This window comes from Arabidopsis lyrata, assembly GCF_000004255.2.
Source record: "Arabidopsis lyrata subsp. lyrata unplaced genomic scaffold ARALYscaffold_7, whole genome shotgun sequence".
Lineage (NCBI taxonomy): Eukaryota > Viridiplantae > Streptophyta > Magnoliopsida > Brassicales > Brassicaceae > Arabidopsis > Arabidopsis lyrata.
This window is the reverse complement of record NW_003302549.1, coordinates 20,389,072-20,460,476: the sequence shown is the minus strand read 5'-3', so window position 1 is coordinate 20,460,476 and position 71,405 is coordinate 20,389,072. Positions and strand designations below refer to the sequence as shown.

At 35.8% G+C, this 71,405-nt stretch overlaps 7 protein-coding genes across 8 annotated transcripts; 2 read left to right on the top strand and 5 right to left on the bottom strand.

Moving 5' to 3' along the window:
- The first annotated feature begins 2,338 nt into the window (after window positions 1–2,338).
- LOC9304600 lies at window positions 2,339–3,507 on the top strand. The gene has a single exon (XM_002870493.2). It carries the CDS (start codon window positions 2,628–2,630, stop codon window positions 3,321–3,323), a length of 696 nt encoding a protein of 231 aa, XP_002870539.2. The 5' UTR covers window positions 2,339–2,627; the 3' UTR covers window positions 3,324–3,507.
- A 7,521-nt stretch (window positions 3,508–11,028) lies between these two features.
- On the bottom strand, window positions 11,029–12,804 carry LOC9304599 (aspartic proteinase PCS1). The gene has a single exon (XM_002868481.2). It carries the CDS (start codon window positions 12,670–12,672, stop codon window positions 11,269–11,271), a length of 1,404 nt encoding a protein of 467 aa, XP_002868527.2. The 5' UTR covers window positions 12,673–12,804; the 3' UTR covers window positions 11,029–11,268.
- Window positions 12,805–22,828: 10,024 nt separating this feature from the next.
- LOC9304598 (tRNA threonylcarbamoyladenosine dehydratase) lies at window positions 22,829–25,668 on the bottom strand. The gene is made up of 11 exons (XM_002868480.2): window positions 25,520–25,668; window positions 25,379–25,425; window positions 25,185–25,275; window positions 24,947–25,094; window positions 24,560–24,772; window positions 24,280–24,414; window positions 24,020–24,154; window positions 23,716–23,931; window positions 23,385–23,509; window positions 23,237–23,294; window positions 22,829–23,133 (listed from the first exon to the last, which is right to left on the bottom strand). Exons 1-11 carry the CDS (start codon window positions 25,609–25,611, stop codon window positions 23,023–23,025), a joined length of 1,371 nt encoding a protein of 456 aa, XP_002868526.1. The 5' UTR covers window positions 25,612–25,668; the 3' UTR covers window positions 22,829–23,022.
- A 1,799-nt stretch (window positions 25,669–27,467) lies between these two features.
- Window positions 27,468–30,674, bottom strand: LOC9304597. 2 transcript variants are annotated; one of them, XM_002868479.2, is made up of 7 exons: window positions 30,436–30,657; window positions 30,216–30,308; window positions 29,915–30,142; window positions 29,462–29,617; window positions 29,260–29,313; window positions 28,216–28,359; window positions 27,468–27,939 (listed from the first exon to the last, which is right to left on the bottom strand). In XM_002868479.2, exons 1-7 carry the CDS (start codon window positions 30,610–30,612, stop codon window positions 27,586–27,588), a joined length of 1,206 nt encoding a protein of 401 aa, XP_002868525.1. In that variant the 5' UTR covers window positions 30,613–30,657; the 3' UTR covers window positions 27,468–27,585. The 2 variants fall into 2 exon arrangements, with proteins under 2 accessions (XP_002868525.1, XP_020875023.1); XM_021019364.1 differs by lacking the exon at window positions 29,260–29,313 and having other exon boundaries at window positions 30,436–30,674.
- A 1,193-nt stretch (window positions 30,675–31,867) lies between these two features.
- On the bottom strand, window positions 31,868–35,374 carry LOC9304596 (NADH dehydrogenase [ubiquinone] iron-sulfur protein 1, mitochondrial). The gene is made up of 5 exons (XM_002868478.2): window positions 34,806–35,374; window positions 34,259–34,505; window positions 33,868–34,162; window positions 33,413–33,787; window positions 31,868–33,045 (listed from the first exon to the last, which is right to left on the bottom strand). Exons 1-5 carry the CDS (start codon window positions 35,224–35,226, stop codon window positions 32,146–32,148), a joined length of 2,238 nt encoding a protein of 745 aa, XP_002868524.1. The 5' UTR covers window positions 35,227–35,374; the 3' UTR covers window positions 31,868–32,145.
- A 25,668-nt stretch (window positions 35,375–61,042) lies between these two features.
- Window positions 61,043–67,962, top strand: LOC110226676 (potassium channel GORK). Its single transcript, XM_021019095.1, has 12 exons — window positions 61,043–61,649; window positions 64,071–64,295; window positions 64,374–64,437; window positions 65,065–65,404; window positions 65,493–65,788; window positions 65,903–66,082; window positions 66,165–66,386; window positions 66,463–66,651; window positions 66,740–66,815; window positions 66,896–67,190; window positions 67,266–67,387; window positions 67,473–67,962. Exons 1-12 carry the CDS (start codon window positions 61,462–61,464, stop codon window positions 67,736–67,738), a joined length of 2,463 nt encoding a protein of 820 aa, XP_020874754.1. The 5' UTR covers window positions 61,043–61,461; the 3' UTR covers window positions 67,739–67,962.
- A 303-nt stretch (window positions 67,963–68,265) lies between these two features.
- LOC9306610 (U-box domain-containing protein 21) lies at window positions 68,266–70,126 on the bottom strand. The gene has a single exon (XM_021019096.1). It carries the CDS (start codon window positions 69,817–69,819, stop codon window positions 68,503–68,505), a length of 1,317 nt encoding a protein of 438 aa, XP_020874755.1. The 5' UTR covers window positions 69,820–70,126; the 3' UTR covers window positions 68,266–68,502.
- Window positions 70,127–71,405: the final 1,279 nt, after the last annotated feature.

The window sequence follows — 71,405 nt, the reverse complement described above, 5'->3', positions numbered from 1 at the left end:
AGTCGACATCTCTCAGGTACTTATTCCAGGGCTAAGGTCGCGGTGCTGCGCCATCGGCGTTTACCACGAAGGTTGCCGGTTTCCGCGCCAGATTGGTTCTTTGTTGGGCCCCCAACTGTTGATTGTAATGTAGCCTAGGCTCGGCGCGTACTTCCTCTGACGCTTTAACCGAGGCCGGCTCTTTTACGGTGGTTTTAGTTGGGTTGTGCTTTTTGGCCAAGATGATTTTTTCTTCTTCCAGCTCGATGTACCTCGAAGCTCGGTGAAGCGCGTCCTCTAGGGTGCTCGGCACGTGCAGGGTGATATCGTCCCTAAATCTTGAGTCGTACCAGACAGCGTTTCGAAGTGCAACTATAGCGGCCTCGTCGGGTATAGTGATTTTTGTTATGATGTTTTTGAATTGGTCAACGAAAAGTTGGAGCGACTCTTTGGGCCCTTCCGAGAGAGACCACAGGTCGGCGTTTGTCGTTTGATTTTCGATCATAGGCGAATAATACTTAAGAAACGACGTAGACAGCTGGTGGAAGCTACTTATGGTGTTCGGCTTAAGGCGAGAGAACCAATTGAGCGCCGGTCCGGTTAGGTGTTCGCTGAATATCTGACATCTTCCAGCCTCGAAGTTTTCCGGTGTCAGCGCCGCCCTGTTCACCGCTACATTGAATGAAGTCAGAAACTCCTTTGGGTCGCCCTTTCCGTTGTAGCTTTCTAGCTTGATCTTCTGATATTTTCGGATCGTGATGCTCGTTATCCTTCTGGTGAAGGGGGTTTGTTGAGTTTCTTCGAGGACGCGGTCGAGTTCTGGGGTCGTGCTAGTAGCACGATGTATCTTTGAGCTCATTTCGCGGACGGCGCGACGTAGTTCAGCTATCTCCGTATCTCGTGGTTGAACGTTTTCTGATGTGTGAGTGTGCTGGATCGGCTGAGGATGTCCTGGCAATTCTGAGTTGTGGCCGGCATTTGCGCTTTGGCTTGTTTGTAGGCGGTTGATTTCATCCATAGAAAATGCATGTGCGGCGGCTAAGGATGCGAATCGTGCGTCCGTTCGTGCGTCTTGCCGTCCCAGGTGATCTAGGATGTTCTGGAGTACCCTGTTGGGTTCCGCTGGGTTTGGCGCCGGAACATGCTCTCCTGCTCGGGCCGTAGCCTCGAGGTTCGTTGGGCGTCTTCTACTGGGTGAGGCCGGGCCGTCATCCTCTTGTGCCGCTGGAGGCGTTTCGATCCTAACTCCTACCGCCGGACCCTCGGGCGTCTGGGGCGATGATGCGGGAGCGCCTTCTGGGGGCGGCGGCCTTGCTGGTGGCACTCTTAGCAGGATCGGGGTAACCGTTTCTCCTCCTGTCGAGGATGCGTTGTCGTCTCGGATACCCGCGCTGGTTCCTGGATTTCCATCTGCTGCCATTTTGCTGTCGTCGTGGCTCGTTCTATTGACTGGAGAAATCTCTGAGCTATCCCCCTACCTGGCGCGCCAACTGGTTGTGCACGAAATCACACTAGTACGGAAGTTTGGGTCTCAAAAGAAGTAAAGAAAATCTTCTTAATAGGACGAGCTCAATTGATATTGTATTAAGGGTTACAGATGACGATCTAAGTACAAGCGACGGACTGAGGTAAGTTTGGGTCGGATCCTTTGGTCGAGCGATCTGAGAGTAGCGCGAGATGGGATCTTTGTTGGCGGAGCGAGCTGAAGACCTTGTGATGACCTAAGTGTACTCTCTGCGTGTCAGCGGAAAAATCGGATGGATGTGACAGGACTCCACATCCCCTATTTATAGTGAACAGTGTAGGACATCCCGGGATGTATCTTGACGATTTTACCCCTCCGTGCGCCTACGTGGCATAGTGATGGCGGTGATTGCGATTGGGCCGGGCCGGACACCTTTCCTCGGGCCTTCCAGAAGGTTTCGTTTATACTTTCGGGCTTTTACTGGCAAATGGGCTGAAGGCCCATTTTCTCCCTTAACACATATATAGTATTTAATCGGTTCATACACCAACATTCTCTTTCTTTTTCCAATAGCCTCGCATGTTCCCACAACTATGCTTTTGTTCTAATGCATCATCCCAATTTTTTCATGCTTTTAAAACGGATTGTTATCGTGGATCAGGATTACAAGATGATGCAAAGTTGAGTCGTTCCGGTAAAAAATCAAGTTAAAATAAGACCAAGTCGTAGAACAATACATATTAAGATAATGCATTTTCTTTGTTCCAATCATGGGTTTCACAAATTTTTTTGTTCCAATCAAATTTTTGAGTTGAATTCCTCTTCAACGCAATATTCTACTTACATATAAAAAATATATTTAGAAAAGGATACAAAAAAAATCAGGTACAAAAAAGGAATATATAGGTAATGTAGAGTGTGCGTTCAACTACAAAGATACAACACTTTTTCTACGGAATAATTGTTGTATCCCACCAATGGACCCAAAAGTAAGAGCAACACTACTAATAATAATACTCTCTTTCTCATTTTTATCAATCATTTTCACATACGCGTATTTATTTTATTTAATTTTGGTAACACGCGTATTTATTTATTTATGATTCATTGTTTTTTTTCTAAGCCTTTCCCTCTATTAACGTGTCCCCTCCAAATTCCACAAACCCAAAAAAGATTATAATCAATGAACTATATGCTTCCGTTCGCCAACTACTACATTTCAACACCAATTATGTCCGAGAAGAAAAACTTCACCAGAAGCACTAACAATAGGAGAAAGAAGAGATGGACACCGACACTCTTCACCGGAGGCGGAGGAGGAGGAAGAGCAGGAGATGATGAGCTGGCGACAGTGAAAGCTGCGGCGTGGGCTTGGTACCAAAGACACGAAGGAAAACCGATGATGAGAGAGTTTGATTTCACTACAAGAGCCACAAGAATACCTCGACCTTCCCGGTATAAGCTCGAGGCCAGCAAGAACATGACCCTCTCCGAGAAGAACGTTTCAAAACCACACTCTAATCATTTGATGCGTGGAGATCAAGAAACCAAGTTCTCTAGTCTTCTTGACCCTTATGAGATCAAGAGCATCTCTAAGAGAATTGACGAGGGTTCGTTACCAACTAGTGTTTTCCGGAATGGTCATGGTCATCATTATGATCATGATATGTTGCAGAAGAAGCTTGAATATGATAGTAAGAAAGAGAATGGGTTGGTGAAAAAAATGAGCATTAGAAATTTGTGGAAAGGAATGATTCTGATGGCTCCAAGGACGGTTTGTGGAAGAAGTGATGATGTGGATCTTGGGGCATATCGGGTTGGTCCAAGAACAGAGAAGGTTGCACCGACGAGTGTCAATATGCGAACCGGCCGTCGCTAACTCTATAGTCTCTACTCTCTAGTTATTGAGGAGCTAAGATATGTGTTTAGACATTATTAATGCTTAAAGGACTTCTTTTCCATAACATTAAAGGATTTTAAGAAGTTTGTGTGTATTAACTTGAGTTTATTGCTCATTCTAACCAAATGTGGAAATATATAGTTATGCAGTCCTTCATCGTAAACCCATCATATCACGGGCCCAAGAAAACTTGATATGTTTGGCTTGTTAACGAATAAGTTGGTCAAAAAGTCAAATGGTGAAGTCTTAACATTAATTTCTGGTTTAATTCACAGATAAATGGCTATATATCACACATATTAAAGAAGAAATGAAGCTGATCACCAAAAAAAAAAAAGAAGAAATGAAGCTATAAAATAGAAGGAAAGCCATCACAAATGGGAAGAACTTTTCTCATATATTTTCACACAAAAACAATGTTCTTCCAAATAATCATTGTCTATTCTCCTCTGTCATCGAACACATAAATGACATTTTTAAAGTTTTTGTTTTCTCTTTTTTTTTCTTAATTTTTTTTTTTTTCATGGCCATTCTATTCTCTTGACTTAGTGGTCTATCCACAGAAGCTTTGATCCATATTTCTTTTAATTTGTGATCCACATATAATTATGGTCTTTTTGTTGGAATCTCATCATATGCTTAATTCTACAAAGAACCGATTTGAAGAAGATAAGCGCATACATGAATTAAGAAACATAGAAAGGTTTGTGGGAAGTTTGAGTTTGGGCCAAATGGTTGGAAGGAACTAACCCAGGTTCGATCCACGTTGGAAACAGAAAACACATTTGTATGGGAAGTCTGGGTTTGGGCCAAAAAGCCCAAGCAGTTTATCTGGTAGTCCAGTAACATGCGATCTGGCTACCCCTGACATTAGTCGGAAAGCATTCCAAATTCGGGACAGACAGTGTAGTAGCCTTTCGGGAAGTAATTCACTCTAAAGCACTTTGGTGCGTTCCGCGTGATCTCACAAGAAGAATGGAGTCACCTACACATAGTGACCAAAATAAAGATTAGTAATCCCATTGGGCCATTAGTTGGAGTTAGCCCAATATTTATGTGTGTCGTTTATTAATGTTAGTAGAAAAGTTAGAAACTAGAGGGAACATTAGGCGAACAATATTTGCATTGGATGACTAGTTTTAAAGTTTTAATTAGTACAAAAAAGTGGAAAGATTCATACTCTATCCCGTTATTTTATAGATGATGTTTTAGGAGAATACACACATAATAAGAAATCATTTAATTTTTGTTAATTTATAAACAAAAACATCATTTATTATCAAATCAACCGATAGAAAATAATCTGCATAATATAATTCATCAAAACCAATAAAAACTAATTAATATTGCATTGAAAACTGAAAACATAATCTATTTAAGAACAAAAATATAAGCTTAAAACATCATTTATAAAAGAACGGAATGAGTATTTTCTTTGAAATCAATTTTCTATATATTTAATGACTCTAGTAAATAAAAGAGAGTAAAAGGTGCAATTTGTTTTTATTCCTATATAAAACTTTAGAGAAACTCAAAGTTTAATAATTGAACTTGTCAAAATAAGTTTTAGTCTTGGATTTGAGTTTACTTAAGAGGAGATTGAATAAACCAACACTTTTTGGAAATGGAAACAATGTCTACGGTAGAGACGTAGAGTCTAGAGAGTGACATTTTATTTTGGAAATAAATTGGATAGTAATTATTTTCTTAAATCGTTAGATTTTCATAATAAGGATTATATATAGAAGACAAAAACAAAATTATGACAGTGCATGATACATACCATACCATCGTGCATAAGGATTGTATGTGTTTCTATCACTAGTACATAGATACTTTACAAACAAAAAAAGAAAGAAATTTTGAACTCATTGTTTTGGCATGTCTAAATGATGAGTTGACCAAATTTCTCAATATCCACTTTCATAGTAGTGCATGCATGTATTGTATAAGTATAAGTCTCGAATGTCGAGTTTTTGGAAGAAGAGAAATCGAGTGCTTTGATAGTGCTTGGGTCAAGATTTTCGCCAATTGAATGCGAGTGGAAACATGAGTGTGGTCAATTTTCCACATATGATTTTATTTTGAAAGAAATGGCATTCGTTGATGTTGTTCATATTCTCATAGATATTTGAATGATTGTCGATGTGTTTCACCGACTTCTTGTCATAATCAAATTGGCATAGGTAATCACTGAAAATAAAAAGTATACCACCACCCAAAAATATCTAAAATTAAATGTATGGTTGTTAACTTGTTATATATAGATATATCATTTCATTTGTGTTTCCTTTTTACGTAGATATTAAACCGATTCACTCAAGGTATATATGGGACCATAAACAAGTACAATTTGAAGTCACATAATTTATATATAACATGTTTTCTTACAGTTGAAGATATGTATTAGATGATGTATACATATTAACTTTTTAAAATTTGGGAATCAAAATGAATGTTTCACATGACTCTTCTTAAAATCGATCATGAATTTGGCTACAAAACAAAAAAATCATTTACTCCCTCTGTTTCATAATATAAGATGTTTTAGAAAAAACAAATTTGTTTCATGATTATTTATGAAATTTGTTTCAAATTTCTAGGCAAATTATTGATTAATTTAATATTTTATGATTATTTATACTATGCTATTTTTTATGATTGATTGAATTTTTTAAAAGTGGATATTTTTTAAAATGTGTATTTTAACTAAAACATCTTATATTTTGAAACGGAGAAAGTAGTCATTTATATATCGTCAATATTCCTCTCATTCTAATTATAAACAGTATCAAATAAATATGTGATGTTTTGCTGTTTTCTGTTTTTTTTTTTTTTTCATTTCTCTTATTTTGTCGGCATTCTCATGTTTTATACATTGCTTATCCCCACTGTTGATTATATAAAGAAAAACTTTCTCGAAGAAATTGCTTTGAATCCTAACCACTAGCCAGCATAAATGGGCTTAGATACTGGCATACAATAAATCCAATTTATATGGGATATAAATTAGGTTGTGGATCTCAAGCTTCACCAAAAAAGTAAGAATTAAATGAAGATTTTATGGATTACTGGATTATTACAACTGGCACTTTGACCTATGATTTATCCACTTTACTTGGAGTTTAGTGCCTTATATAATAAACTTTGAAATGTGAAATAGCTAGCATGAGTTACGTGCTTTTGACTATTTAACGTAACAGCTGTTCAGAGATATGCATGCACCAGTAGAATCTAATTACACATATATCTCTATGAATTTCGAAGATGGTCCCTAAGGCCATCTGCAGTGACATAACTGCTGGGATGATCTTGAGTAATAAAAAAATAGAAAAAACTCCAATAATAGAGTATTTGAGCAAGATCTCATCTTGAGCTGATCTTGAGCATTTCTCTCTGTCTCTCTCTTACCTCCTCGTATAATATCATTATATATATAATATAATTATAATAACTTTAAGATCAGTTGCTCTATTGTAGATGGCCTAATAAGTGATAGCTCTATGAGTGGCAGTCCCAAAAGACGTGGAGTCATTCAGCTATCAAAGCATCATTAATTTGAGAAAATAAATACAACAATTTATACTGTCTCGTTTTAAAGATAAGCAATTTGTCTAATGGTTTTGATCCAACAAGTAAAAACGTCACTCCATGAGATTCTAGGAAAACAAATTAGAGAGTTTTATTAAAGTTTTTAAATTTAGCATCGAGTATTCAAATTTTGTTAACTCGTTCGACTAATTCCGGGGATAAGCAAGTTTTTAGTATAAAAATATCTGTATTTGGGAGTGTTATATAAATTTACATAGAAATTTATTCAATATTAAATTAAAAGAAAACATAAAACATATGAAAATATATATGAATTGTCAAAACATTTACCTTAAAAGTAACCAGAGCAAAGTAATAGTAGCTAGTACAGTACTTATCTTTCCAACTCAGTAACTTATGATATAATATGAATGTATGATGCAGTGAAATAATTTATATAATACAAACTTATGACCAATCATATAATTAATTAACATAATTTTGTGGACTAACAAACTGATCGCTAGAAAGAAATAGAAACAATAGATCGATGAAGTTTCATAAGAGGGATTTGTCAAAATCAAATTAGTGTGGTATATATAGAAAGTTGGTAGAGTAGTAAACTTAACGCCCTTTTTTTTTTGTCATTTTGAATGTACTATTTATATTTGGTGCTAATGCAAACACTCAGAGATACGATGATTAAACAAAGTAATTCGAGAGTGGGACTTTAGTTTATGCATTTAAGAGTTACCACTAATTAACACTAGACAGAATCATTTCAATAGTGATAATATGTATGAAGAACACATGAGAATCATGTGATATTATGGATTGGAAACTACTGCAATAATAATATTCATGATAATTACTCATGAATGAACAAAATTGGAAATGATGCATGAAATGAATAAAACAAACGTAAAATATGAATAAGGTCATTGTCAGGAATAAAGGAGAATAAGAAATCCAAAGTGAGTTGAGTTCGGCGAAAGACTTGGAACTAAGCTGTCGGCTACTCCCCCAAAATCTATCCAGCTCATCTTTGGCCCCCCAGTTTTACCCTTTTCATTCAAATTCTGCTTTTCTTTTTAAAATTTTCAAAACAATACTCAAGTTTTTTTGCAAGTGCTTTACCTCGAATTCACTATATAACGTTATGATTTAGTTTTGATTATAAGTTAATAGTGACAAGTTAAATTTAATATTTGGTAGTTGTTAAAGGTTGTTTCTACGAAGCAAAGTTGATTCCGTGATTATTTAAACTACATATATACCATTATTTGGTGCATACTAAAGCATGCATATCCAGTGGCGGAGCTAGCCATTACATTTATAGGGGTCAATTTTTATCTAATGACTAAATCTATTTCGAAACAAATTTTTGTGGGGGTCAATAAGCACATTTTAAACTATTTTTGTGAGTTTTGCTTCTAAAAATACAAGTAAATAAACAATTTTTAATAAATTCATAGGGGTCAATTGACCCCCTTGTTATGCTTATACCTCCGCCACTGTGCATATCTCCATACCAAAATGTTGGTATACATGTTTTAGTATGGAACATACCATTAAACCATTCAAGGCCTATATATGTAAAACATTCTCAGAAAATTTATAAGCTGAGACTCGAGGTTTATTTTTTGAGTGATAAAAATTTGAGAGACTTGTACATTTGAACATTTAGAAAAGTGGTAGCTTACAAAAATTCGTTGTTGGGAATTAACACAAAATTCTTAAACCACCGTATTTTTATTTTTTATGTTTTTGTCGAAATCACGTTCGGAAATTACTTAAAAATCGTGAAAGATTTCCGCATAAATTTTTAGCAGAAATCAACATATATATATATATATAGTTTATCTTAGACCGATCAGCAACTAACTAATCTCACTATATATATATATATGTTTATATATATATGTATATATTGTGATTTCTTTGTTTATCGGGTTTGGTTAAATTGAATGGTTCTCATAAGAAACTCTTACTAATTTTAATTTTATTATAAAATCTCAAAGCCTGGACTGAATTAATGAGAAAGGTACATAGCTAATTAATGTTATCTCTGTCAAACGTGTTGATTCATGGGAAAGAAAAAGAGAGAAGCCTAAGAGCAAGTCCAATGGTGTTTCTTAGTGAAGTTCTTAAGAAATCCTTAGCTTAAAAAATCATTAAAATTAATGAAAACAAGATACTATAGTTTCTTAGCTTAAGAATTGTTTCTTAGTTTAGAGTTTTAGGATTTGTTAAGGACTTATGTTGTGTTGTTTTGTGATTGAGTGAGGAAAAAATATAGAAGCCAAAAATAAATTTATCTTTTGTTTTTTGTTATTCTGCGACACTTATTTTTCTGTCTTGCAAAAATTTATCCTTTTTTTCTTGTTTAAATGCTAAAGTCTTGTTTTTGTGAATGAAGTTTTACTAAGACTCAGATTCATATATGGCATAAATTTGGCACGAATTAAGCTAACGACTAATCGTTATTCCGGTTTTTGATTTATATTTTTTATATGCTTTTATGTTTTGTATGTTTAAAATTTTAGAAAATTATAATAATTATTAAGTTTTATCAAATAAAAATGTTTATAATTTTCATTTTAAAAATAATTTTTTTTTTTAAGAAACTCATTTAAGGACTCTACCATTGGACAATGAAAATTTTAAGGATTCAATACAAACTCTTAATTTTAAAATTATCACAATTTATAATAAAAAAATGTTTAAGAGTCCTTTTAAAGACTTTACCATTGGACTTGCTCTAAGGCTGATTACTTTAGATTTTTATTTTTGTCAAGACAAAAATATGACGTTGCCGACTTGCCGTATCTCAGTGGTAATTGATTACTAGTGAACTCTGCTCAATTTCATCATCATGTGTCATTGTCTTCATTTGCATCATGTGTTTCTGTTTGCTCAGTCATTGCATCTCTCCCTAAATCCGTCACTTGTATTGTATCTATCTCTCCTCTTTAACTTCTAATAAAGACGACCACTTTCTATCATCTTATGTGATATCTATTTTCAATTTCAGTTTGTCTTATTAGTTATTAGGAAATACTGACACTACAATAGACCACAACTCAAGCAATAACATTCTTGTTTGTCTTTCGATTTGATCTTTTCATGAAGTAGTTTTACTTTCGGCAAGAAAATATAATCGTAAGATTTTTTAGATATTATACTAAAACCAATAGAAACATGTGTTAATTGTATATAGATATATGTTTATAGTTTATGCATGCTATGCTCGTCCTGAAAACATTTGCATGGAGCTCATTTTAAAAAAGAAATTCTTCTTGTAATGGAAAAAGAGAAAGATATAACGTGGAAAACGGATCACAAATTTAAATGGCCTCCAAGTCTCCAACAAATTTTAAAACATTAGTTAATTAGTTTCTTCAATGCATTTAATAAAAATAAAAAAAATTCTTACCACACCTATTATTGAAAATCTGAACAAAATAAGCACACAAACCATATAAAAATTGGCAAAAAAAACAAAATTATAGGTTCAAATCTAAAACAGTAAAACAAAAGATATAATTTAATTACCAAACTACCAAGAAAAATAAATCTTAATTTTGAAAATAACTAGGGTTTTATTATTTACTATGTACGGGATTGATCGCAAAAGAAAAATCAAATAGAAAATACAGTTCCGGATTAACGAGGAAAAGAAACTCACAGTATAGTACTTTATTAGCTTTTGTTAAAAAAATTTTGATTTTGTGTTCTCCATTTTTTATTTATTTATGTTAAAACCTTATCCATTTCCTTTTTATATGAGTAAATTTTTTTATAAGTAGTTAAACAATGAAATATTTACAGAAAGAAAAACGATTAAAAGCTGGATAAGTTTGTTAATAACAAAAGAAAAAAAAAGTTTGTTAATAACAAATTATACTCTCTCCGTTTCATAAAGAGTGTCGTTTTAAGGTTTTATTTTTGTTTCACAAAGAATGTCGTTTTAGGTTTTCAATGCAAAATTTAATGATTTTTTTATGTTTTATGACTATTAGTATTCTGCAGATTGTTTTATTATTGGGCAGATTATGTTTAGGTATATAGTTAATGATGTTTTTATTTAGAAAAAACAAAAAATTTAATGTTTTTTTAATCTGTGTGCAAAACTCTAAAATGACACTCTTTGTGAAAGAGACGGAGTATTAACCATATAATATACAAGCTTTTAATTATCATAGTACATTCATTTATACATAGTTCCAGGGCCTTAATAAAGATTGAGAACTTTGCTTCCGACAGATGTCCTTCTACAGGGACCCACAAAATCCCAGATTCATTTACACCGTCCGATCAAACATCCAACGATCATCATAATCATACACAACTCCAAAACCATACGCACGACCGTAGAAAAATATTCACCTTCTCACGGCGACAATCTGCTACACTCAGCTTTACTAAAACCAACTCTCCTATTGGCTACATCAAACTCAACCCAAAGATTCTGCTGATGAACGTTCCCGATTATATTACTAGCTGCACCAAGCATACTTGACCGTCCGATTCCAACACAGTGAATCCCACCTCCAACGTTAACCAAAAGCCTTTGTTTCTCAACGAGAATCTCAACACCTCTCCCAAACTCAAACACAAGATCTCCTATCAACCGTCCGATCACCATCTGATGGTTACCATCGAAACACATGTCAGCTGTTGAACCGTACACGTAACCTTTCTTTAATCTTGATCCCACAAGCCTCACTATTTCTTCTTTGACTTTATCATACGCCACGTCGACTAAGTGAGTAAATTCAGAACCTGAATCAACCATGGTTTGACCCGACCCGCCTGCATCGGGTCTAAAAACAGAACTGGGTATGTTGAGTCTCTTTTGTCCGATTCTGATACCAAGCAAAGGTACTGTGTAAGCTAGAGGGTCAAGATTCGGCATGCGTTGACTTTGAGGAAAAGTCAAAAGAGAAACGTATTTGAAACCACGAGAATTCGGGTTCTCTCCGAGGTAAAAAGAACCGGTTGAGGCTAAACCGGGACGGTTTGACCGGGTTGGGATACAATAAGAGAATTTAGATATCTTTGCTTGTGAGATAAATGAAAGACGACCAAGATTCATTCCCAAAATACCCTTCACGTCTGTTGACTCTTTAGCGCAACCGAGAATCAATGGAGGGGTAGTTTGGGAGTTTGAGAAAGTGAATTTCTCTTTGACGAGATTGCCCTCAGCGAAGGTTCCATCAGCGTAGAAGTATGAGTAGTGACAGAGACGGTTTGAGTCACAAGAAGTGGGGAGGGTAAAATCGGGAATTCGTGGTTTACAAAGAGGATGAGAGCAAGGTAAGTCGGAGAACGATGAAGATAAAGAAGGATCAAACGACGTCGTTGGAGGAGGAAGTGGTTTCTTGATTTTCTTGGGATGACACTGGATCCATGAGAGTTGGCTTCCGGTATCAAGAACTAGCTCTTGTGACTGAGATGGTGTTCCTATGGGAAGAGAGAGGATTAGAGCCATTGAGTATTTGAAGTTTGATCGGAAAGTGTACGGAGAAGACGACGGAGATGGGTTCCGGCGAGAGAGGAGGGAGGTTTTGAAGGAGGAGGAGTTTGTGGTTGGAGTGAGACGAAGAGATGTGAGAGGAAAATGGAGAGAAAGAGACGACGACCATGATAAAGAAACTGAGTTGCAGAAGAAGAAGAAGAAGATATAGAGAAGTTTTAAGAAGAGAGGTTTTGAAATGTGAGACATTTTTTTTGTGAGAGTGAGAGTGAGTGAGGAGAGAGGTAGATTATGGGAGAGTGAATTATATATAGACATCACACGCGTACGAATATTAAAAAAAAAAAAAGAGAAGATAAAAAAGATTAGAGAAATTGAGGGAGATTGTGCAACTAATTTAAAGTGGTTAGCTTCGTATGATTTGTTTTATCGTCAGTATAATATATGGTTTTAAGATAGTATTTGTGTCGGTTGGTAAATGCATGGATAAGGCTAGGAAATATAACTAAGTTTTTGCTTCTATTTTTTTTATATAATTTTGGTTTGGATTTGGACTAATTATTGGGTGATTAGATAGCAATTAAGAGGGTTCAGCTCAGCGACCTAGGTCTTTTAAATTAGCTTTCAACGACCTATTTTTCAGAATAAAGGATTAGCTAAATTTCAAATTTCTGATAAGTATTAAACTAAAATCTTCCTTGTATACTAGCAAGTCTAGATTACTAAATGTTAATGGTTTGGTACTCAAAATTTGTATCTGCTCGATTGGATTTGTTTATAGTATTTAGGAAAAATGGTGCGGTTGAAATCGTTTTAGAGACTAATAGATTGGTTTTCTGATAATCAAAAACCAAAAACTATGTTAGAATCTACAAACAATCAATACAACTTTTATACAAAACACCTTTCATTTAACATTTGAAAAATGATAAATGGTTTGAATATTAAAAAGAAAGTAGATTAAATTCAAATACTAAATGAACAATTTTCTTTTTTTTTTTTTTTTTTTTTTTTTTGATAAACCCTATCGGCTATCCGGTCGGTCCCGGTAGGAACGCACCGAGGTGCTACATAGTAGACTGGTCCACCGTGTTAACAATTTTCTTTTAAGTATGAAAAAATAAATTAGTTAACATATATAACTATAAAACTTTGTGGTTAATCTTTTTAATTGTTTATCCACCTTGCATTGGATATCAAAATTGTTTCTCATCTTTGTATTCCTACTTCGTATTATATATAAGTAAAAAATCAAGCGAAAAAGACAAATCTTTTTAATGGTTTATAACATTCATTTAGATTTCAAAACCTTGTCTTGAAACTCCTGTTTGATTGGTAAACAAACGAACAATCCATAGTTAGCAATCATATCCAATAATTAATCTAGAACTGATGTACTTATAAGTTATGTTGAGTGGTTTGTGTTGCTTCTTTTTCACGTTCATTTCGATAAACAAAAAATAATATTCGTCGTAGATGAACAAAAGAATGGCCCATGAAGCAGTTGACACGTAGTCAAAGGTGTTAAAGAGAAGACGACAGAGATACTGAGAGTGATATAAAGCGAAATTCTGGAACGCGTTTTCTCTTTGATTTCAGACAAAATGGTCTTCGTTTTTTAGACTTTGGTTTGGTGAAATTTATATTTTAGATTTGGTAATTGATTTTTGTTCATACTGTTCAAGAGTCAATATTACATGTGTAGATTCGACAACTTTCACGTAATGGCTAAGAAGAGCATTGTTTTTATGGAAAGTCGTACTAGCTACCTCCTTAAACCATTAATAGAATAAATTTCTCTAGTTGTAGAATACAAACCAATTAAGAAAGTCGATAAAAATGACAAAATTATTCATATTTTGTGAATATGAAAATAAAAAGCACCATTAAAATATCAAACGAAGAGATATGTTTGGTTAGGTGGAGTGGAGCACCATTATATTCTTTTTTAAAAGTATATAATTTAACTTCATTTTTTAAAATTTCTTTTGTATAGTTATTTTTTTCCTTTTCTTATATATACTATTCAAAATGTTTAAAACCACCAAATTATAATTAATCATTACATTTGTTAGTTGTTTAAAGAGTGACTTTATCTAGAAATGATCTATTAAACAATTTTAATCCCATTTTTTATGTTAAAAAGTCCTTATTGTTATAAACTGTGTAATATTATTAACACATAAGAGAGTATATATATGAGTTTACACGGAAACACATAGAAGGAGATAAAATCTAATGGGCTTTGGGCCGGTTATGGAGTCCATCCATATGATTTATAACACTCTCCCTTGGATGACATAACCATGACATAACCGTGTAGATTTCAGAGATCTTCGTAATGTGTTTGGGAATGCTGCCTCAATAAAACCTTATCAGAAAAACCCAGTGGGACAAAACCGTGGTGAAAGAAAAAGAGTATAGCACACATTACTTCCCCTGATTTGTACATCACTGAAGCTCCTTAAGTCTTCGCATCCCAATCTGATGTATGAGTTTCTTAAGTGTTGATGTTGGCAAAGACTTGGTGAATAGATCGGCTGAGTTGTTACTGGACCGGACCTGTTGAACTTGTACTTCACCGGCTTTCTGTAACTCGTGTGTGAAGAAGAACTTTGACAAAATGTGCTTCGTCCGGTCTCTCTTAATATAGCCATCTTTGAGTTGAGCAATACAGGCTGCGTTGTCTTCAAATATGATGGTCTTTGATGTAGTAGTAGCTGCGCCTTAAGGAAGGCTGCCTACGTACCCGTGGAAGGGATCAAGCCACACGTAGTTCCTATTCATTGACCATGCCATAATCTGATCTTATGAATAATCTGCATCAGCAAATCAAACTAAACCAAAGCAAACTGGACCTTCTTTGGTTAGATCAGTATAGAATATACCCAAGTAAACAACGTAGGAAGAATAAACTTTAAAATTTAACCAAACCTTCCTTTAAACCTTTCCAGTGCCTTTGAGTTGATCATGAACTAAATTTAGACAGGAGACTCACGGTAAAACAAATGTTTGGTCTAGTGTGTCTAGCCAAATTCATTAGAACTCCTATGGCACTGAGGTATGGCATTTCCGGACTGAATGGATCACTATCCAATCTGAGGCTTCTCACCACCATTGGGCCTTGTCAATGGGCGGGCCTGGTCCTTATTAAATCTCCTTGAGTACTCTTTCAGTGTATGCCATTTGATGCACAAGGATTCCATTATTCACGTACTCAGGTTGTAATCCCAAACAGAACTTAATTATTGCCTAGGTCTTTCATTTCAGATTCTTTCTTTAGATATACTCAACTGTTTGGTTGATTACCCAGATGTTTAAATCATTCATATACGCTGCTATGATTACAAATCCTTTGTTTGCAAACCTCTTTATGAAAATACATGGACTGATGGGATCATTTATAACCTTCCATACGCCCACTTAGTCTAAGTCCATGAAAGGATTTGTCCAGCCTTATGCAGTGCTATTCTCGAGAATCTTTATTATCTTTGAGCTCAATACCCTCTGGTAATCTCATATATTATCCAGTGGACTTATATAAATATGCAGGCAATACATCCATTAGCCGCAAATCAAGTCTTTCTCTTTCATATAACCAGACTTAGCAAAAATTTAAATGTCTTAGCATCCACCACAGGGTTGTATATCTCCTCTATTTCTGGTCTTTGTGTGAATCCTTGTGCGACAAGCCATGTCTGATATATCACGCTTTCACTATGTTTATTTCACACAATCACAAAAACTCATTTGTCCCACTGGCTTTACATTGAATGGTGTCCTTCGTATTGGACCAAACACATTCCTCTTCTTAATGATTCTTAGCTCAACGTTTTATGGTCTTGTACCATTTTAATCAATCAGGTCTTTGAGTGCACTCTAGTATAGACGTGGGCTCCTGATCCTCATTCATTTCAGTTGTTACCTTGTACGCAAATATTTTATCATTGATGTCGACATCTTTTCGGTTCCATTGTATTCTAGACATGATATAGTTTATAGAGATCTCTTTACACTTTCAGGACCTTGAGGTTTGACGTCCTAAACCTCATTGATTGGTACCTTAGGGTTATGTCTATTAGCCGGCCATGTCTATGGTTTCTTGAACCTTCTCGGTTTCCCTTGCACCTTTCTTTGATTTCTGAGGGTTCTTGTCTTTGGAACCTTTTGGGTCTACCACGTTTCTTACGTGTTGTAGCCTCTGTAGCAACTTGATTGTGTTCCTTGTGAACATCAATACGTACTGGTGCATTACAAGCTGGTATGTATGATTTTGTTACTCTCTTTGGGTCATTATAGGAATCTTGGCAACTGTTTTAGCTAGCTTTTGCAGATATATAGTCTTTTGGATCTCTGATGGAGTCCGAGGATCTTGCCATGTGAAGGATGTTTGATTCCATGTAAGTTCTTTGACCAGCTTGTTAGTCTCTCCACCCAGTGTTGAGAAAATGGATTCATTGAGATGACAATCCTTGTATCTGGCCTTTGGCTCGAGATACTTAATGATGGTGGGAGAATCATTTTTAACGTATATTCCCATCCTCTTTTGAGGTCCCATCATTTGCTCTCTGTGGTGGTGCTATGGGTAAATAGGTGACACACCCAAATGTCTTTAGATGGGACATATCTAGCTCCTGACCTGTGAGTAGTTGGGATGGTGAATATCTATGCTCACTAGAATGACCTGATGCGTATAAGCTCTTGTTGCATGTAATATTGCGTGTCCCCAAGCAGCTACTGTGAGTTCAAGTATGGACATGTGCCACGGGGTATACTACTCTCTCCCTCATGGACATATTGTAGCCATAAAACGCTTGAGACATAATTTACCAGCATTATCTAGACATATAGTCTTAAGTATGTGGGCTCACAGACTTATGGTCTGGGCCAGCAATCTAGCAAACACCAAGTTTCTAGTTGCTTTGACTAGTGATGGCCTTAGTATGAGTTTTCCTTGTGTACATGCTACACACGTGAGGTCCTTAAGGGGTGTGCCCTTCTGATTTTAATATCAGCTCTACGCATCATGTTAGAACCAGGCTGGCCAAGCCGGTCACGCCATTAGTGAATTTCTCAGTAAACCCTTTTGTTTACTGTATTCGCCTTTATCATATTGACCTTGGCATAGTAAAGGTCTATGATGCAGGTATAGTCTCTAAGACCTTCTCATGGTCTTGGGTGCCCTTAGTAATATATGGGAATCCTTTGTTCTCTTCACCCTTAGTTTCAATGTGGAAACCATTCAAACACATTTCTTTGAAACTCAACAAGCCCTTTGAGCTGGGTAAATATGAAGCATCTGAGGATGCGTGCCCTTGGGAATATGGGCCTGTCATGGGCCTGCCCTTAGCCTTCACTAAATTTAGCTATACCCGCAATTTGGCTAATGAACCATGTCTTTAGATATTTCGTTTATTGAATTCTCATAACTCATAAATCAATCAATTCAAAGTCATAGAACATAGAAAACATTAAGACAAAACAAAACAAGTCAAGAAAACAAATCAAGAACACTTAGATGCCGAAAACAATTAAGCCTCTTTTAGGCAATCCGAAGTCTCATAGTCATCTATCTCATGGTCGAAATCTTCTTCACCATCGTGATGAACTAAATGAGCTTCTAGATTCTTTTCAAACTCTCTTGATAGAGATCAACGAGATGCTTAGGTGTCCTGCACGTCTTAGTCCAATGGTTTCCCCATTCCTCATCAGTGGCAAACAAGTCTATTTGAGTGTTGTGGTTTGGGTATAACGCGGCCTCTACCTCGATTACGACCAAAGTTGGGTCGGCGGCCTTAACCATATGAATGGTTTCCTTGATCATATAAATTATAATTGCCACTTCTACCACGTCCATTCCATTTACCATGACTGTGGCCATGATACTTATCTCTTTGGACGTGGTTAGACTCTTTAGTCTCTTTAGGCTCTTCAGCCCAATGGGCTTCTGATAATGGGGTAGGATCAGGAGGTCTCATTTCACTATTTATAACTCATTGTTTTGCTCAGCAAGTAGCAAAACAAGAGTTTAGACTTGCATATGTGGTAAAAACCTTTTTCACGATATTGTTGCTGAGGCAATATATTGTTTGTGTGAAAGGTCGAGAATGCTTTCTCTAGCAAGTCATTCTCAGTAACTTCCTCACTACGGAATCTCAGTATTGACATTATTTTAAATAGTGCTGAGTTATACTCATTCATGGATTTAAATTCCTGGAATCTGAGATTCTTTCGATCGAATCGGGCTTTTGGGTAATAGCACCGTTCTTTGGTGGTTATATTGATTTTTTTTTTTTTTTTTTAACTCTGTCCTGAGGTCCAGAGGATTCTTAATAGTGAGGTACTGATTTTGAGACTCTCATTGAGGTGATGGCGTATGTTAGTAATCGCCTTATATCTTTCTCTTCTGGTGACATTGTTTCCTTCCACATTAGATTCACCAAGCCCTTTTTCCTTTAGGACAATCTCAGTGTCCAAAGTCCATTGTAAATAATTGTCACCAGAGGTATTGAGTGTCGTGTATTCATAATAGTTGATTTCTGACATCTACAATATATAGAGTTAAATGAGAACTCATGTAATCGGTTAGACCAAGTCATGCGGTATTTAAGACCGAGCCATGCTTGTTTTCAGCAAGTGTTTTCTAAACAATCATGTTATATATATATATATATATATATATATGGATGAAATCAACCCTAAAAGATTGATCTAGTATGCAACAAAAAAACAACCAAACAATCGGATCATACTAGATTAGGATATTTGGATTTCGCGGTTAAGTTTTAGGGTTTTAGCATCCGCGATTTATAGTACTAGGGTTTTTGCTAGGGTTTCGGTTTTATGTATGGAACTTTCTATTTATGAAAACTTTCCTTATATGGAACTTTCCATTTATGGAAACTTTCTATTTCTCATCTAGAAAGAAATCCTAAACAAACATATACTTTAGGGTTTTGGAATATTTCCTTATGAAGTGGTAACTTTCCATTTTGGGAAACTTGCTATTTTAGAGAACCTTTTATTTTGGGAAATTTGCTATTTTACGAAACTTTCTATTTCTGGAAATTTTCCTTATATGGAACTTTCTATATATGGGAAATTTGATCTTAAACCGTGACTTAGGGTTTATTAAACCGGTTTAACCTAGGATTTAGGGTTTTGGTTTACTTTCGGTTTAACCTAGGGTTTAGACCAAACATAAGTTTGGTTAGGTTTAGAATTAAACTTCAACTTGCAGTTTGGCTTTCGCGATATAGGATCGCGATTAGGGTTTCTATCAATCAATCCCTAAACCTCAATTCGATTCCATGATTTAAAGAGCATTCAATCTCTCGAATTTTGGATTTAGGGGATATCATCGCGATTTAGGATTTAATCTTTAACAATAAACAAAATCAATTTTAAAATCTTAGATAATCATAAGATCAAAATCGCGATTAGGGTTATAGATATTTAGGGATTTATGTTTACCTTTTAACCACTGATTGAATTCTGAATTGATTGGACCGGGAGCTAAAGACCTCGGTAACTCACGCTGCTGCAACGAACCGCAAACAGTACCACAATGAACAGTACCGCAATGAAGAGTGTCGACGATGAACAGTACCGATGATGAACAGTACCGCGATTGGATCTAATGATGTGCGGTTTTTAGGGTTTTAGCGATTTTTAGGGTTAGAGCTTTTTAAAGGTGGTTTTATTTCTCTAGAGCAAACTCGTGCTGATAACGTGTTATAAACTGTGTAATCTTATTAACACATAAGAGAGTATATATATAAGTTTACACGGAAACACATAGAAGGAGATAAAATCTAATGACCCTTGGGCCGATTATGAAGTCCATCTATATGTTTTATAACACCTATGATCTTCACCGAATTGTTCAGATTAGTTAGCGAAATTACATTTTCATCTCTACAAAATTCTTGGATAAAAGAGTTCGAATCTATTTTTCGTAAATAATAGAAAAAAAACATCGGTTACAAAAAAACTTAATTGAACCAAAATAAATTAGAATCACAATATCGTATTTGTAATCGGACGTTGTTAGTTAGCTATTCAAATGATAAAAATTATAAAGTTATAAATTCCAGTGCAATAAAAAAAACTAATTAATCCTATTGATTTTAACTCGAAAACATTATCTAGAGACCCATCTTATATATCAAAACAGAAGTTCAAATGCTCACGTTCGCTCTCTATGGACTAATGTTTTTGCCCAACCATAATGAAATTGCACTTGGACCCTATAAATCTAAAGACCCATGAACCAATACTACCTCTTTGGCTAATAAGAAGGAAAAAAATAACCGATTAAATTATTCAATCATTTAGATAGATGAGAATATATGACGCGTTGATGCAATAAGCGTTTGTTGATGCAATTATATGGCTCAAACTATTTTTTTATTCGAAAGATTTGGATACTTTTGAATATATTTTTCTTTTTCTTACTTACATCAATGCCATAGATGATTTTTTTATTTCTTTTTGTTTTCTGGCTTAAGAATTAACTATTAATAATGTTTTAATTTCAAAAGCGATGATAAAACTAAAATTTAGTGTTACTTTATTTTTCAGTTATTTTAAAACTAAATTAAGCACAAAAACAGATATATTATTGATATTTATCTTTAAGTATGATACAAAGATATCCTAAAAGTGCATGACAAAAAGAAACATGTGGTGTTTTGCCTTATTTGCAAAGTCAGTGGTCTCAAAATTCCATAATTATATATCAGAGTTAAAACTAACTTTGTAAATTTAAAAATTAAATAAAAACTTATTTCAATCGTCTCAGTATTCATCTAACCTCATTTATAAAATCATGTTATTGAAGCTATAAAATTTCTATGAATGTAATGATAGAAAATAAATATATTACAAACATCATCTACTTCCATTCATAAGTTCAAGAGCTTGTATATATGATATTTGTATTATTTAGAAATATATACTTTTTAGAATCAATTAGGCTGGTTAAGCACATTTTGTAATCCTATTACAACCTCTTCATTTTTAATGCAATTCAAATTCTTTTTTAAAAAAAAAGAAGTATATACTTTGTATACGCATGCCGATATTATATTTGAGAACATCATTTTCCGCCGGATGACATAAATTGGTGTACAAAAAAGAGATTCATTTGCAAGTGACGTTGACAACATAACATAAAGTACTCATCAACTTATTTTGGACGACCCCCCATTTCTAATTTTTTTTCGGGAAAAAAATAATGTCTCCTATGTAAAATATATAAGGCATGAACTCATTAGCTATTTGTTGTTTTGAAGAGTACACTGTACACAATACACTCACCAACTTAAACTTACGAAAAAAATGGATGGAAAAGAAACAAGGCTTGACAATTATGCATGTTGAAAACATCTTGTGTTAAGGAATAATTTCAAGTTTTTGATTAGTCTGTAGTTATAGCGTTTACGTTAAACGGACCCAAAAGTTTTTTTTTACAAAATACTCATGACATTATTATTTCAGATAATCAGTTAGGTATTGGAGTTTTGATGCGTAGAAAAACTAGAGATCATATACATATAAATGCATGAAACGTCATCAATATCGTATGAACTTTGTTTTGAAAATTATGGTCTCTATGCATATCAATAAATGCATGTAACGTCATCAAAATGAAACTGTGATGTTACAATAAGTGATATGTAATAAAAGGTAATAATACTCAGTATCGAGTGAGTGAGGAAAAGATACAGTATGATGATCTTTTGAAGTATTAGACAAATATTTCAAAATTTCTAATTTAACAAACTGACCAAAGGTAAAACTATGGACCGTGACTAGTTGTGACGGCCTTAAGACGAAAACGGTCAATGCCATTCCACATGATAGAGTTCAAATACGATCAATTCAACATGTCATGTAACGTAAATCATGTTAGATTTTCCAAATGTACATTTAGATTGTATATAGATGTATCTCAGTCAGTTACAAGAAATATATATATTGTGGTGGTCTTTTGGGAAAAAGTCCACTCTAAAGCATTCCGGTGTGTTTCTACCGGAACTAACCGGATCGGGCGATAGGGTTTCTCAAAAAAAAAAATTCCGCAAAAAAGAAAACTCTGAGAAAAAAAGAAATACATTCCCGACAGGGACTTGTGCATTGGATCGTGATCTTTTGACACATTCACGTTTTTAATTTGTATACTTTAGATCTTTAAAATTGGAGTGTCATTGTTTTATCCAACACAAAGCCGTGCAATTATTTAATTTTTGTAACCTGGTTTTAAACAAATATCTTCATGGCAGTTATACGTTGGGTCTTAACTCTATTTATGATTGTCATATTTGGAATTTTGTTAGTGGTCATACTCAATAACAAATGTTAAATTGTAACATCTGTTACGTGGCTTGCATGATTGATGAACAACACAAAAAAATACTTCTAGATATTTGTTTTTGGCTAAATGGAAAACAAAGAAACATAATCCAATCTAAAAACAAAAAACATAATGCATTTTCAAACAGTAATAACATTTTACTCCCTATAATTTAATATATTCGACATTGTTACTCATTGATAAAACCAAAATTTTGCTAATCATCATATGAGAAAATAATAAATTTTGTAAGCAATGTGTTCTTCAGGCCTCTGTGTGATTGATATTCAGTTCCATGGGCTCTTTGTCTTTTAGCCGTAGAAATCAAGCTCTGCCTTCTTCAGTACGCATGAAACTCTTTCAAAGAACTCTGTTTCACTTTCCTTTACTTCCTCAAGAGTCTTAGCCTCGTGTTCATCCGCCTATTACAACATAAATCATACCTCAAAATGTAACAAACCCGGATCAAAGCGATAAACTTCATGTAATGGTTTCAAAAGCTATTATCATTAAGCAAAACCAGACCTCTTTAAACTTCAAAAGAATCAAGTTCGAGACTGTTGCTGGCTTCTTTGCATCCCATCTGATTAATCATAACTTCACATTATATTTTTTGTCGAATTTCCATTGAGCTTATTACGATCTGCGGAGTAAAAGGTGTGAATTAACATACCTTATGAGCATCAACTCATTCATGGCTCGCCACATCCCTCTGCCAACATCTTTTGCAGTCTCATCTCTAGCACTTCGTCCGTGCCACAACTCTTTCACTATGTACATCACTTCCTCAACATCCACCTACAAAAAACAAAAGGAGATTAAATTTTAATCATTATCAGGAAATGGACCAAAGTTTAGAGGAATTCTCAAGAACCTGCTTATAACTTCGCAAGCAGTTTCAAGTGTCACATAAGAAAATCAGTTACCGTTTCTCTTTCTATTAGTATTTTTTCAATATAGCGACAAAGTGCACAATATAATATCAGTGAGACCAATATTTATACCTCGACTTCTGCAGATGTGCCATAAACTGTCTCCTCATGCTCAATAAGGCGTTGATGAAGCAATCGGTAATGATCCAAATCTAGATTCACTATAGGCTCCATCTGAACTTGCACACCTGCAAGTTGTGTTATAACATAGGAGGCCATGATTTGTCCAAAAATAGCCGGGATGGTTCCGAGAACAGGAATTATCCGAACACGAAAGCCAGGAACAACCTGTAATCACACACAAGCTAATATGATCAATGACTAATGTAAAGATTGGAAGTAAATGTTCAGTGTTTCAAGAACTAAAATTAGTTACTTGATAATCTGAAGGATTCTCGTCTTCCCCATTTGGCCCCTTAAAAGGAAGCAGCTTTGCTTTTGGTTTTTCTAGGGAAAACACAACAGGAATGCCTCCTTCAATGCCGTGTTCTCTCCTCAATCTGTGTCTTACCTGACAAATCAAGAACGATATAGGAGATTAAAAGTGAGTGTACTGAGACTCGACGATCATCAATTATTGGTATGATGAATGCCTTAAGATAGTGGTTTATTAGAGGAAAGAGTTAGAAGGGTTACAGATCGAGATAATGGGTCAATTGTTGACTCTCTTATATCAGCCACTCTGATTCTTGTTGGGTCAGCTCTAGCACCCGCACCAGTTGCACTCAGAACTTTCAAACCCCTCTTAACGCATGCAGCCAAAAGTCCCACCTAACATTATATTTGAAATGAGGCAATTATATCAGCGTGTATCACATGTCTTAAACCAGAGGTAGTTCTCAAACATCAGAAATGATATAATCTAAATCACTATTGTAAATAGACAGATCAACTCAAGTCTGTGAAGAAAGGGTACCTTTGTATCGATGTTGTCAATGCAGTCCAGAACAAAATCTGGGTTGCCCGAAAGAATTTCTTCTTCAGATGATGAATCATACAGCATCACCTTGGCTTCTATACGGCATTCAGGAAAGATTGAAGAGAAATGCTTCTTGAGACATATAGCTTTCGGAATACCAACATCTGCTCGTGTTGCAACAGCGTGTCGATTTAATGATGATAGTGACACCTTCTCATGTATTTAAGAATAAGTTCATGAATATATGTAAAGCGGACAAAAGTTCTTCTCTTTAATGCTTAGAAGAACATAAGTGGATCAAATTTTGTATTGCAAATATCTCTAAAACAGACCTTAAATCTATATAATGAAGTAAAAACTGAAGGCAAATATAACCAATGATACCTGATCAAAGTCAACAAGGAGAAGCTTGGCAACACCTGACCTCAAGAGCATAGATGAAGCATGACTCCCTACACCTCCAAGTCCAATAACCACAACATATGATCCAGTTACTTTACGCTGCGACTCAAGACCGAAAAACTGGATATTCCTAAAGAGATATAAATCAGCAGCATAAACCATTTAGTATCAACATAGCACCAAGCAATGTGCTTTAACCTCAATACAAAAAGGTCCCTACCTAGTTAAATGTTCAGAAACAATTTCATCTTTCAAAAGATCCTGACCAACTGCTACAGTAACTGGTCTTGTTTCAGATTCAATACCATTTCCTGCAGTTAACAGTGATTTCATCAAAACTTAGTAATACAAAAAAAATAACAGAATTTTTATGAACAAACAAAAAAAAACTTGCCATTGCAAAATCACAAGTACCTAAGAAATTAGTTTCTGGGTTTTCTTTAAGCTGCTTCAGTGAAGTCCTGCAATGGATAAAAACTCGAATCAGCTTTCAGTTATCTCGAAGCTACTTAAGAAATTGAGAGTCTAGAGATGGTAAAAAAATAGGGTTTTTGCCTGGAGAGAAGTTTAAGGAGAGCGACGGTGGAGACGGATCCGATTAGAGCTCCGGCTCCGACGAGACTCAGATACTTTAATTTCTCCTCCATTACCGTTTAATTACACTTTCCGAGCAAAAAGACACGAATCGAATTTTAAGGTTTTATGAATGGGTTTAGGGTTTATTTTATTAAACATCAGTGTTTAATTACTTATCATTTATTTTTTAAACCTCATATTTTTGTGTTTCTTGATTTTAAGACCCTAATTTCTAAATAGAGAAATATTTTACTTTCTTCAAAAGCAGTTGTTTGTTTTCAAAGCATTGCGGTAGTTTTCTTCTTTCACGACTTTCTTATAAGTTGATCGCTTAACGCCTACAATAACTTTTAGGTTTGGACGTTCGGATATTCGGGTCGATTTCGTTGCGTTTGGTTTCTTTCGATTTTAGTATTAAATCTGTATATGTATCGAAAAAAATCGATTCAGTTCTGCTTCTTTCAATTTTAGTTTTAAATCTATATAGGTGTCGAAAAATCCATTTGGTTCTTGTTCATATCCGGTTCTTTTTGTTCTTGAGTTTTGTATCCATTCGAGTTTTTTTTTTTTGTTTTTTTTTGTATTTCGGGTATGTTTGGTATTTCGGATATCTGCGGTCTAAAATAACTAAAATTTTGGGTACATAACTGTATTTCGAATATCCAAAATATTGCGGCAGTTGGTAGCATATCTAATTTTTTTCAGAGGGCATAAGAAGCATGCCTAAACTTGTATTTCGAACGCTCAACTGCTATTAGGAAATTCGAGTGTCATTGTGATCCGTACAAGGCAAGTTAGGTATCCCGCTGAACATTGTTTTTGTAATGATTAAACATGCTCTTGAGGGCCGACTGGAAGACTATTGGTTCGAAAGATTGAGGTTCCTACTTTAGGCATATGTCAAAAGCATTAAACCACAATGCTGTCTTATGTATTTGTTGCCTTGTGATTGGTGGATGTAAAATAACTAACAATTAGATTTTAAAAAAAAAACCTAATTTATACAATAAATAAACTAATCTATACAATTTAAATTCAAAATCTAATTACCAACTAAATCTAAATAAATTACAATCGTACATTTAATAAATTAATTATAACATTTACATTTATAAAAAAACTAAAAAAACTACACTATATACATCATTAACCTGTTTATTAGCCTTTAATTATTCTTTTTGCCTTTTTGAAACATGATTATAATTAATGGTGACAAAACCTACGGAAAAATGCTCATTTTACTCCCCAACTATGTGCAATTAACACAATTATTTCCCAACTATCGTGTGCACAAATTTAATCCTCAACTTGTCGTTGACTTAACAATTTTGGCCCAAAATTTGATCAACGTTTACTAGTTAACTCGAGAAACGTTAATTGACTCGATTAAAACCTAATAAACTCAGAAAATCTCCAAATTTCCCCCAAATTGAAAGCTAATAACTAGGGTTCATAACAATCCCTTCGAATTAGAAGCTTATTCCTTCATCTATTCATGATATTCTCTTCAAAATATGCGAATTCGATTTCAATCTCTATGTGTCTCTCAATCGATCTTGAGAAGAAATCACTTAGGGTTCTTAGCTTTCAATTTGGGGAAAATTTGAGGATTTTCTGAATTAATTATGTTTTAATCGAGTTAATTAACGTTTTTCGAGTTAACTAGTAAACGTTGACCAAATTTTGGGCCAAAATTGTTAAGTCGACGATAAGTTGAGTATTAAATTTGCGCACACGATAGTTGAGAATAATTGTGTTAATTGCAAATAGTTGGGGAATAAAATGAGCATTTTCACCAAAACCTACCTACTAAGAGTTTTTTTTTTCTTTTTCTTTTTGGACAAAACCTAGTAAGATATCAAGAGGGGCAATTATTACTTGTGAAGTCACTTCTTACCAGCATTTTGCTCAAAAAAAAAAAAAGAAGAAGAAGAACTGAGGATATATTATTGTATGATCAACAAGAAGGTGAACAATTTATTTTAGATGCTCAGTTACATGAACATAATTTTTTTCACTTTTTACACAAAATCATATTCTTTCTTTCACATCTTTCCAGGACCTCCAAAATATATGATATGTCCGACCGGTAATCCTGAATCTAAATCCTCGTTTACTTTATAACTACGATTGTTATCCGAGAATGTCTCTATATTTTTTACCATCCTATCAATATTAAAATTCTCATCAACTGTAGTTATATTACATACATGTGCATCGTAATATGGATCTAACAATGGAAAATAACCATTTCCCATACGAGGACCCGGCAGAGATGCACTATATACTTCTCCTCCCCACTCGATACTGTTACCCAAACTCTGTTGAAATATATTTGCTGGCCAAAACCCAATTTGTATTCCTCCAAACTCGAGCCACCAATTACCATTTGCTTTATCCTTTGATCAATATCCACATCAAAAATAGAAACATATTACAATTATTATATAATTATAAATAAAACATGTCATACATATTGATAAAAACTGTTAAAGCCACATATAAACTTCCGAATGAATAAAAAAAAGCTGTTGAGTTTTGTGTTTCTTTGCGTGTGATATTTATTTAATACCTATATTTGTTTGTTTCTTATTATTTTTGTTATACGACGTTCTATCAAACATAATAACATTATAGTAAGTTATAGAAAAAGAGGAAATAAATAACTAGCAAACCTTTAGTAATCCATATGTATCATATGATACTTGTTTAGAGCCACGAACACCAGGAGGACCTCGAAGCACACCAAGAGGAATATCTGAACGGACCAAAATGATCCCAGCTGGACACATGCTGTTATAACACTCATTTTTACCTGCCTATACAATTTATATATATCATTATGATGGCGTGATTTATAATATACATACGGGATGAGAAAATGGAGACGTAGTCGTAATTAGTAAATGATATCATGGAAAAGCAAAAGGATATGACGGACAAATATGAAAGATGTTAAGAAATTAAAAGATGGACAAATATGAAATCTAGACCCAAAAAATATAAGAAAATCAATCAAGATATAATGCTTGAACTATATGCGAAAATTTTATATTAAAATATAGTTTTAAATCGTGGTTACAAGGTATTTTACAAAAATATAATAAATACATATATAAGTATATAAGTATAAGTATATAAGTAAAAATATGATAACATATGTCATTGAGTTTCTTATATAGTTGAAACGTTTGTGGCATTTTAAGTGTCATCAATATATAAAATGAGGAAGTATTTCTTAAAAAAGTAATATTACTCAATATTTTATCTATTATATTGGACATAGATATATATAATTACATAAATGGTTAATGTAATAACATAAATTATAAGTTATTAATAAATTTTCACAATGGATATTTAAAAAAATTAGTGTATTGGTTTTTTTTTATTTTACGATAAATTACACTACAAACTTTTCATTTATAGTTTTTGGTTGGGTTGAACATCATTTTTGTTTGTTTCAGTTGTTTATAATATCAACAATCTACAAAATATCTAGAATGAAATTATAGAAAAAAAAAACGAAACTAGCTAGTGAGGAAGTTTTTTTTTGTAAAGATATATAATGTGTGTTTAATTTACCTAATAAACTTTTAAGTAATTTAGGCAAATGATAATTTTATAAAGTATTTTAATTAAAATGCATTTTATATAATTAAATAAGTTTATTTTTCAAAAAAAAAATTGATTCGAAGGTATATAAGTAATTAACTTACTTTCGTATAAACAAAACTTCGTGTTTGCATGTCAGGATATAAACTCGGATCTACCTGAAATTTAATAAATTTATGGTAATAATATTAAGTAAGTATACTAGATTTGTAAGCAATGATAATAATACCAATTTATCATGATTTATAATTTTATATTTTTTAGGCCGCCACTCAAATTAAACATAAAATGTAGAAATAAACTTACAGTCCATCCAACTTGAATAAAATCATCTCCAATCTGAAAGTGCATACGAGCAGAACTAAACTGCGGATATCTAACTTCAGGATCATGTACAGAAATAACCATTGATGCTCCAGTATAGCTTTTCTTTTCTCCTCTCTTGGTTCGAGCAACCGCATACTAGTCATCATAACCATTCATGATCAATTTTTATTTTGAATTTAATAGAATTCTATATATTGAGCAAAATAATGAAACAATATATTTTCGCATCGTTTTATAAAGATGACTGCACAAATATTTAAAAAGTTTTGTTAAATTTTATTAACATTTATGATTTTTTATACTAATACTATAATTAATATTTAAAAGGTAATTAAGTAAAACACACTTATGTTTCTTAGAAACTAGAACAATTTATACAATATAAAAAATAGTTAAAACATCTTATAAAACATAAGGAAGGGTACTACTTACATGATGTTGGTCACCATGGACAATATATTGATTATAAGTGAAGTTCCAAGAACCATGTGGCTTAAATTTGTTGGAATACGAATTTAATCTCAAGAGTTTGTCTTTGGTGACTCTTTGTATGGGTATGGTACCCATGGGACACCCTACACCATTTTCCCACAAGAAACCAAAATTTTTATCATTTATCTTTCTTGTTCTTGAATTATAAAGGGATGATAGATGGTGCATCTACATTTGAAAATGAATTTTGTATTAGTGATAAATAATGATCATATTCACATATATTAAATTTATTATGTACTTTGTAGTGGAGTAAGTGATTTTTCATCGTGAGATGGTCAAACGCTGGTTGTTTGTAAAAATCCACACATTCATATGTATCTCCATGTGTAGTCTATCATCCATAAACAAGATTAGAAAATATTTTGTAAACTTCACATATCTCTACAAAATTCATTTATATATGTATAAATCGAGGTAAAGAGTATAGCTCTAAAAAAGTAAGATTAAATTAAACGGACTTTGATGAATTTAGCAGCATGTTCGTCGACGACTTTAAGTTGTTTTTCCATTTCAAAGAAAGTGAAATTTTGCAATGTGTCTGCATCCACAAAATGATTATTGATACTCGCTATATCGCTGAAACATAGGATATAGCCTAACAAGAAGAACAACATTCTTGAAAAACTTAATTTCATATTCTCTATGAAATAGGGTTATAGTGACAATCAAAGAGTAAAGAGAGATTTATATAATAATATCAAAATAAATGAGATAAAGAGAAATATAAAGAACATTAATGTTTTCTAGATACAGTGATTTTCTTTTTCATAAAAGTTTAACTATATAATTAATTCATTTAGTTTTTTTTTTGTTAAGTGTTATGGTAAAAGATTATTGTTATTACATGTATTGTGTATTGATTAAAAGTGTGTAAATCTAGATAACTAACCTTTGAAGTTAACTTGATATATTATTATCTTATTATATAAACTTTGGTTTTTAAAGTTAGTAACTCACATGATTGCGATATGTGTAACTTTATCAATTAGATGTTGACACGTGTTAAAACAATTTTGACTTTCTTTTCTTTTACATAAGAAAAACTAATTAAAAAAAATATTTACATATACTAATTATTTACATGTGTATATCTAATTTTTTTTAAGGGTTTTGTTCACATTCCAACTCGCCAATTTTTGCAACTTTACCTTCAACTTCCAAATAATGCAAATTAATCTTATGTAGTCAAAAATAACTCTTATACGTTTATTGTAAACGTTTTCATTGTCACATACATTAGATTTTTAAAATTGGTAGAGTTGAGCTCCTCGTCGCATGGGATTCGCTTTGACATATTATTTATCAAAATCATACCAAATTGACGGTAGCGAAAGAGTTATATTGCGTATTATTGTTGACTTTGTATGATTAATTTGCATTTTTTGGAAGTGGAGGGTTAAGTTGCGAATATTGGTGAGTTTGAGGGTTTTTTTGCACAAAATAATTTTAGTAATATTATTATAGTTTTAGACGTAACTAATCAGTAAGCGAGCAATTTGATAAAAAATTTACACAGCAAATAATTATTGAATAATTAAAAATAGTAGATGATAAGCTGGTTGTTTGAGAAAGAAAAAAAAGTTGGATGGATTATCCTAGCTATAAAACAAATTAGACTAGTTTAGGTAAATTTTAAATTTTTCTAAAACAAATTTATGTTACTTGTGATTGTCTTTCATAATCCATCTTAAATTTTGTTTATGACCATGACCAATCATATAAAGTTGAGACTGAAATTATTTTAGGTACCATAACTTGTCAAAAACAGTTCTATTCACTAGGGATCATCATTTCACACTCGAAAGTGGAAATCATCTAATCCTTCCAAGATTTGCATTATCTGTAACAATCACAATGGTTAAGAACAAACGATAAAGTAGAGATTGTATATATCGCCATGCCCCAAATTCATATATGCAAATGCAATAAAGAGTAATACTAAGAACAATACAAGATGCCACAAAGCATCCAATTAACACTGCAAAGTTTTGAATCTAACAATGTGCTTATTGCAAATTGCTTATAGATTTCACCGCAAGCTAAACCCGAGATACAGTGATACTCGGCTTACACAAAAGGTCGGTAAATAGGAGAGCAAAAGAAGAATCAGTTTCTTTATTTTTGCGAAAGAGAAAAAAAATGTGAAAACCATAGCAAGTTAAAAGCTCTCACTTCTTCAATAGCACGGCACTGCACTGCGCCATGATCTTTGATGCTCTTGTGATCGAGTTTGTCATGTAAAAATTCTCAACCACGGCTTGGAACGGTGTTGTGCTCATTGTCTCCTTGCATTCAGGTTTCAATGAAGGCCCAAAAGCAGCTGGCTCTCGTTCATCTGTGTGGACTAGATTTGGTGCAACGCTCTTGATTCTTGATCTAACACCTTCGATTGAGTTGTATGGAAGCTTCACACCCGAGACCTCGGATAAGGCTCTCACAATCTTCCAGTCATCTCTTGCATCACCAACTGTTGGAACAGCTGGAACAGTCTGTTGGGTAAATCCTTCAGTATTTTCATAGGTTCCTTCTTTCTCGGTGAAGGCCGATGCAGGGAGAATTACGTTTGCACGGTAAACCGCTTTATCTCCATGGTGTCCTTGGTAAACCACGAAGGCGTCTTTAGGAATCTTGTCAACATCTACATCGTCTGCTCCCATCAAGTAGACGAATTTTGCAGACTCGAGGGCTTTGGCGGACTGTTGAATGAGACCGAGATCAAGAGCAGCCGCTTGGGCAGCATACTGAAGGAGAAAGTTGAGACCGTTCCAGTCTGGACGGACGACATTGTTGGCTTGTGCGATGGATTCCACAGAAGAGAGGATAGCATTTTTATCAGTTCTGTTGAAGAGCCCAGCACCAACAATGATTGCAGGGTTTTTGGCGTTCTTGAGAGCCGCACAGAATGGGTGTCGTCCCTCAGCAATTTCCTTGAGGGTATCAGGCCCAGTCCCGAGGTGTTTGCAGTCGTAGTTGAACTCTGCAGGTGGACCAACGTATCCAACCTTGGCATTTGATGCACGGACTGTCTTGCAGATCCTAGCATTCACCATTGCAGCTTCAACCCTAGGCTGGTAAAAATAGACAGAAACCGGTGAATGTACTTCTAAAAAAACCTTCACAGCGTTGATATCTGAAAGAATAAGTTTTGCTAATGAGAAACCAGCAGCCTGATCATATCTGGATTGACCCGGATCAGGAAAATTAAATATCAAGCGAAATGTTAACATCTGATCTGGTTTTTAGAAACCTATTTTTGCTTGCTTCTCCCTTCTATTTGCCTACGTATTCCAAATTTTGATATGCACAGAACCTTTAGCCACACCACCAAATCAGACTACACAATTTGGTTTTTCTTATGTCATTGTTCCAAAGCATAGAGCGGTCAGTCTAATCCGGTACCAGTAACCATACAAAAAGACAGGGCGGAAATCTCACCTGGGTACCAATTAGAAGGAAGAGATCGGCGTTCTCAAGTCCACTGATACTAGTGTTCATCAGATAACTGTACCTAAGATCAGCATCAACACCAGCAGCTGTTCCTTCACACCAGACATTGTCTGAACCCATTCTGTTAACGAAGTCCTTCAGTACCATCATGGATTCCGCATCAGATAGCTGACCTGCTACTCCAACAATCTCATCTTGCTTCACCTGATGAATGATATCACCCACGACAGCCAAGGCATCACGCCAGCTCACTGCCTTGAATCGTCCATCGGAATCTCGGATCATAGGGTCGCTCAGCCTTTGTCTTTTCAAACCGTCATAACAGAATCGGGTTTTGTCAGATATCCATTCTTCGTTTATATCCTGTATAAGAACATTCACAAGTTCAACATCCAGCAAAATACTTATAAAAAATAGTGTTTTTGAACAAAAGCATAACATACCTCATTAAGGCGTGGAATGATACGCATCACTTCTGGTCCTCGACTATCAACACGGATGTTGGACCCAACAGCATCACTAACATCAATAGTTTCTGTTGCTTTCAACTCCCAGTTTCTGGCTTTAAACGCAAAGGGCTTTGAAGTCAAGGCTCCCACAGGACAGATGTCTATAACGTTTCCAGAGAGTTCACTGGTCATAAGCTTTTCAACATAAGTTCCAATTTCTTCTCCACTACCACGACCTAGTATACCAAGATCCTGAACCCCAGCAACTTCTGAAGCAAATCGTACACACCTACAAAAACATTATACATACATAACCTAATCAATAGGATAGCATATCTATCACATCAACAAAAACATCACACTTTAACCAAACTATTATGATAACCTTGTACACTGGATACACCGAGTCATAACAGTCTTCACAAGAGGACCAAGGTTCTTATCAACAACAGATCTTTTCATCTCAGTAAAACGACCTCTGTCAGATCCAAAAGCCATAGACTGATCCTGAAGATCACACTCTCCTCCTTGATCACAAATAGGGCAATCTAAAGGATGATTCATCAACAAAAACTCCATCACTCCCTCCCTCGCCTTCTTCGCTATCGGCGTATCAGTCTTAATCTTCATCCCTATTAAAAAAGACTCTTAGTAGTCTACCATTATACTACATTACAGAACACAAAACATTGGCTTTGATTGGTAACCTTGTACAAGATTTAGATACCACTATTTCTTACAGTTTTGCACTATTCCGTAAAAGCTTACCGCTCCAGCTTACTGTGTTACCAATCGACACATTACCTAAGAACGAATTTTGAAGCAAATGGTATAACAATAGCACCAAATCCAAATTTCTTTTACCAATCAACGATCAAATCAATCCATCAGCATAAAAAATCTCCTAGAATCCAAACTTCGTTGAAACTAACCTGGAAGTGCAGGCATGGCACACGACGCTACAGGCTTAGGAGATTTCTCAACCTCAACAAGACACATCCTACAATTTCCAGCAATAGACAAACGAGAATGATAACAAAACCTTGGAATATCAACTCCAGCGACCTCACAAGCCTGAAGAACAGTGAATCCTTTAGGGACTTTGACCGCGTAACCATCAACGAAAACCTCGATCGCATCTTCAGGATTCGAGAAATGGACGCGTGCTCCACCTACAGGGTTTCTAGGAGGGAGAATCTGTGTCGGTGGCTCAGGCTCAGAGACAGCAGCGGATTCAGGAGATTGGAGCTCTGGTTTGGAGACGATGGTGCGGAGGAAGAAATTGGAGTTGTGTGATTGAAGAAGACGAGAAGCTGGTCGAATTGTTCGAGAAGCTAAGATGCCTAAACCCATGGCGTTGTGGATCTGTATCGTCTTCTTCTTCTTCGTGTGTGTGTGTATTTCTCGATCTTGTTGTGAACTCCTGAAGCATTTGTGGGAGAGAGGAGGAGACACGAATGAGTGAGTTTTGGGCTTTATGGGCTTTGTTTTTTGATTCTATAATTGGGCTTACGAATGAGTGAGTTTTGGGCTTTATGAGCTTTGATTTTGGATGGTAAAAGCGGAATTTGTTTTTCTTTTTGACATCTTTCATTTATCTAATTTGAAACAAACAAAGAGATCATATTAAGATGATTCAAGTAAGAGAAATTGCCTCTAATAGCTCAAATCAAGTTTTTTGGATAAGAATAGTATTCAAAAGTTTATTGGACAAAAATAGCACTTTATTTTTGATTTTTTAAATTATTAAATAATTATAAATAAATAAAAAAATTCACAAATTCATCGTTAATATTTTTCCGCCAAAACAAAATCCCATCAAAATTTTCACGCAAAAAAAAATTTCGTTAAAATTTCCCGCCAAAATATTTTCCGTTCCCGGAAAAAACAATATTGTCAAAATTTTCCCGCCAAAAAAACTGCCGTCAAAATTTTTCCGCCAAAAAAAAATCCAAGAAATTCAGGAAGGAATCCACGAAATTTAGAAAAGATTTCACGTAATTTAGGAAGGATTTCACGTAATCGGGAAATCCTTCCTGAATTACGTGGAATCCTTCCTAAAATTCATGAATTTATGAAAGCCTTCCTGAATTACGTGGAATCCTTCCTGAATTTCGTGTAATCCTTTTAGGAATCCTTTCCTAAAATTCAAGGAATCCTTCCTGAATTTGGTGAAATCCTTCCTGCACAATTTTGTGGATTTTTTTTGGCGGGAAAATTTTGACAGAATTTTTTTTTTGCGGGAAAATGTTGAAAAAAAATTTGGCGGGAAAATTTTGATAAAATTTCTTTGGTGGGAAAATATATTTACGTTGCGAAAATTTTTTGGCGGGAAATTTCCAATTTTATTTATTTATTTATTTTAATTCAACTAATTATTCATATTTAATATTTATTTAAAATTTATAGTGTTATTTGTGGAACTTTACAAATATAGTGCTATTTTTGGAAGAAAAACTTATTTTAGTGCTATTTTTGTCAATCTCCCTTCAAATAATTTGACTAAAATTAACAATAATAATAGAAAACGATAAATAGATAGAAACGAATTCTAACGAAGCTTTTTTTTTAAAAAAGCCTTACTTATTTTGTAACGAATTTTATCATTTTTTGTATTCGAACTCAAACCGACGCGAGGCTACATTAATTCTATGAAACTTCAATATCTTTGTCGCATGTAAAAATGGAATTACTTTCTCTTATAGCTTCTTTTTTCCTCCATGATGCTTTGCTCAAGCTTTATGTGTACTCAATCAAAGAAAATACAAAGTTAAGATGCTAATCTTATTAAGTGTTTCAAACATGGTCCAGTGACTCCTCAAACACAAAGTACTAGATCTGGACTGCAAATCTTATTAAATACTTCACGTTCGTGCGGGATAAATTTTATGAAACTACAAATCTTAAAAGTTTTAAATTGAAGAATAGTAAAAAATTATATAAAATGTGAAGTTTTGATTGATGTAAAGTAGTGTTACTAAAAGTTTTTTTACTTTATGTGTTTTATTGATAGTTTGGTTTAAATGGGTAAAATTATGCTTAGTGAAGAATTGTGTGTACAAGATCATCAACCTAACATGTTTATCCAAAAAAAAAGAAGAATTGTGTGTAAATGTTTTAAAAGAATTATGTGTTAACCATGGGAAAGCACATGATAATTTTTTTAATTGTTGTAATAATAATTTTCTAAATTAATCTTTAAACTGATTATATTATTATATGGTCTGACACAGTGGCGGAGCCAGGAAAATTAGTTACGGGGGTCATAATATTTTTTGTTATAAATATTAATTTTATTTTCGTTACAAATTTTTTTTTTAAAAGATGCATCCTTATAATTAAGGGGCTTTTGCAAAAATGACTTGGATCGAGTCTTCAAGTAGTAGTTAACTTGTCAAACCTTTAAAAACAATTTATAAAACCTTATAAATACTTGGATCGAGTCTTCAAGTAGTAGTTACAATCCATAAGTACTTTATAAACCTAATAAAAATTTATAAAAATTTCAGATTTAAAAAAGGGCATTTTTTAAAATGGACATCTAAAAGGGGCATTTTTGAAAAGAGGCACACCAAAAGGGGTATTTTTTAACAATTTCCCTATAATTAAGTTTTAAACAACAAAATTAATAAATAAAAACTTAGTTAAAGCCCAACAGTTTGTTAAAAAAGCCCAACGATAATGTTGAATCTCAATTAAACTATAGATAATTCTTAAAATTAAAGGCATATTTCTATTTAAAATTTTTGTGAGAGGGGTCAATAATATTTGAGAGGGGTATCAAATAATTATTTTAACAAATCTAAGCTGAAAATTTTAATTCCATGGGGGTCATATGACACCCATGTTTCTTAATTGCCTCCGCCATTGGTCTGACACTATGATTTTTTTATGTAGTGGACAATATTTTATGGGGTACTAATAAAGCCTTATTAGCCTAATATATATTTACTGATTTTTTAACATTATTATCTATACTATTAAATTGGACTGTGGTTTCCGGAAATATCTAACATTACTTTGCCAAATTAAATAAGTTAACATACATAAAATTTCAAATTTTATTTCTTCCATCTATACTAATCATAACTAGATATTAACCCGCGGTACACCGCGGGCCCATATTTTTATTAACTAAAGAAATTAATTTTTTTTGTTAGGATGATCTATAGATATATGCTATTGTTTTGTTTGATCTAAATATATGGTACACCTCGAGACGATGTTTTATATCTGAAATTTTTTTATTTTAAGTTGTATTTGTTTTGTTAATATTTTTATTTTGTTTAGAGTTTAAGATTGTATAATTGTATTTTGATTGTTAATTCTACGATTTTACTCGTAGTATATCATCCCGTATTAATATCGACTCAAACCGTCTCACCATATAACCCTCTCCCGTGTAAAACAAATATAATATCATATTTTTGGAAAAGTCCAAATTATTTTTTATCTAGTAAGAAATATTTAGATTATTTTAATATTTTTTTCAATAGTTATTGGTTACTAAATTGTTAAATTGATTTGTTACATAAATTATATGTTTTGAGTTGTTCAAAATATATGAAAAATAGAAATGACATTGGCATAGAGTCATATTATAATTTTTTATTTTCGTTTATTGGAAAGATCAATGGAATTTCCAATTTTTTTCCAAAATCTAATAAAAAAACTATAGAGACACCATCATATCCACTTTCACTAATTTCTTCTAATATTTTTCACAAACTACCTCAACCATTCTTTTTTATTTACTTTTCTTTTTAATAAAAGTTTTTTGGATAAGATTATACACCTTACATCCAACATATATATACTACTCATTTTAACATGTGGTTAATAAACCACAAACGATCCTCTTAGTGTTAATGGGCTGACTAAACATAAAAGCCCAATAACCTTTTTACTCCAACATTACAACCAAGTCATTTATTCTTCTTCCCTTGATTGCTCTTCGACTGTCTTCTTCCTCTTTTCAATCCAAACTCCTTCTTCACCTCTCTTACTAAAAATTCTTTAATGGATGAAACTATTGGTGCGGAGAAGATGGAGACTATAAATGCTATTAACACAACTGTTGCACAAATGGAACTTGAAAATACCAGGGTGACACGACTTCTCTCTCTGTCTCTCTCTCTAATTTACAGGTGAGCTTTTGTATTGTGAGATTATTATATAGAAAAAGGTGTGTTTGCTGTTTTTTTCATATCGTTGCTTTTGTGTGTTTGATGATGTTCTGGGACGTCAAGCTTTATAGTATTTATAGGCTCATAAATTAGGTCACAAATCTCTTGAACATCAAGCATAATATATTCGATACCGTAACTAATATGGAATCAAATCTATGAAATCGTTTTGTATTTAGGAATATGCTACCATTTTGATTTTGAAGAGCCATAAATTAGTTTCTAAAAAATCGTTTGCTTGTAGATTTTAGAGAGAAGAAATCTCGGAAAAGGTATGTGGAAGTAATTAGTTGGGATCATAGCCAATATAAGAGATTTTAGAAAGAAAATGTCATAATTATGATTTAAAAATATTGTATTGCAGAATTTAGAGATAATATAGATGAGATATGGTATGTGGAAAGTAATTAGTTGAGATTGTGTAAAGATTTGTAATCATCTAGAGAGTAATTATAGTAAATAGTTTAATGAATATCATTAAACCGAATTGTTAGAGTAATTATAGTCTAAATATTCGTTTGTTTTTATTACAAACTTCCTAAAATATTTTATTTTAGATCCGAACAGACTAAAACTCGGGTCAAACCCGCCCATATTGAATTAAAAACCAAAATTCCCTTTAAAAATGTATATGTTGATTTATTAGTATATTTTCTTAAGGATATAGATTAAATCTAAAATATATAATGATATTAAATTGATTTTTTTTTGTTTCCGTAACTATCTCAAAATATATTACGAAATTAAATAATTTTACATATATACAATTTTAAAATTAATAGTTAGATTTTTATGGTAACTACTTTAAAAGATTTCCATAATATTAGGTAGTTATTAATTTGTTGATTTTATGTAAACTACTTCAAACGATTTCCATAAATATCGGGTTGTTATTAGTTTGTTGATTTAATTTTGGATTTTTTTTTTAATATAAAAAAAAAAATATCAAATGGACACAAATACCTTTTCCCGATTATTTTTTTTCCTTTTTCAAATTCAAAAATATCAATGGTGTTCCATGTAATATTCTACAACAAAAAAGTTCTTTATTTTCTAGTGATTCCCAATTAATAGTATAGATGTTACTTCCTCGAACTGAATTAATTTAATTTTGAGAGATTTGAGTTTGATGATCTTTTTTTAATGACAGAGATTTTAAAACAATTTTGGTTTTTTTTTTGGTGGGAGGGGGGGAAGACAATTGTCTTCTCTACTTTATTAACTAAAAAAACTAAAAAAATTATACTCGAACAGTTCTAAAAATCACCGTTCCATTTGCATCCTCTAACATATTCCAATAAATTCCCTCGGGACAAGTCTCAACAAAGAGAAAGCCTAGAGGTAAAGAATATGCATAGTTTGCTAACCCATCAGCTAAGCGGTTAACTTCCCTATACACGTGGTTAACCCGGACTATCCAGTCCCTTGATATAAAGCCTTGGCACAAACGCACCAGAAAAGACAGCGGATGAGTATTACTTATCCCTGTTCGTAGAAACCCGACAACCAACTCCGAATCCAAATCTAGCTTCACTCTCCTATAGCCCCTCTCTCAGGCGATCACCAAACCGTAATAAGCTCCCCATAGCTCCGCTAGTGGAGCCGAGCATATCCCGATGTTCAGCGCAAATCCTCCCAGCCATTCCCCATTCGCTCCCCGGATTACTCCACCTGCAGCTGCTGCCCCAGGGTTGTCTCGGGAAGCACCGTCCGTATTAATCTTTACCCATCCTTCACTTGGTGTCTTCCATTGTACTCCTTGCTCAACTCGTTCCGCCCCACGAGTCCGAGCAGTAGCCGCAGCGTGGACTCAGCTTACCTCCTCCGCCATGTCCTTTATGAATTTTAATCTATCCCGACAAAGTCGTCGCTCCCCAAAGATATCCCTACATCTCCACTTCCACGCCCACCACACCGCCATACTAAACAAAGTTGGCCAATTCTCCTTTCTGCCATCCAGAATCAAGATTATCAAAAAGCCACTCTAACAACGTCTTAGAGAAGAACTCATTTCGCCTCCGTAAGGGGACTAAACGCATCCAAATCCCTGTCATCGCAGGACAGTCCCGCAGCATATGTAATATAGTCTCCTCCGCCCCATTACATATCGGGCAAACTGAACTTTCACCTAAATGACCTGATGACTAACCTGCCACATGAAAACCCGTATCCTTTCTGTTGTCACCAAACTCCATATGCGATCAAAATAGCTTACCATACACGGCCTTGCTACATTATTCGCAGTCAACAAAGAGTAAGCAGAGCGTACTGTAAATTCTCCATTGGTGTTGCCTTGCCAAGAGAGCTCATCTCGCACCCCTAGACTGCCATTCACAACAACAGAGAGTAGTCTATTCGTTACCTGAACCGGAAGATATTGGCTCAGCGTCTCCATGATCCAGCCTATATCCACCTGCCAATACTCCGCTATCAACTTTCCCATCTCTTCAGCGGGTAATTGGGCTAGCATGTACTCAGTAAGGGGCTCCCTCATCAACCACCTATCAGACCTGAACCGGATGTCTCGCCCATCACCTGGGACCCAACTTATTCCCAGCGAAACAACTTCCCTTAACCCAACACACACTCTCCGCCAAGTCGAGGACCATGTACCTTTCGGGACTAGCCATGTATGATTATGAACTTCCCCAACCTTATATTTACTCCTGAGACACACATGGGACAGTTTAGGTCCGCCACGGGACAACAAAATTGGTTTCCAGTCTCCTCTACCAACCGACGCTTCTATTTGGTGACACAGCCTTTCCAGACAAAGGACAAAGAGGTACGGCGATACTTGTTTAAAAAATTGCTAGGCGTTAGTCGGGCGCTCGGGGTGGGCCTAGCGCCTAGCGAGAAAATCGGAGATTAAACGGGGATTAATCGGGATTAGTTTTTAATATTTTTATTCTTATATATGTATATATATTAAATATTGGGCGATAAACTAATGAATTAATGTGGTCCAGTGGTACACATTGATATTTAGCCTTGTTGCAACGTGGGTTCGAATCTCATACACTGTGTTTTGTTCTTTTTTTTTATTTTTTCGCTTTAATGAAATAGGAAATGACATAACTGCCCTCGTCTTCTTCCTCAGAATGTAGACGACTGTAACCCTAATTTTGCCGTTTTTTTTTCTCACACGATTACTATCGTTTTTTCTTCTCTTTTCTAGTGTTTTTCACCCAAACATGATAGATCTACAACCTAAAAACCAATTTAGAGCTTCACTTTCATCAAAAATGAGTTTTTCTAGAAATTTCCGATTTTTTGAGTGATTAGGATGAAATCGCGGCGGAGGTGCTCCGATGAGCGCCTAGGCGGACGAGTAATCGGCTAGGCGGCCGATTTTTAGAACAAGGCCTGGATCCCCCTGCCTAAGCCCACGGGCTGGTGTGAACGGGTCCGTCTTCTCACCATTCCACAGAACACTCATAGATGGGTCCCTAACACCCGCCATAATCCTGTGTATCCACTCCTGGGACAGTCCCGCAGCCTCTAACGTGTCTTCCAAAAAATCCCATCAAATACGGTCGTAAGCTTTCTCTAGATCTAGCTTCAACAACATCCAACCTATACGTCCCTTCTTCCGTCTCATGGAATGTACCGCTTCCTGCACAATTACAATATTGTCAATACTTAATCTCCCTAGGATAAAACTTGATTGTGCCGGACCAATCAATTTGGAGATCACACACTTCAGCCTATTTAACATCATTTTTGTAATGATCTTAAACATCACATTACATAGACTTATAGGTCTAAACTGAGTAATGCGTTCAGGCTTTGCAACTTTGGCTATCAATTATCAAAGCATCATTAGTGGATTGCGGAAGAACTCCTGTTGTAAAGAAATCAAGCACAAACCGTGTCACGGAATCACCAACCACTTCCCAACATTGTTGATAAAACACTGGTTGATACCCGTCATGACCAGGAGCTTTAAATTTTCCCATACTCTTAACAGCACCTACCACTTCCTCAGCCGTAAACGGATGAAACAATTTTGTTAAGATGAAAAGAAAATGGTGATCGAGAATTTTGAATTTGAATCGTTTAATTATTATTTTTAGTTAAATTCTCTTAATTTTAGGATATTTGCAAGAATGCCTCTTTCTATACCCTTCGAAAAATACTTCTTTTTATTGTCCATTTTCAAAAGTATTTTTTCTCTATGTACAAAATGACTAAATTACCATTCTTTTAGTGAAAGCAGATAATGAGAAATTGAATTTTTTCGACAACAATTTTCCGCAATGTGCAACATTATCCCGCCAAAATTTTTTCCGTGAAATTTTTCCAACAAAAATTATCCACAATTCCTTAAAAACTCCTTGTAAATCTTCTAAAAACCCTTAAAAATCTTTTTAAAATCATTGTAAATCCTTTAAAAAAAACCTTTTAAAATCTCTTTAAATTTTTTGCAAATCCTTTTAAAACCTTTTAAAATTCTTGTAAATCCTTTAAAACCTCTTGTACATCCTTGAAAACTCTTATAAAATCCTTCAAAAACAATTGTAAAATCTTTTCAAACACTTGTAATTCTATTTAAAAACCCTTGCAACTCCTTTTGAAAACCATTTAAAACTCTTCTAAAATTATGGGATCACGTTTCTTGCCAAAAATTACGGGATCATTTTTGCTCCCAAAATAATTTTTTGGCATAAAAACTTTTGTCCGGAAAATTCACTTTTTCATTTTGTTGATGGTTAAATATTATCAAATAAGGTTAAAATGGTCACTAAAATTTAAAAGAGAACAAAAATGAAAATGACCAAATATGGGACAATTTTGAAATGAGGTATCTAAAAGTGGGCATTTCTAATAATTACTCTAAAATACTGTATCAAATTTGTGTGATTTATAAAAAAATGTAGTGTGATGTTTAATTTTTTGTTTTATATCTATATAATATTACCAACTTGTATTCACTTCTAATTAACCATTAGCCCTAGAGACTTTTAGGTCAATGTACCTACTACTATATGTCAGATAGAGACAACTTGGTTATAAATAATGACAATTTTAAACATCTCAACATCGTCTATTTAAAAAAAAAAGAAAAAAAAAAAGAGATTATCAAATACCTATGCTGCATCGGTTAAGGTTAACGTGTACGAATTAGTTTATTTTCCTCATTTGTTTAGATTTACGTGTAAGTGTCATTTATCCGTGATATTGTTATTAATCTAAGCTTTGAATTGACAAAAAAAATATACATTAGCTTTTAGTATTTATTATCTTTTACATTACCGGCAGACATGTTAAGAACTTAAGATTATATAATTTAAGTCGTTTAATTTGAATAGTTTAATTATGTTTTCTTTTTTTACAGCAGTTTAATTATGTTTTACACAAGCTTTTACATAGTAATTAGGAGAGAACCCATAATACTTGCCGATTTTTTTTTTCATTTTATGTTGTAAATAAATATATATTCAGATTACACACACACATATATATATATATATACTAGATGTTCAATTCAATTGTCAATTTCTCTTGCGTTTTCTTTTATATATTTTAATTTCTTATTCATTTTAATTATCCTAATAATCTATTCCATCTATTTACTTGTTCTTCATATTTTGTTTCATCCAAAATTTGATATTTGCAAAAAGTTTTAACTTTCTTAATATACTAAATTTTACCCCGCGGGTCGATTTTTTTACAAAAAAATTAAATTTTAAATTTTATTTTTTAATATTATTTATTTTGTTAAGTGTTTAAGATTGTATAATTGTATTTTGATTGTTAATTTTAAGATTTCATCCGTGATATTAATACCGTACCATATTAATATCGATCCAAACCTGTCCCACTATATAACCCCCTTCCCGTGAAATTAAACATCATTTTGTTATTTTTAATAATATTTTATTTAATAGATATATAATTCGAGGCATTTGATCGTAAATAAGTTAGAACTCCAGAATTTATTTCATAAATGTCTCCAAAAATGTATATATAGATTATTTCCAGTTGTATTCACATTTCTTTTCTCCACGACCTCAAGTTTTTGTATATGTACATGTTTCAAATATTTTCTTCCCTACTCTTTTTTTCATGTTTTTGTTATAATACATCATATTGGACTTATAACCGGGCCCAATAAGCCTATCAGGGTTATTCATTATGTACTCTAAAACCCTAGGTTTATATGCCTATATATATGTATCATTATTCATGGAATGGAATGAGACAACAATAAGTTTCACAACACGTTATCAGCACGAATTTGCTCTTAACAACCCTAACCCTAAAAATCGCAAAACACTGTTCATGCCGACACTGTTCATCGATACTGTCCACGCCGACACTGTTCATCGATACTGTTTATCGACACTGTTCACCGATACTGTTCATCAACACTGTTCGCCGATACTGTTCACGCCGACACTGTTCATCGATACTGTTCATCGACACTGTTTATCGGTACTGTTCATCGACAGCGTGAGTTACCGAGGTCTTAAGCTCCCGGTTCAATCCGTTCAACCCCAATTGGTGAAAGGTAAAAACAAAACCTTAAAAGCTTAAAGATCAAAAACCTTGTATTACTTAAACCTAACACTCAAAATCGAAAACACTAAGCCATGGCCGAAATCTTAAAACCTAAATCAAATCAAATCCAAAACCGCAATTTTCGTGTATCCCCTAAACCGGAAATCATTCTCGGTTAACTCCTAAACCCGAATATCAATTCGATTCATCGGTTAAACCGATTATCAAACCGGTTCCAAAATAATAACCGGATCTCAATCTGGGTAAACCGGTTCAAACTGGTTATTCTAAACCGGAAATCAATTCGGCCCAAACCGGAATCTAATATTCCGGTCCAACTTTAAACCATTAAACCGAACTTATGTTCCGTATCCTTAAAATTTACGATTCCCGAGAAAGTTTCCTAAAATATAAACCTTCCTCAAATAACAAATGACCCAAAATAGAAACTTTCCTCATTTAGAAGGTTTCCTAAAATAGAAACTTTCCTCAAATAGCAAATGACCCGGAATGAAAACTTTCATCATTTAGAAAATTTCCCAAATTAGAAACTTTCCTCATTTAGAAGGTTTCCTCAAATAGAAATTTTCCTCATTTAGAAAGTTTTCCAACAAATAGGAATGCGTAGACTTAGAGATCTACGGTGATGCTCTAATCAGGGGGAGTAATGCGTGTTGTACTCTTTTTCCTTCACCATGGTTTTTCCCACTGGGTTTTCCTGGTAAGGTTTTAATGAGGCAACATTCCCCAGCGTATTATCGAGATCCCGATTGACCATCAGGTCCGGTTACTCCGTCCAAGGGGGAGTGTTATAATACATCATATTGGACTTATAACCGGGCCCAATAAGCCCATCAGGGTTATTCATTATGTACTCTAAAACCCTAGGTTTATATGCCTATATATATGTATCATTATTCATGGAATGCCTATATAAATTGATTTTTTGTTTGCTTGTTATGGTTTTCTAGTTTTTAGTTTTTCGCTTACTTGTTTAAAACTTTTTAAATCTATTATTTCATTTTTGCTCTCGTAACTTGCTCGTTTTGAGATTAAATCATTTTCATTGATTCCAAGATGAAGATTAAATCACCCTAGAAAATGAAAATATGTACTTATGATTTCGAGTTATTTGATACGTTTATGTTGTTTCTAAAATTGAATGTAACAATTTTTTATGTTTTGAAAACGTGATTCCGCTACATTTTACCTAGAAATATAAATTTGTGATTATTCTACTAAAACTAACTTTTCATCATTGTAAATTATTATACGAAAAAACTTATTCACTTCAGTTCATTCTGCTAAATGCTAACAATTATTCAACTATTCCGTTATTTTGTTGTTTATCTGACATACCAGTGAGGCTCATACTTAAATTTAAATTAAATAGCTTTTATGTGCATTAATAGTTGGACATGTGTTAATTTTTTATTTTTTTTAAAGGATGATGTGTCAATTACTGAAATTTGATTTTTTATTTATTTTCTGTTTATGCTTTTAACAAATTTTCAAGTTTTGAAAACGTGATTTTATATGTTTTACCTAGAAATATAACTAAAAAAATAAAATGTGATTATTTTATTAAAACTAATTTTTCAGCATTGTATAATTATTATATAAAATATTTATCCAGTCAGTTCATTGTGCTAACAGTTATTCAACTATTCTGTTATTTTGATGTTTTATCTAACATACCAATGAAACTCATCTATAGTTAACTTGATACTAAATAATTTTTATATGCATTAATAGTTAGAAACATGTTATTGTTTTTTGTTTTTAAAGGATAACTAGGATCAGACCCGTTCCACCGCGGAAGAATATTGGTTTACATATGTTGCGTTTAATATTGTGTGTGTTTTTTAGTAGAACGAATCGTGTAGTATACTTATAAATATTCATAATAACGAATTGTAGAGAAAATGTAAAATTATTTATAAATATACCCATCGTAATAATTATGATTTATGAAACAGATGGGTTATTTGTGATAAATTTTCTAGAAATCTTTAAAAGCAAGTAAAATATCTTTCAATTAATGATAATTAGCTAAAATGAGCGAAATTAATGACAAAAACGTTGATTGTTATGGAATTAGTCCCAAAAATATATGAACAAATTTATTATACGTAATTAATGTATTATATTGTTTGGAATATGCTTTTATTATTAGTTACAATAAGTACAATCAGATTTTATTTGATTTCCATAAATATTTGATTTTATTTCGATTTTTCATTATTAATTCGAATTTATATTCCAAAAAAATTTCAAAAATCCGATTTCAGATTTCGGATACATAGCGTTTCATCCTCTGTACCTAACATCGACCGAATTTTGGAAGAATCTCGGAATACGCCTTTCACCAAAAGAATTTCCGAAACGACGATGTCCAATCTAGGGAAGTTCAAAATCGACTCTTACAACGGATCAACCGACCCGAAGGTTCACATTAAATCATTCGTGATATCCGTGGCCCGAGCCAGGTTCAAGCCCGGAGAGAAGGACGCTGGTCTGTGCTTACTGTTCGTGGAACACCTCAAGGGACCCGCAATAGAGTGGTTTTCAAGATTGGAACGAAACTCGATTGAAAGTTTCGACGAGCTGTCAACACTTTTCCTCAAACAATACTCCGTGCTCATCGACCCCGGAACCTCCGACGCAGATCTATGGTCTCTGTCCCAACAGCCCACCGAGCCATTTAGAGATTTCCTCACAACTTTCAAATCGACGCTAGCCAAGGTCGAAAGAATCACAGATGTAGCCGCCCTTTCGGCTTTGAAGAAAGCTCTCTGGTACAAGTCAGAATTCCGGAAAGAGTTGAACCTGTCTAAACCAACAACAATTCGCGACGCGCTGCACCGAGCCTCGGATTTCGTCGCCCATGAAGAAGAGATGGCGCTGCTAGCAAAGAGGCATGAGCCAACGAAGCAGGCGCCCCGAGCCGAGAAAACCAAGAAAACCCAAGCGACACCTCCGGTCCAGAAGAAGACGCGTGAGAGCGGTACGTATACGCATCACGAAGGGTGCAATTTCTCGGGATACCATAACTACCAGATTGACACGCTCCGAGGCCGTGGGCGAGGAAGAGAATCCTTCACCTGGACAAGGGATCAACCACCGAGCAATGATCAAGAATATTGCGAACACCACAAAATTTTTGGCCACCATACCTCGAGATGTCGAAGCCTCGGCGCTAAGTTAGCAACTAAATTCCTAGCTGGAGAGCTCGGGACGAACGTCACACTTAAGGACCTCGAGCCAGAGCCAGAGCCCGAACAGACCAACTCGGGAAGAGACCCCGAGCCAAGGAATCAGGAGTCTCAGAAAAGAACCCGGGGGACGCAAGATAAAGACCGAGACAATACACGGCAAAAAGTCCTCACCATAATGGGTGGATCGCCGTACTGTCCTGACACCGTAGCGGCAATCAAAGCTTATCAACGCCGAGCCGAGGCGCCAAGCAACTGGACAAGACCCTTCGATCGACCTAACGACGTGATCACATTCGAGGAAAGCGAGACGAACGGGCTCGACATGCCTCATAACGATCCACTCGTCATCACATTAGCGATAGGAGACCATGACATTTACCGAGTATTAGTCGACACTGGCAGCACGATCGACGTGATCTTTCGCGAAACGCTCCTACAAATGAACATCGACATGTCACAGGTAATTCCGACCCCGAGGCCAGTCCTCGGATTTTCAGGAGAAACTTTGATGACGCTTGGAACTATCCAATTACCGGTCCGAGCCGGCGGGGTGACAAAGATAGTCAACTTCTCGGTCACCGATCAACCTACCATCTACAACGTCACAATGGGGACGCCGTGGCTAAATCTAATGCGAGCCGTCGCTTCAACATATCATCTGTGTGTCAAATTTCCGACTCCTAGTGGCGTAAAAACGATCTGGGGCAGTCAGAAAAATTCACGGATGTGTTTTATGGCAGCGCACAAACTCCGAAACCCTGTCACCGAAGCGAAGGCCGAAACTGACCACAAGAAGTAGAAACTTGGCCGGAACGAAGAGAAGGCTATATCTAAACAGTTATAGCAATTACAGAACGAGGAGGCACGCGAGGAGAAGAAGCCTACCTCGGATCCAGTAATCTCCATCAGTCTTGACAACGAACAACCTGAGCGATGCGTGGAAATCGGCAGCGACATAACCGAGGGAATTAAGACCGAGCTCATCTCATTTATCAAGGAGAACATCAATACGTTCGCCTGGTCGGCTGAAGATCTACCTGGAGTAAGCATCGACGTAATCTGCCACGAGCTGAATGTTGACCCATCTTTCAAGCCCATCAAGCAGAAGCGAAGAAAATTGGGTCAGGATCGTGCAGACGCCGTAAATGCCGAAGTAGAAAAGCTCCTGAAGATCGGCTCGATCTCCGAAGCAAGATATCCAAATTGGTTAGCGAATCCTGTCGTGGTAAAAAAGAAGAACGGCAAGTGGAGAGTCTATGTCGACTTCACCGACCTGAACAAAGTTTGTCCTAAAGACAGTTTTTCGCTCCCACATATCGATCGCTTAGTGGAATCAACTGCGGGAAATAAGTTGCTATCGTTCATGGATGCTTTTGCGGGATACAATCAGATCCTCATGCACCCCGACGATCGCGAGAAGACTGCATTTATCACAGACCGAGGTATCTACTGTTACAAAGTCATGCCCTTCGGACTCAAGAACGCTGGCGCAATGTACCAACGGCTCGTCAACAGGATATTCTCCGAGCAGCTCGGGAAAACAATGGAGGTTTATATCGACGACATGTTAGTCAAATCCCTCGAAGAAAACGACCACATAGCTCATCTACGCGACTGCTTTTGCCAGCTTAATAAACATAACGTGAAGCTCAACCCGACAAAATGTCGTTTTGCGGTAAAATTAGGGGAATTCCTTGGATATCTCGTAACTCACCGAGGCATCGAGGCGAATCCAAATCAAATCGATGCTTTACTAAACATGCCTTCGCCGCAGAATAAGCGAGAAGTTCAACGCCTCACCGGGAGAGTTGCAGCCCTGAACCGGTTCATCTGCTGTTCAACCGATAAATGTCTGCCTTTCTACGATACTCTGCGTGGAAACAAGAAGTTCGAATGGACCGATCGCCGCGAAGAAGCTTTTCAGGAACTGAAGAAGTACCTGGCTAATCCACCGGTGTTAGCAAAACCAGTCCCGGGTGAGCCATTATTTCTGTACATCGCAGTCTCGGATACAACAATAAGTGGAGTCATAGTCAGAGAAGACAGAGGTGAGCAGAAGCCAATATTCTATGTCTCGCAAACTTTCACCGACGCAGAAACACGCTACCCGCAAACTGAAAAGCTCGCTCTTGCCGTAGTAATGTCAGCTCGGAAGTTACGACCGTATTTCCAGTCTCACTCGATCGTCGTCATGGCGCCCGTGTCACTCCGAACTGTCTTGCACAGTCCGAGCCAGTCCGGACGCCTGGCCAAGTGGGCAGTAGAACTCAGTGAGTACGACATCAAATACAGGAATAAAACATGCGCAAAATCTTAGGTCCTCGCCGACTTTATCATCGAATTGCCTACGGAAAACGCTCGAGAAGAGTCGCCCAACGCTGTTTGGATCCTCCACATCGACGGCTCATCCTCAAAACAAGGTTCTGGCGTCGGAATCCGCTTAGCATCACCAGAGGGTGAAATCCTTGAACAATCTTTTCGGCTAAATTTCGACGCGACTAACAACGTGGCAGAGTATGAAGCACTGATAGCAGGACTTAAGCTGGCTCGGGAACTTCAGATCAACAAGCTGCGAGCCTTTTGTGACTCCCAGCTCGTGGCCAATCAATTCAATGGAGAATACGCGGCTCACGACGAACGAATGGAAGCGTATCTTGCTCTCACGCAAGATTTGGCAAAACAGTTCGGAGAGTTCGAGTTAACCAGAATCCCGTGAGGTGAGAACACATCGGCCAATGCCTTAGCAGCTCTAGCTTCAACCTCCGACCCAAATCTGAAGAGGATCATACCGGTAGAGTTCATCGAAAAGCCGAGCATTGAAGACAGTAGCGAAGATCAAGTACTAACAGCTCGGGAGACGGAAGACCTGGAAGAAATGGACGCCGAACTTCCGGACCAGCAATCTGCAAACACAACCGAGCCCGAATACGGAAGCGATACCAAATGGATCGGACCCATCCGAAGCAACATAGCTGATGGAGAAGTTCCTACTGAAAAATGGGTAGCTCGGAAGCTTAAGGCAAAAGCGGCTTGGTATACTCTGATCGACGGAGAGCTCTTTAAGTAGCAGTTCTCAGGACCCCTACTAATCTGTGTCGAAGGAAACGAAGCTCGGAAAATCATGGAAGAAGTACACGGCGGATCCTGTGGAAATCACTCTGGCGGGAGAGCCCTTGCTATAAAGATAAAACGGCACGGGTATTTTTGGCCGATGATGGTTAAGGATTGTGAAAAATTCTCTCGACGATGCGATAAATGTCAGAGACATGCATCAACGATTCATCACCCCGCCGAGCTCCTTTCTTCCATCACATCGCCTTACCCCTTCATGTGTTGGTCCATGGACATTATCGGACCTCCACACAACTCCAAGCAGAAGAAGCTCGTCCTCGTACTAACATACTACTTCTCCAAATGGATCGAGGCGGACTCCTATGCCAGCATCAAATACGCACAGGTCGAGAACTTCGTCTGGAAGAACATCATATGCCGCCACGGGATACCTTACGAGATCGTTACGGACAACGGATCACAGTTCATTTCGGCTCGGTTCGAAGGATTCTGCGAGAAATGGGGAATTCGCCTCAGCAAGTCTACGCCTCAGTATCCTCAAGGAAACGGACAGGCAGAGGCAGTTAACAAAACGATTCTCAACAGAATAAAGAAACGCCTCGATGCGAAGAAAGGCCGCTGGGCTGACGAATTAGAAGGAGTACTATGGTCGCACAGAACCACGCCGCGGCGGGCCACGGGAGAAACACCTTTCGCCCTCGTCTACGGCACGGAGTGCGTGATTCCCACCGAAGCCGAAATCCCGGGAATAAGAAGACGTTTACTCCCCGAACAGGAAAATTCTAACACACAGATGATACTAGACGAACTGGACTTGATTGACGAAATAAGAGATTCGGCTTTGGTCCGTATATAGAACTACCAGAATGCCACAGCTCGGTACTACAACGCTCATGTTAAGCATCGTTGTTTCCACGAAGGAGATCTCGTACTACGAAAAGTCTTCCAGAATACGGCCGGGAAGCTCGGCGCGAATTGGGAAGGACCTTACACGATCGCAAAGGTCGTCCGTCCCGGCGTCTACGAACTCATCAAAATGAACGGCAAAGCGGTACCTAGATCCTGGAACGCTATGCATCTAAGGAAATATTACCGCTAAAAACCTAAGGTACGCGTGTACTTGAACTACGGAGTGGCTTGATCCCTGAAAAGGGTACGTAGGCAGCTTGTCCTCGGACGAGTTCAGCTACCCCCCCTAATTAAAAAAGGGGGGGAGTGGGTCCGTATACATAATACTCCCACTAAACTCTTTAGCTAATTTTTAAATTTCATCATCGACGTCTATCCTGAAAGTCACCTCGGAAACTTTTATGGTCATCTTATCGACCTATAAAGCTAAAAGTTCGTTCGGACAATGGCCATGTCCTCGGACAGAAAGGCTCATTTCACCGCCTCGGTTACAATGCGCTATATAAACATTCGAGACAATTTGGTCGGAGATATCCGGCTACAAAGAAATTGTCTTCAGAAAACCCAGTTGACTTCGACACTGGTACCCCAGTTCGCTTCTAAGCACTGGCAATCGACTATATCAACTCGGGTTGCAACCGATAAAGATTAGTCCCACGTGACCGAAACCCAGTTTCCTAACACTGTTGAAACGGTTCGGAAGAATTAACTTCTTAACGTCACGATTGCTAAAACCCAGTTACCTTAACACTGGTGCACGACTCTTTTCACTTTCGGCTCGGAAGTTAAAACGGATCTGAACTTAACTTCTCGACGAAAGAGTCGTATTCATGAAACCCAGTCATTTAACACTGGTATCCAATTTTTGCATTTGAGTCAAAATAGCCTGAAACGATTCGAGTACTTAAAAAGAACGTTTACGTTCAAGTGGATAAAGCCATCCAGGCGAAGGTCTTACAAAGGAACGATAAACAATCGTAAAACAAAAGAGAAAGACGCCTCAAGCTTATTCATCCTGCTCCTCACAATGCGCAGCCGCGGGATACAGGTTCGTTCCAGCCTGATCAGTAACTCCGACTTTGACCGGGTCACCTTCCACCGATCGATTTCCTAGGTTGTCATGAGTAGAGCCAGGAGACACCAGAGGAACTGTGAGGTCTCAGAGCAACTCGGCCCCGAGCCTAGCATACTCAGCCTCGGCATCCCCGAACTCTTCTTTCCACTTGTTGACCTCAAGCTTCTCGTCTTCGATCTGCCCTCCAGCTTCAAGGGCGGCGATTAGCTCTGCATTAGCCTTTGCTTGAGAGAAGTACACGTACCGCTCGGAAATTTTGTCAAACTCTGACAACTTTGCCTCGGTCCTCTTAACCTTCTCCACAAACTCCTCGGCGACTTCTCTCTTGGCAGCCTTCTTCGCCCGGGCCACTTTAACTTCACGAAGAGACTTCTCTTCGGTGAGCAGACGTCTGAGCCTTTCAATCTCCGCCTCAGCCTTCCGACGAATTCGAGCATTCTCCTCGGACTCTTTCCTCCGCACCTCCTATTTGGCAACAACTAACGCCTCGGCAGTTTGCGCTGCTGCAATAGCCTCGGCCGCCGCCTTCTCAGCCTTCAGTTTAGTGGACTCAGACCGTTCGATAGCCAGCGCGTTTTCACGAGCCCCTGTGTCGTAAGAATGAACCATCGTGTTCATCGAGGAGAAGGCCTGGAGAATAAAAAAACAAAGACACGTCAAGTCCTGAAGCAAGACTGCCTTGTACAAGAATGGATCCAAACACGTACCTTCAAGAAGCTCGCCGCGGTCTCACCATATCGCTCCGCCTCGATTAAGCCTTCGAGGGCGGGAAGCAGCGGCCAAGCGTAAGAAGCGATAAGGTTGGCGGAAGCGACCTTGTCCTGGTATATTGCCCGAGAGGAGCTGTGAGCCCGTTTCGACCTTTTACGCTTATCCCCGGAATGTTCTCCTCAGGGATGCTTTCCCTTGGACTTGGTCTGCCCACCAGCAGGCAAACCAACCACCAGTGTGTTCTCCGCCTCGGGAACCTGGTTAGCAACATCCCCAACCGGGATACCATCAAGCACCCCGGACAGAGCCATGGTGACAGCTAAATCAGCACCCGATTCTACGAGATCAACAGTCACCTCGGGGTCAGTAGTTGCCTCGGTCCCCGCTATAGCCTCGGGCGGAGACACAGGTCCGAAAGCCGCCTCTATCGCAATCTGCTCTTCGCGCGCCTTCTTCTCGGCGGCCTTCTTTTCCCTCAAGGACATCTTCACCCCTTGCATCTCCGTCAAAAAACTTAGCCTCTGATCTGAAGAAGATGGAGAAGTGGAACAGGACGCACCGTGAAGAATCCTTAACGCCTTTTCAACTCTTACTTGAGAAAAATGCTTGATCCAATGACACTTCCGAGCAGCCAACTCCTCGCGTATGCTGAAAAGGTCCTCGGGAATACGGTCCAGGAAGCTCGGGCCTCGGTCTGTAAAAAGTAAAAAAAAAAAAAGAGGGGCATCAGTAGAGGAATCCAAGCTATAACACGTAGCAAGCAAAACGTCAAATAAACTACCAATCTTTCTCCATTTCCCAATCATTTTTCCGAGGCAGCCCTCGGGGACACAATCTTCATCAAGAGCGACAAAGAAAAAGTGATCTGTGTATTTTTCGTCCTTGCTCGGGAAGCCACCGATAACCCTCCTCCTCGGGCTAGGAGAGATATAATACCTCTCCATCGCACAGCCCGGAACACGTCGAATCTCCAGCAGATTCCTCAGGTGATCAAGGCCGACATCGTTATACGTAGGCCTGGGCATTCGGGTATCCGTTTGGGTTCGGTTCTTTTTTTTCGGGTATCGGGTCTATTCGGTTAGGGGGTCAAGACCCATTCGGGTATTCTAAAAATTTGGTTCGGATTCGGTTCGGGTTCGGGTCGGTTCGGGTATTTTAATAAAAAAAGCAAAATACCCGAAAATAACCAAAAATACCCGAAATATTTTCGGGTTCGGGTCGGGTTCGGGTTTTTAACTCATATATACCCAAATCTAACCGAAATACTCGATTTATCGAAAATACAATGGTTACTCTTTACCCAAATATAACCAAAAATATCTAAAATACCTAATATATTCGGATTTATGATTGTAATTTTAGGTATTTCGGGTATTATAAATATAAATATAACTAATATTTATAGGTGTATATTTGTATTCGGGTACATTCGGGTATTGGATTCGGTTCGGGTTCGGTTCGGGTTTTTTTCGGGTAGGAGGTTAGGACCCATTCGGGTATTTTTAAAAATCGGGTTTGGGTTTGGTTCGGGTATTGTTCGGGTTTTTCGGTTCGGGTATTCGGTTCCGGGTATTTTGCCCAGGCCTAGTTATACGTCTCGATCCCGCGAACCAGAATCCTGATCAAATGACGAAGGCCTCGGGTTTTAATCTGGGCCAAAGCAAGCTTGTATGACCACATGTACTCGATGATTGGCCTCGAGATCGGAAACCAAAGGAAACAGAAATAGAAGAATCCCTCATACAAAGTGAAGAATCCCTCGGGAGGATCATCAGCCCTCTCGTTCGGGGTCGGCAATCGCAGAGTCACGCCTTCGCTGAAGTTAAAACGTGCCTTTAAGTCCCGAAGAGAGTCTGAAGTCGATAGAGTGGAACCGGGAGGATCAGGTTTTTTCACTTTCATGGCTCGCGTTTTCTTCCTTTGAGCCATTGCGCCTTGAATCGCTAATTGAAGGAGCCTGGCTCCCTCCTCGGGATCATAAGTAACCATTTCACCCTTCACCTCGGGTAAAACCGGCAGCTCGGGCACCTCTTGCCAACGATAAACTCCAGCCTCATCCGAAGCCGGAGGACGCGTCCTCCTATTCAAAATTACCTCGGGATCATCAGGGAGATCCTCATCCCGAGCTATATCAGCAATTGCATCTTCCCGAGCCACAAAGTGGCTCGGATCTCCTCGTTGATCGGATGACGATTCCGCTCCGCTGCCCGGCTCGGGTCGACTTGATGAACTGGCCTCGGATCCATCCGAGACGCTCCAAACCATCTTACGTTTATGAAGAGGAATGCTTCTGCCTCGGGTCGAATCACTTGAATCTGAAAGCGACATTTTCTGGCTCGGGAAAATTAGGGGATGATCGGAAAAGTAGAATCTAGGAGATCGGCAAAATCAACCTAACTCTAGCAACGGCGGCGCAACGACGGAAATAAATCGGAAAAGAAGAAACGTAAAGGAATTCAAGATCAGAGCAAAAGAAACAAACCTTTAGATTTTTGCTCGAGAATTGCAGAACTGAAGAAATGAATCGCGAGAGGAGTATTTATAAAACGCTTCGGCCCGTCGGGTGCGCGTGGACTCAGAGATAATTTCGCGTCCGCCAAAATTCTCGGGAATAAGTAAAAAACTTTTCCACTTCTCGAGAGGGAAATTCAATCGTCACACGCTAGAAGAAGATGAAGCGTCAAAGGGATTCGAATCGTCAGGAGAATTCAGTCCATTGAAGGATTCAAACTCTCTAATAGCCTCGGCGTACAAGGACAAGCTCGGGACTAATCGTGAAGCTCATCACTTGCTCCTCAAGACAACGAGCTGGGGGGCTAACTGTTGGGATCCGATTTCACTCGCGCTAAGTCCGAGCTAAGACATAACACCTCGGGACATATCACTAAACCGGCTCGGGGAACGCTTACAAAACAGCTCGGGAACGATCACCATATCGGCTCGGGATCGATCACCAGATCGGCTCGGGATCGATCACCGGATCGGCTCGGGATCGATCACCGGATCGGCTCGGGATCGATCACCGGATCGGCTCGGTAAAATCATGACTAAACCGGCTCGGGACATCCTGTATCGCCTCGGGAACGGGACCCGACACACCGCCTTCCACGAGCCGAATTCTCCTCCCGTCCCGAGCCAACTTCACGAGACACCCGAGCCAACTTCGCAAGATACCCGAGGCAAAGAACCAAGACATCCGAGCCGAAGGGAACGATGAGCTCGAACGCGGAAGACCTTCCGAGGCAAGGACTTAGTAAATATTCGCCTTCAGAAGTATCATTTCCAAGCAAGGCATCATTTCCGATATACCCGGAAATGATAAGAGAGAATCTAGAAGGATCGACTCAAATCAGGAAATCTTCCAAAAAAACTCCGAAGAATAAGGAAATTATCCTAATCCGCGATATTCTAGACGATTTCAAGATAAATGGAAATCTTCCGAGAATATCGCTGGAGAGGCGGCTTATCATCCCTATATAAAGAGACTCAAGGCTCTCACAGAAGGCAAGCAATATCGCTCTAGAATTTAGACTACACAAAGCTCTCAAAGCGCAAACACTTTTTCTTTTACGATCAAAGCTATCTTTTTCTTAATAATATCAAGAACACCATCTTTGGTTTCGATCCGTTTTGTTGTTCTTTGAGAATTCTCGCAAGTCGTATCCCTAAATTAAAACCCTAGACAAATCTCGATTGTGTTAGTTTCGACTTCCACAACACTAGATCATGCCTTTCAAGAGGCGAAAGATTGGAAGGCGGCAAATACTAAGGATGATGATCCCCTCGTTGAAAGTGTGAGGATCCCTATTAATCCAACATTCACAAGGGATACTCCACCGGAATGCCAAATTGATGGTTCTTGGCACGCCAAAGACACTCTCAGTGGGCACGGATGGATTGTTATGGATAAAGAAACGCCTATCTTGATGGGAATGAAAAGCTCTCGTCGGAGATTATCGCCTCTGCAAGCAGAATTTGAAACCCTTCTTTGGGCAATGGAATGCCTCATCTCAGAATCGAAGACGAGTCTCGGCTTTGCCACTGATTGCTCCGAGCTAATTTCTCTTTTGGATAACTCATCTGAATGGCATACCTAAGCACTAGAATTACAACTTTTTAAGCTTTTGAAGCTCTCTTTCCCCTCTTTCTCTATTAGATTTATTCCTCGTTGTAACAACGTCCGTGCTGATTGCCTCGCAAAAAAAGCAAGAGCACGAGGTTCTCTTTTCTCCCATGTAAGCACATCGGCTCCGGATTGGCTCTCCTTAGAAGAAAGTCTTCGTCCGATTACTTAATAAAATGGTGTTTGGCAAAAAAAAAAAAAAAAAAAAAAAAAAAAAAAACTCGATTTTATTCTACACACTTCATCTTAAGTGATACCAATTTAATATCAAAATAATGTTTATATCATATCAAATCTATATCTTAGTTAATATTAAAAATAATTAACAATTAATAAAACATAATTAATTAAAAAAAACAGAAATCCACAAAAGTATTTGGAAAACAAACATTTTTTAAAATATTTTTTTATATATAATAAATGATTTTTTAAAAATTAATACATGCTAAATTTTATTGACCAATAACACATGTGAAACAAATTTGTTAATTTTCTTTTTGGTTAAGAAAAAATATTTTTTTTTAGATATAGATATATGAATTAGTATACGTAAATTTTGTTTTTTTTTTTAGTTTTTCTATTTCTTTAAGAGAAAAAAATTAACTTTTTCTAACCCATGTCAACATCTGATTGATAAATTTGACATATAGCACAATCCTATAAGTTACTAACTTTGAAAACTATGTTTTATATAATAAAAAATATATATATATATATATATATATATATATATATATATATATATATTAGAAAAAAAAGCTATTATAACTAAACTAAGATTTTAAAAAAATTAAGAGAATAAGATTTCGGACTAAAATGAATTATCTCTGGTGTACATTATATAAACGAAAGTCAATATTTAGATGCAAATTAGGTGATTTTATAATCGATATTCTCACTTTTTTGGACACGTCTTCATATTTGTGTATATTTCTTCTCTATTGTTTTATACAAAGCCGACCAATTTAAAATTTAAACTAAATCTCAAAACGTGCTGTATATAAAAATAGAAATCCTACGTTAAACAACTAGAAGAAATGCTGTTAGAGCATCTCCAATACGAGACTTTTTTTTTTCAATACGACACTTTCTCACATTGTTTAATATTCTCTCCGTTTCGGTTTAGTTGTCGTTTTAGAATTTAAATTTTGTTTCATAATAGTTGTCGTTTTAGGTTTTCAATGCAAATGTTTGGTGAAAATTCCAGTTTTATCCCTAATGTTTTAATGTTTTAGCCAATGAAATTTTTATAAAATATATTAATAAAGGATAAAACATAAAATTTAATGCTTTTCTTAATTTGTGTGAAAAAACCTTAAACGACAACTAAAACGAAACGGATGGAGTACAAATTTTAGAGATTTGTGAGATGAAAACTTTTGTTTTTTTTGTTTTTGTTTTTTTTTCATAGTCCAATGGTAGATTCTCTAATGGAGTTCTCTTAGAAAAAAAAATTATTAAAAATTTTATTTCAGAAAACTTAATAATTATTGCAATTCATAAAAATATTAAACATTTGATCAAATTTATGTGTTTTGGTTTTTAAAACACTTGATCAAATTTTGGGAGATGGAGAAAAAGAAGATATGGATTCAAGTCATGGTTTTGTGGTTGATGTATACGGCTCTCTCAATTGCCCAAATCTCTCTTTGTGGTTGATGTATATAGCTCTCTCAATTGCCCAAATCTCTCTAAAGAGAGACGATTCTCTCATTTAATATCTGTTTTGATTTATTTTTTTGCCAAATTAACAAAAGAACCGATAAAATTATTGAGAGAATCTTCTTTTGGAGATGCTCTTAGCCTGTTACAAACACATAAATGTTTATAATTATTATACTGTATCAATTTACAAAGATTTATTATTAAAATGAAACTCCCCCATATTGAAATGTTCAAGTAGTCCAGTATAAACCTTAAAAATCGATTATGCTATAAATGATTCACAAAAATCGGTTTAAATCGGTTTAGGAAATCATCTTCCAGACTTAGATTTATCCTAAACAACAAGCATCGTAATCTCCTGGTAAATTTTTTTATTAATTTTTTTTTTTTGTCATCCGTAATTAATTAGAACTCAAAAGAGCAATTCCTGAGCAATGTTGTTTACATAGGTGATATAATGCGGTTCTGTACGAACATTTCGTGCCAGATTATCCGCTTTAACATTAGCGCTACGAGAAATTAAAGATAAAGAAAAAGATGAAAACTCCTCTTTGTCGCTCTGAAATTCCTCCAAATACATTGAAAACGCCGGCCATTCGGTTGGAGAAGACACTATCTTCACCAGGTCTGAACAGTATGTAAAGATTGCTAATCCTTCATACAATTTAATTCCACATTTATTTAATTTCTAAGATTCAACTTTTTTTTTTTTTTAATTAGACTTATAAAATTATATGTATCATATATTCATATCGACATGTTCTGATGTCCTATATAAATTCGATTCTTCTAGACAAAACCTTACGTTATACACTTCAAACTAATAAGCGTCCAAACCAAAAAAAAAAAAAAAAAACCTGTATTTTCTCGACAAAAACAAAATCAAGAGCTTTTAACATCACGAGAAAGAAGAACTAAAGAAGACGAAACAACAAAGAACCAGCTCTCGTGATCTTCCCGCCTTTTCTCTTCAACTTGAAAGACATTATTACAAGATTTATCAACTACAAAGAGATCGGATCGAAGTTTCCAGTTTCAGATTCAAGATTTGATTCGGGTTTTAAACCTTTTTTCGAGACTTTTTTGTTGGAGAGATCGCCGGAGATTTGACCGATTCTTGGATACATGGGACGTCTCCGGCGACGGCAAGAGATTATAGATCATGAAGAAGAGGAATCAAACGACGACGTTTCATCAAGAAGAGGCAAACTCAGTTTAGCAGAGACGTTTCGGTGGCTTGATTCATCAGAGCATCGGAGAATTGAAACCGATGGACATAATGATTATAAATACATCATTCATCACAAAAACAGGTACTTTTATTTCTCTCTCTTCATCCTGCACTTGAAGAGTTTCCTTTCTATCGGGAGAAAAAAACGTAGAAAATACTTTTCTTGAAATCTTCAAAATATCTTTTTTTTTTCTTTCTCTATAATTTTTTTTAAAATCTTATTATTTTTGTTGGAAATCTTATTAAAATCTTTCACTTCAAAATACTTGTCTCCCTATTTTGTTGGAAACGAGTTGGTTTTAACTTCAAATTATATACTAACACATATTAAATTTACATTTTTCAGTTTTTTTGAACCGTTAAATTTTGTTTTCCCACTATAAAACTGTTTATTATTATTTTTTTCTGTTAAAGAATTTTTTTTTATCGTTGTGTAACCAATCGAATTCAATATTAGTGTCACTTCCATCTAGTTTTAAAATTTTTTTTTTTTTAAATAAAGGATTTTTTAAAACCACTACATAATAATCTGAATAATTTTAGCACTTATCAAAAGTAAATATTAGATGCTAATTAGGTGATTTTGTTGTCGATATTATTATTGTTATTATTTTTTAAAAAATATGGTGGGACACCTCCTTGTCATATTCTTCTCTTTCGTTTTTCACCTCTAAATCTAAGCATTTGTTTTATATGCAGCCGACCTATTGAATAACTTTAACCTTAAATCTAAAATAGAAACCGACTAAACCAAACTTTAAATCTATCTTTAAATAGAAATTCTACGTTAAACAACTTGAATAGTTGAATGTAGAGGAATGGCTGAATGCTGTTACATTCCCTTAAATGTTTATTTTTCAGTTCTGGTAATTGGTTTTACTGGGGTTATATTAGTAATTATGGTTGTGTCAGAAATAATCATCGAAGATCGGATTATTAGTTGGGAAAAATGTTGTTAAAATCCCCAACTTATTCAAAACGTTGATTTAAATCCTCAACACATAACGAAATGAAATAAATATCAAACTTATGTTGAGTTTCCAAATAAATATTAAACTTATGTTGACTTTCCAAATAAACACCAAACTTTCATCGACTTTCCAAATAAATATCAAACTTCCGTTGACCTGACCATATTAAGTACGACGTTAAGTGGGTTAATAAATCATCAACTCATGACAAAACGAAGTAAATATCAAACTTATGTTGACTTTCCAAATAAATATCAAACTTATGTTGACTTTCCAAATAAATATCAAATTTATGTTGACTTTCCAAATAAATATCAAACTTCTGTTGACCTGGCCATATTAGGTACGACGTTAAGTGGGTTAATAGATCTCGTTAACGGAGGTAATTTTCTGATAACATATATGTTAATTGATAACGACATTGTTTCATATAACAACAAAACGACGTTGTTTTGTCGTAACGATTGAATTAAATCCCTAAAGTAAATCTTCGATCCCCAAATCGAGCGAAATCCCTAACCCTAAATAGAGTATGATCTGAAACTCGGGATTTTATTGAATAATTACGACAAAACAACGTCGTTTTATGTTTAGAAGAAATACTTGTTAGTGTTTTGATCAACGGGATCAACAAACGAACTCTGTTTTAACAGAGTATGAAGAACAAAACCAAAATGAAAAATAGAGTATGAAGAAACTTGATCTTTATTGATAAGAGAAAATGTATTACACACAATGATGTTATTGAGTTTGACTCGATCTACTTATACAACACAAAACAACGTGTACGTATATGTGTTAATCGAAAAGACACAACTTTACGAACAGACACAACTATACGTACGTACATTCGTGACTCTTACGTAAATAACTAACTTATATGAATACGACTTTAGGTTATATGACTTAGATGAGATTTGATTATATTTCAACAATACTGTCATTTTTAATTAGCGGATCTGTTAACAGAAAATTAATCCCGTTAACATTATCTGTTAACTCACTTAACGTCATGCCTAATATGGCCAAGTCAATGAAAGTTTGGTGTTTATTTGGAAAGTCAACATAAGTTTAATATTTATTTGGAAAATCAACATAAGTTTGATATTTATTTCGTTTCGTCGTAAGTTAAGGATTTAAATCAATGTTTTGAATAAGGTGGAGATTTTAATGATATTTTTCCAATTATTAGTTAGTTCCACTAAAGCTGCCGTAACCAGAGGCCACACACGTGGATATTTAATCCACTTGTTCTTATGAGCATAATAACAATATTAGTATAAAATAATAAAAATGTCGAAACTATACTAATAAAAATGTATATTCAACTAAGTCCAGCTACGTCGATCTTAAACAAATGAAAATCTTAAACGTTGTTGCTTGCACTTAACTATTATTTTCATTTGTCTCCCTCCCACGATTACGTAGCTACATTACCAAGTTGATAGATCAAGTATAAGCCATAATCTTTACATTTTTCAAGAATCTTTGACTAGACCTGAACTAATGAAAAGTTGGAAAAATATGAGCAGGTGGTACAAGGCATGGGAAATGTTCATATTGGTGTGGGCAATATACTCTTCTTTGTTCACTCCAATGGAGTTTGGTTTCTTCCGCGGTCTGCCTGAGAGACTCTTTATACTTGACATTGTTGGTCAGATCGCGTTCTTGGTCGATATTGTTCTTCTGTTTTTTGTTGCCTACCGCGATACCCAGACCTACCGGACTGTCTATAAACCAACACGTATTGCTCTCCGGTCAGTTATATATATTAGACCCTTACAAGCATTTTAACTATTTCTACTTAAAGCTATATACATCATCATGTTTTTCAGGTACTTGAAGTCACATTTTCTCATGGATTTCATTGGTTGCTTCCCTTGGGATCTTATCTATAAGGTACTTACGTTTGCCTTTTAGCATTGCCTAGATCTATAAGAAAAAAAGATCTATAAGAAAAGTCAAATGTCTTTGTAACATTTTTTATGTAGGAGTGGAAAATCCGGTTTGCGGTTTAGTTTATTTTTGGTTTTCGGTTTTATCAAGTTTAGTGAATAATGATTTGAAATTAGTATGTTTCGACTCGTTTTGATTCAGTTTTAGTTTGTCAGGTTCGGTTTTCTTGGTTTATATAAACTCAAACCAACTAAACACTATTTGTTTAAACCAAAAAAAAAAAAACACTATTTGTAATTTGTTTGATTCGTCTCTAGGTGATGCAACTTTAGTTCCTACTTGATAGAATTTTAGTTTGGTTAGGTTGAACTTAACTTTAAAACATATAAAAATTATTATTTAACTAATATTTATAATTATCTAATATGATTTATTACAGAGTATATTATAATTACATACTATTTGATAAAAATAAAAGTCAAATGAATATCTACTTATTTGGTTAGGTTACAATAAAATCAGTTTCACTTCGGTTTCGGTTTTTTAAATAATAAACCAAGAGGGTTATAAATATGTTTTGGTTCGGATTCGGTTTGGTTTGGTTTATACTAACACCTAACCTTTTTGTAGGCATCAGGGAAACATGAGTTGGTGAGGTACTTGTTGTGGATAAGGCTATTTCGGGTTCGCAAAGTGGTTGAGTTTTTCCAAAGGCTTGAGAAAGACACAAGAATCAACTATCTCTTCACCAGAATCTTAAAGCTCTTGTTCGTTGAAGTTTACTGTACTCACACTGCTGCTTGCATCTTCTATTACTTGGCCACCACTCTTCCTCCAGAGAACGAAGGTTACACTTGGATCGGTAGCTTGAAGCTAGGAGACTATAGCTACGAAAATTTCCGAGAAATCGACCTCTGGAAACGTTATACCACGGCTTTGTACTTCGCCATTGTCACTATGGCAACTGTCGGTATAAAAACCAATACCATTTTGATGTTCATCTAATTAGTTATTACAAAAGAGACTGATGGTTGTTTTTGTCTTGTTTTTGACTTCAGGTTATGGAGACATTCACGCGGTGAATCTGAGGGAAATGATATTCGTGATGATATATGTTTCATTTGACATGGTTCTCGGTGCGTACCTTATTGGTAACATCACTGCCTTGATTGTGAAAGGATCAAACACAGAGAGGTTCAGAGATAAAATGAATGATCTCATAAGCTTCATGAACCGCAAAAAACTCGGGAGAGACCTTCGTAGCCAGATAACCGGTCATGTGAGATTGCAGTATGACAGTCACTACACCGACACTGTCATGCTTCAGGACATCCCTGCCTCTATCCGCGCCAAGGTACCCTAATAATAGCTTCTAATACATCAACTGAGCTACTGATCATGGCTTCTAATAGTAGATTTGTTTAGTATGATTGTAAAAAAAGCATCAGTCAATACATTTTGCTTGCAGATTGCGCAATTATTGTACCTGCCTTACATTAAGAAAGTCCCTCTCTTCAAAGGCTGCTCTACGGAGTTTATTAATCAAATAGTTATAAGGCTCCATGAAGAGTATTTTCTTCCAGGAGAAGTAATAACAGAGCAAGGAAACGTCGTGGATCATTTGTATTTCGTCTGTGAAGGCTTATTGGTACGTAATATCTCATTGTGTTGTTGTCTATCTTTGCTTCTTCTCTATTTCTCACTTTGTAAATTTTTGTGGCTTCTTATAGGAGGCTCTTGTTACAAGAACAGATGGATCAGAAGAGAGTGTGACGTTGCTTGGGCCTCACACTTCTTTTGGAGATATCTCCATCATTTGCAACATCTCTCAACCTTTCACTGTTAGGGTTTGCGAGCTATGTCATCTTTTACGACTCGATAAACAGTCTTTCTCGAGCATTCTCGAGATTTATTTTCACGACGGACGCACAATCTTGAACAATCTTATGGAGGTACTCTTTTTTTATCTCTTACTTAGGGTTTAAACTCGATTAAGAAATCTTGGAACTCAATCTTGGTTTTTGGCAGGAGAAGGATTCAAATGAGAGGATAAAGAAGCTAGAATCTGACATTGTGATTCACATTGGGAAACAAGAAGCAGAACTTGCATTGAAAGTAAACAGTGCAGCTTTCCAAGGAGATTTTTACCAGCTTAAGAGCTTAATCCGATCTGGAGCCGATCCTAACAAAACAGATTACGATGGAAGATCACCGCTTGTACGTTTTTCGCTGATCAATTATCTTTCTTGTAAGAGCTTCCTATTGATTCTTTCTTATAACCTGCAATTGTCTTCTTCATATGCAGCATCTTGCAGCATGTAGAGGCTATGAAGACATTACATTATTCCTTATTCAAGAAGGTGTTGATATCAATCTAAAAGGTAATATATTAATCGGTATCCGTTCTAATGGAGAACATTTCATTGTTTTATGTTTACACTTTGATGACAAATTTGCGCAGATAAGTTCGGAAATACGCCATTATTAGAGGCTGTGAAAGCAGGACAAGACGGAGTGATTGGTTTGCTTGTCAAAGAAGGAGCCTCCTTTAATTTAGAAGATTCAGGAAACTTCCTTTGCACGACAGTTGTGAAAGGCGACTCTGATTTTCTCAAGCGACTGCTCTTAAACGGTATGGACCCAAACAGTGAAGATTATGATCATAGAACACCGCTTCATGTCACCGCTTCTGAAGGGTTATACTTGATGGCTAAAATGTTGGTTGAAGCTGGAGCAAGCGTTACTTCTAAAGACCGGTAAAAACCATGAAAATGAATTATTAGATTGTTTAAGATTTTACTTAATAACCTTCCTAAATCCTCTGTTTGTAGGTGGGGGAATTCTCCGCTTGATGAAGCCCGAATGTGCGGAAACAAGAAACTGATTAAGTTACTCGAAGATGTGAAAACCTCTGAATCTTCTATCCACCCATCGAGCTCTCATGAACTACAAGGTACTACTCGAATACTTTTCTTCAGAAAATACAACTCTAAATGGATCTTGTAGTCAATGAATTTGATTTATATTTTGAAAAACAGAGAAGAGAACTGAGAGACGGAAATGCACCGTATTTCCATTCCACCCGAAAGAGGTGAAAGAAGAGCGTAGTAGAAAGCACGGAGTTATGGTTTGGATCCCGAGCGATCTCGAGAAACTCATAGTAACTGCTGCACAAGAACTCGGGCTATCGGATGAAGCCTCATTTGTACTATTATCAGAAGACGAAGGTCGTATCACAGACATTGATATGATTAGTGATGGACAGAAATTGTATTTGATCAGTGATACTACTGATCAAACATAGAGACCGAGTCTTCGATTTTCTTGATCATTTCCTCATAGATTCATTTGAGTTTTTAATGTTCGTATAGAGCATTTTGAACACAATTGATATATCTATCTCAGAGAAAACATAGTATTCGAATCTTCGATTCTATTTCGATCCTTAAATAGAATCACTTGAGTTCTTGTAGAGCATTTTGGCACAAAAGCAGAACTATCACGTTATTATATGGTTTCACACTTTCACTATTGCGCAATAGATAGATTTTAGAATTACACCAAAAATAGAGAGATTAGTTACATAATTATATTTTAGTGACTAATTAACCGAGCTTAATACACTGTAGTTGTCTGAAATATTTCTGAGCTTCAAGATTTCCAGTATCAACAGTTTCTTTGTCTTCTTCTCTAGAATCTGATGTAAAAATTTGAAACAGAACGTCCATGACACACCCAATAAGAGGAATATGTGAACAGAAATTAGATTTCACTCGATCCATTAATTATAGAGAAATATATAAAAAATAATTTGAGATGTAAGAAGAAATGTTTGGGAGAGAGATAATGAGATGAAGAAGTAAAGAGAAGATAAGTGAGTTTTATATTCATGAGAAGAGACTTGATCACCAAGAATCAACCCTTGTTGGCGGCCCAAAATATTTGCGTAATCCCCAAGATTCAATGTTTCTTTCAAAGGTTTTTGGTATTATTAGTTGAAATCTAATCTGTCGTTTACCTCAATTTTTTTTTTATATATACTCTTGAATTTCTCCCTAACCTAAAACATCAAAATGGCTTCTTGATATACTTAAACTCCTTTAAAGAATCAACACAATCACTCATCAATTTCATTTGTGTATTCATCATCTTCAACAACTCAGTTGCTTTCTCCTTAGTTTCTTCTCCATACCCAACTTGTAACACAAGCAACACCTTTTGAAATGCACCCAAACGGACCACTTCTTCAACCGCAAACGCGTTTTCTGTTTTACACAATTTCAAAATCACTGACATTGAGCTCCTAGTCGCTGATTCAGAAACCTTCGGTATCTTCTTCACCAAAAGCGGCATCACCAACTCGTTTTTACTCACTTCCTCTCTCCCTTTTTCGGTTTCACAAATCGCGTCTAGAACCGCTAACGCTTTCTCGCAAACGCTATTCTCAGCGTCAACGATCATCTCCACCGTTAGATTCACTAGACCGATTTCGAGAAACTCCGACGCGATCTCAGGCTTTTGCAACACCATTTGATAAATCGCTATTAACGAAGAGTTTGTCGCGCTAGACGAAACCGAATCGCGAATCAACTTCACTAACGCCTCCGCGACACCGTTCTCAACCGCAAACGCGTGAACTCGCGTTTCGTCTAATGAGAGAATCTCCTTCATCAAAAACGCAGCGTTTTGACGAACGGTATCGCCCGTACTCTTCAACAAACCCGCAACGCAATGAAACGCAGACGCAGACGCGAGTTTCGAAATACCCTCCGACCCAATCGGAATCATCCACATCAGCAGAGACAAAATCTCCTTCAACATAATCGTTAATTTCTCATCTCCCGAGAACTTCTCGAAACAATCACAAAGAACCAATCCGACGCCGTTTTCGTTAACACACTTCCGATTTTTCTCACTCTCGTCCCCTAATTTCTTAATCTTCGCAATAATCTCCCCACACTTCTCGAAATCCCCACGCCGCGTCGCAGAGGATAATTTTCTTCTAATCTCGTAGACCTCACATGGCATTAAAGGGACACGTGGCGTTGGGATACGTTGAATCAACGGTGATCCTTTCTCCACGCACCATCCTTGAATCATCTTACGTATCGTGTGGTTCGGGATTTGATCGAACGTGGTTAAGACAGTGTTCGTGACTGGACATGTTTTGTTGCCGGAACTGATCCATGTTTCGATGCTTTCGCGGTCGTAAGTAATGCCTGTTGAGATTATTACCGGATCTTTCATTAGATCGATTGAGATCGGACATTGAAATTCCGGTGGAATTGTTATCTCTGACTCCGGTTCTGATTCCGGCCAGCTTATTACCGGAGTTATCTTCTTCTCGTTAGCTCCACGTAGTCTCGTTCTCCATAAAAAACCCATCTCTTGTCTAACAAAAATAAAGGTTTCTTTTTTTGTTTACGTCGTGGGTTTAAAGATTGTTGGTTGGGATGAGATTTTATTTATATGTAATGGTTTTTTTTTTCTAAGTCAATATTTGTTGGTCAAAATTAGGGGAAAAGAGAGAATGAGGAAGGTTTTATTAGGTCTAATTTGCAAGCTGGGTTGGTCTTAGAAATGAAAACTTTTGACCATTGAATTTTCAAGGAATAAGAATTTTCAGTTGATTCTTTTGTTGAAGGTTAGTTCTGCAGTTAATTATTGTGGACTAAATCTTAGTTTTCGTCAATGTTTCAAAGAATCAGGGTCGGCCCAAACTATTTGAGTGTCTAAAGCAAAATTTTTTTTGGCCCATTAACAAAAGCTGTTAAAAAAAAAATACAAGTTTCAACATGTATGGGATTCGAAACCATGACCTGTACAACAAAAGACTTCAATCTAACTACTAGACCACAGTAACATTTTAAAAATTGATGCCCTTAAAACTACTTATAATTATTTGATGCCTAAAGCCCTTGCTTCATGGGCTTTACCCATGGGCCGGCCCTGCAAAGAATAATCAATAATGTGTTAGTTTACTCTAGATAATATTATTGATATGATGGAGTTTAACTTGAAAAATAATAATTTACAAGTTCACTGGTAAAATGTTATGTTAGTAGTTTGGCCCCATTCGGTTTTCAGTTTGAAGACCCCAAATATATATACAATGAATCCATCATGATATTTTTACCTATCGAGTTTGGACAAATCTGTTTGATGATCACGATATACCAACTACATACCGCTTTTACATATAAATAAACTTGATGATCACGACAGATTGTTGTCCGTCTTAAAAATAAAATGGTCTAGTCACTAATGGTTTAGTATGCTCCGCCCGCAACATCCATTCAAACTCTTAAGAGTTTTGTTGTTTTTTGGATTTTTTAAGGATTATTAACTAACAAGTAAAATTAAGCAAGACAAACAAACAACTAAGGGTGTAAATGGTAACCGTGGAATCCAGCTGAATTTAGCTGAATTGCTGAATCTGGCTGAATTTAATGATGATTTTTTGCGGAATCTGGCTGAATATCTTCGAGTTCAAATGGTAACGGCTGAATCTGGCTGAATTTTTCAAAATTAATTAATTAGTTAACAAAAATATGAAAATATAGATTCCAATTTTTTATTTTGTCAACAAGAGCAAATAAAAAACAAATGAAAATATTAAACTTGAAATTTTATATAATTTAATAATTTTATTAAACATGAGATAATAAGTTAATTTGAAAAAAGTTCAAATTTGTAAAATATTAGGAATGTGATACATTTAATCTTTTTATCAAATGTAAATATCATATAAAAGCATAAAATAATAAAATAAACTAGTAATTGTTACTTTTTCAATAAAAATTAAACTATTTTATTTTTCTAGTTTATAATTTTCCTTACTAATAACTTTTAGTAGAAGTCTTCTATTATTAAATTAAATATTATAATTTAATTATCATTTAGTTTTAATAATAGTTAAATTGATTAATTTATTTAACAACTTAAAACAAATATAAAATTTTGAAATATCA

Bases quoted from the DNA above. Each gene is read 5' to 3' on its own strand.
- LOC9304600 (XM_002870493.2), top strand. From the start codon at position 2,628: ATGAACTATATGCTTCCGTTCGCCAACTACTACATTTCAACACCAATT.
- LOC9304596 (XM_002868478.2), bottom strand. From the start codon at position 35,226: ATGGGTTTAGGCATCTTAGCTTCTCGAACAATTCGACCAGCTTCTCGT. The intron at 33,788-33,867 runs GTATGTTATGCT...GTTCTTATACAG, and splicing joins TCATTCCACGCCTTAATGAG to GATATAAACGAAGAATGGAT. The intron at 33,046-33,412 runs GTGAGATTTCCG...TATTTTTACCAG, and splicing joins TCCTTCTAATTGGTACCCAG to CCTAGGGTTGAAGCTGCAAT.
- LOC9304597 (XM_002868479.2), bottom strand. From the start codon at position 30,612: ATGAAATTAAGTTTTTCAAGAATGTTGTTCTTCTTGTTAGGCTATATC. The intron at 29,618-29,914 runs GTAAGTAGTACC...TATGATGACTAG, and splicing joins TCCATGGTGACCAACATCAT to TATGCGGTTGCTCGAACCAA. The intron at 27,940-28,215 runs GTTTGCTAGTTA...TATTGATCAAAG, and splicing joins ATACATATGGATTACTAAAG to GATAAAGCAAATGGTAATTG.
- LOC9304598 (XM_002868480.2), bottom strand. From the start codon at position 25,611: ATGGAGGAGAAATTAAAGTATCTGAGTCTCGTCGGAGCCGGAGCTCTA. The intron at 25,276-25,378 runs GTACTTGTGATT...TGTTAACTGCAG, and splicing joins CCCAGAAACTAATTTCTTAG to GAAATGGTATTGAATCTGAA. The intron at 24,415-24,559 runs GTACCCTTTCTT...ATATAATGTTAG, and splicing joins TTGACAACATCGATACAAAG to GTGGGACTTTTGGCTGCATG.
- LOC9306610 (XM_021019096.1), bottom strand. From the start codon at position 69,819: ATGGGTTTTTTATGGAGAACGAGACTACGTGGAGCTAACGAGAAGAAG.
- LOC110226676 (XM_021019095.1), top strand. From the start codon at position 61,462: ATGGGACGTCTCCGGCGACGGCAAGAGATTATAGATCATGAAGAAGAG. The intron at 66,387-66,462 runs GTACTCTTTTTT...GGTTTTTGGCAG, and splicing joins TCTTGAACAATCTTATGGAG to GAGAAGGATTCAAATGAGAG. The intron at 66,816-66,895 runs GTAATATATTAA...AAATTTGCGCAG, and splicing joins TGTTGATATCAATCTAAAAG to ATAAGTTCGGAAATACGCCA.
- LOC9304599 (XM_002868481.2), bottom strand. From the start codon at position 12,672: ATGTCTATATATAATTCACTCTCCCATAATCTACCTCTCTCCTCACTC.